The sequence below is a fragment of the Rana temporaria genome, chromosome 4 (assembly GCF_905171775.1).
Source record: "Rana temporaria chromosome 4, aRanTem1.1, whole genome shotgun sequence".
In the NCBI taxonomy this organism is placed as follows: Eukaryota; Metazoa; Chordata; class Amphibia; order Anura; family Ranidae; genus Rana; species Rana temporaria.
The window spans coordinates 369562950-369635038 of record NC_053492.1 but is presented as its reverse complement, the minus strand read 5'-3'; the positions used below and the strand labels follow the sequence as shown (position 1 = coordinate 369635038).

Sequence of the window (72089 nt, the reverse complement as noted above, 5' to 3'; positions counted from 1 at the left end):
TTTTAGCCCAAAAATGGTTCAAAATCCCACTGCCAGCCTTTTTAACCCAAGATTGGCCCAAAATCCCACTGCCGGCCCTTTTATCCCAAAAATGGCCCAAAATCACACCGCCTGCCCTTTTATCCCAAAAATGGCCCAAAATCACACATCCTGGCCCTTTTAGCCCAAAAATGGTTCAAAATTGCACCCCAGCCCTTTTAGCCCAAAAATTGGCCAAAAATGCATTGCTGGCCCTTTTATCACAAAAATGGTCCAAAATTACACCCGGCCCTTTTAGCCCAAAAATGGTCCAAAATTTCCCCCTCGGCCCTTCTATCCAAAAAATGGTCCAAAATTACACACATGCCCTTTTAGTCCAAAAATGGTTCAAAATGCACCCCAGGCCTTTTAGCCCAAAAATTGGCCAAAAACGCATTTCCGGCACTTTTATCACAAAAATGTTCCAAAATTGCACCCTGGCCCTTTTACCCAAAATTGGTCCAAAATTACACCTCGCCCCTTTTGGCACAAAAATGGTCTAAAATCACACTGCCGGCCTTTATATCCCGAAAATTGCACCCTGGCCACTTTTAACCCAAAAACGGCAAAAATTCCACTGTCGGAAATTTTATCCCAAAAATGGCCCAAAATCACACTGCCGGCCCTTTTTTATTCCAAAAGTGGCCCAAAATTGCACCATGGCCCTTTTAGCCTAACAAAATCAAAATCGCACTGCCGGCCCTTTTATCACAAAAATGGTCCAAAATTGCACCCTGGCCATTTTAGCCCAAAAATGGTCCTAAATTGCACCCTGGCCCTTTTAGCCCAAAATTGGTCCAAAATTGCATTACCGGCCCTTTTAGCCCTAACATTTTTTAGATCTATGCGATTCTGAGATCCATAGACTTCAATGGAAACACTTTTAGGTTGATTTTCTGTCCTATTGTCATGAATTCAAGCACATTTTCTGCCCTGTCTTTGCTCTCCTAACACAGAACAGAAAACGCAGCTGTATTCAATTCATGTTCTAATCACATTAGAATTTCACTGCAACTGCCCCTTGAAATTGCACTGCATCAGTGGGAACCTAGGCTTACTGACATTTGCAGATTGAAGTTCATTCCTTTAATCTGCAGATGACATAAAGATGCAAAAGTTTTATATTTCATCTTTCGGGTCTGGAGCAGTGTCGTTTTAAACGTGGTCAGTCCCCATTTACACCAGTGTGACTTGTTATGCGATTTGACATTTCCAAATTGCATGACAGGTTGCACATTATTGCCGTTAATGGAACCATTCATATTGCTGCGACTTGTCACAGCGATTATGAAAGGTTCCTGCACTTTTTGCCCATTTTGATTTCATAGACTTCTGTTAAGTGAAGTCGCAATTAAATTAGCAGTGCAAATAGCATTTGTGACAGAACCCACTGTCACTGTGTTTTGGAGGGGCTGTGGGCTGGCCTCCCTACAGACTTTGGCCCAGAAGGGACTGAGACTTGGGGACAAAAATGGCATTGAGATAATGTAATGCTACATCCCCATCCCCCCTCTTGTTGCTTGGTTTGTGTTGAGTCATGACATGTAGACAAAGGTCTGGAGACATCTCCCAGCAGGGGATGTGTAAGGAGGGGCTGCCAGCTTATCCTTTGGTGTGTTTCAGCTGTTTTTTGAATATACAAGTGTTGCTTCCATGGGTTCTTCCATGTCCCCTACCCCCTCTATGACAAGGCTAAGGGGAGTGTCCCTAACTGTTTAACCACTTAAGACCTGGACCTTTAGGCAGCTAAAGGACCTGGCCAGTTTTTGCGAATCTGCACTGTGACGCTTTAACTGACAATTGCGCGGTCGTGCGACGTGGCTCCCAAACAAAATTGGCGTCCTCTTTTTCCCACAAATAGAGCTTTCTTTTGTTGTTATTTGATCACCTCTGTGGTTTTTATTTTTTGCGCTATAAACAAAAATAGAGCGACAATTTTGAAAAAAATTCAATATTTTTTACTATAATAAATATCCCCCAAAAATATATAAATAAAAAAAATGTTTCCCTCAGTTTAGGCCGATACGTATTCTTCTACCTATTTTTGGTAAAAAAAATCACAATAAGCGTTTATCGATTGGTTTGCGCAAAATTTATAGCGTTTACAAAATAGGGGATAGTTTTATTGCATTTTTATTAATATTTTTTTTTTACTACTAATGGCGACGATCAGCGATTTTTTTCGTGACTGCGACATTATGGCGGACACTTCGGACAATTTTGACACATTTTTGGGACCATTGTCATTTTCACAGCAAAAAATGCATTAAAAATGCATTGTTTACTGTGAAAATGACAATTGCAGTTTGGGACTTAAATGTGACCTCATTTGTGTTTCTAACTGTAGTGGGGTGTGGCTGTAGGTGTGACGTCATTGATTGTGTTTCCCTATAAAAGGGAACACACAATCAATGACGGCTCCACAGTGAAGAACGGGGAAGCTGTGTTTACACACAGCTCGCCCATTCTTCAGCTCCGGGGACCGATCGCGGGACTCCAGCGACGATCGGGTCCGCGGTCATGGAGCTTCGGACCAGGTCGCGGGCCCCATGGCTGGGCACTTAGAGGATGTACCTGTACGTGCTTGTGCCCAGCCGTGCCATTCCGCCGACGTATATGTGCAGGAGGCGGTCCTTAAGTGGTTAAAAGTGTGTTTGGTACTTAATAGTTTATGCTCTGCATGTTTAACCCTCAACACCTGTGTGGCTTGTCTCGTGATTAAAGTGGAGGTTCACCCAAAAACTCAATTTTTAACCTTAGATTGGGCCTAATTACGGGAAGCAGAATCGGGTGTTTTGGTTAAAATGCAGTACTTACCTTTTTTGAGATCGATGTTCTCCCGCCGCTTACGGGTATGGGCTGCGGGACAGGGCGTTACTACTTGATTGACAGCCTTCCGACCGTCGCATACATCGCGTCACCAGTTTCCGAAAGTAGCCGAACGTCGGTACGCAGTCGCCGTACCGACGTTTGGCAACTCGTGACGCGCTGTATGCGACCGTCGAAAGGCTGTCAATCAAATAGGAACGCCCAGTCCCGAAGACGATACCCGGAAGCGGCGGGAGAACATTATCTCAAAAAAGGTAAGTACTGCATTGATTTTAACCAAAACACCTGATTCTGCTTCCCGTAATTAGGCCCAATCTAAGGTTAAAAAAAAAATTCGGGTGAACTCCCGCTTTAAGGGCAGGTTATGGCAAATCTGCAGGGTGTGCATGACAGGAGACAGGTCTGGTGGAGGTGCCCACCTGGGGTATCAGATCCATCACAACACTGATGGGCAGCGTTGAATTTCAAAGCTGTACCAGGGCTCAAACTGCTTTTTGTTCAGCTTAAGGATGCCTTCTCTGATTATAAAGTGATCCCGGCTACATTAACCCAACACTGAGGTCATATTTATTCTCACTGATGCTGGGCCCGTGACATTTTCTGCCCCTGCAGGCCACAATCCGGCCCTCCTTAAATCTAAGGGACAATAAAGTGGCCCTTTGTTTGAAAAGTTTGGAGACCCCTGTTCTGAAGCAATAGCTTTTTGTGTCCATGTGTAGAGTAAATCTCTTTGGGAGTGGTTTTCTAGTCATCATTCAGCTGTTGCACATGCAGGGCTCTTATAAGGAAATTGCCAAAATCTGCACCCTATTCCCTTTAGATGCAAGTTTCCTTTGGGAATATCTCACTAAAAATTAAATTTTTGTTGCAGGGGATGCTACTACTTCAGCCCCTGAATGACAAGACCATTTTTGTGATACCGCAATTGGTCATTTTAACTGACAATTGCATGATTTTAAACAATTTTTAAGCTTAAAAAAAAAGTGACGAGGTGCAATTTTGGACCATTTTTGGGCTAAAAGGGCCAGGAGTGCGATTTTGGACCATGTGTTTTTTTTTTAAATAGAGACCAACAGGCTGGCTGCCCCTAAGCTAAACAAGGATCTGGCTCTCCTCATCCTGAGGCATTCCCTACCCCTCAGAACTGGGCTGTGCGTTTACCTTGGCACCCTTTACTGACATTTTCATTTTGGGATGATCGTCTGCTGAAGTCAGTTTTTGGGACTCTTGTGCTCACTCAGCACTCTGCTGAAAGACTAATTGCCTGCAATGCTTTGGCCAGGTAGTACTTTGCCTCTGGTGGACAACGCAATTCAGCTTAAATTTTTTGCTAAAAAAGGCTCCTCCCTGTGTGCCATTAGAGTACATGCCTTTCCGCCCCCACACTCGAGGGGGAGTGTGATCCATTAGTGAAATCCCCTCCTAGGTTGTCCTTGTCTTTTTTTTGGGGTTCCCAGCCCTGTTACCCATTGCTTGAGTGACACATCTATATTGTCTGGACATGGTGGTTCCTGGTGCAACACATTGTTTGAGGTGAGCAGAGATGGTCTCTTGCCCCTGCCCAGGGGGGACCTCAGTGGCCAGACCCAAGACTCTAAATCTAGTTTTACACTGTGGGGAACCCTGACTTCTGTCAGTTTCCCAGGCTGGACATTAATTAGGCGTTGCAGTGTCTACCGTATTTTCCGGCGTATAAGACGACCCTTTGGATGCAAAAAAATGCATCCAAAGTCAGGGGTCATCTTATACGCCAGGCCCCATCTCCATCAGGCTGCGGGCATCCATGATTTAAAAGCCGCGCCTCCTCAGACTGTTCCGCGATTGGCGGAACACTCATTTTCCCAGCAGGGCCTCTGTTCAGTGTTCCTCGGACGAGCGGACATCCGTGATAGGCGGAACACTGAACAGAGGCCCTGCTGGGAAAAATAGGATTTTTGTACTCACCGTAAAATATATTTCTCTGAGTTCATGGACGGACACAGCAGCAATTGACCTTAGGGTATTATCCTTCCTTTTAGGAGATTGACTAGGCAGAAAACAGCACTTTAAGTGTTAAAACACTTCTCCCAGGGGACGGGTCCCCGGGTACATCCCCCTCTGCCTCATGCAGCCCCAGTTTGTAAACAAACAGTACAAACAAAAGAGGGGAGGGTGCTGTGTCCATCCATGAACTCAGAGAAATGGATTTTACGGTGAGTACAAAAATCCTATTTTCTCTTCCGCTCATAGAAGGACACAGCAGCAATTGACCTTAGGGACGTCCCCAAGCAGTGTCAAAAATCGAGGGGTGGGAAAACACAGCAAACCAAACTTCACCCCAAACAAACCGGAGTTCCTCAACGGCGGAACATCAAACTTAAACAGCTGCCTGTAAAACCTTGCGACCAAAGGAGGCATCCGAAGATGCACTCACATCCACCATGTAAAACTTTAAGAAGGTGTGGACTGACGACCAAGTCGCTGCCTTACACACCTGTAAAACAGACGCTTGATGGTGGAAAGGCCAAGATCCACCAATCTGACCAGGCGACTCACCCGGATCTGGTAATCCAGAGACAAAGGGAGCTTGTCCCAACGCGACAGAATTTCTCTCTGTAAAACTCGTGTGGAACTGAGCATACGGAACCGCCTTGAAGGAGGCCACCATCAGACCCAGAACTCGCATGCAGAAGCGAATCGACGACCACTTCTGGGTCGCCAACCACTGCACCGCAGATTGCAAGGTCTGAAGTTTCTCCGTTGGGAGGAATCCAGGACCAACCTCAGGTATTCCAGACGCTGAGACGGTACCAACACCGACTTCTGAACATTCAGCAGCCAACCGAATTCCCGGGGGGTCTGGCAGGTGATAGACACATCCACCTCTAACTCAGCCTGAAGAAGCTCTCAGGAGAAGGTCGTCCAGGTAACCTACAATCGCAATCCTGTGCTGCCTCAGCAGGGCCAGAATCGGAGCGAGCACCTTGGTGAAAACCTGTGACGCCATGGTCAGGCCGAAAGGGAGGGCCACAAATTGAAAGTGATCCTCTCCGACTGCAAAGCGCAGAAATCTCTGGTGCTTTGCGCATATGCAGGTACGCATCCCCGATATCCAAGGACACCAGAAAATCCCCCTGATGGAGCGCCGCCACTACAGAGCAAACCGACTCCATCCTGAACTTTTGTACCTTGACAAAAAACAGTTGAGGGCCTTAAGGTCCAGGATTGGACGGACCCCTTCCTTCTTGGGGACTACAAACAGATTGGAGTAAAACCCCTGAAACCGTTCCAAGTGAAGGAACCCGGCACAATCACTCACCTGACCAGAAGATCCTGAACAGCCCCTAACAGGGCCTCCCGACATTCCGGAGGAAGCTGGAGGTTGGAAGGAAAAAATCTGTTTGGCGGACAAGAGGGAAACTCTTGTACCCCGAGGAATCTACTTCGCAAACCCATCGGTCGGAAAGAATAGACCTCCACCGAGCCGCAAATTTGCGAAGCCGGCCCCCACCTGAGATACGGGCGGGGCAGATTTTCATGCGGAAGCAGGTTTATCTGCAGGCTTGTTGGGCTTGTGGAACCAGGGGCACTTCTGCCCTTCAGCGGGTGCCTTAGCCCCCTGGAAACATTTTCCTGCAGCACCGGGCAGACAAAAAACACTCGGGCGGTAAAAAAAGGGCCCCTACTTACAGCGAGGTTCCTTACCTTTTCCCGATTGTGGGAGCAGAGTACTCTTACCTCCTGTGTCATCTTTTAAGATGTCATCCAGAGACTCCCCAAAAAGCCGTTCACCCTTATAGGGTAAGTACACCAAGGCCTTTTTTTGAAGACTGGTCCGCAGACCAACACTTCAGCAACACAAGGCTGTCTAGTACCACCGCGTAGGTGGAGGCCCTGGAAAGCAGTGGAAGCGTATCCAGGGCCGACTCAGACAAATTTTAGGCCCTGCACCAACTGGTCGCCAGTTCCACACAGACCTCAGAGGCATTCTGCGCCTCCAGCTCCTGCAACAACTTTGCCCTTTCGGTATGTGTCTGACACTAGAGCCCCGGCCAAGACCGGTCTCACCGCCGACCCCACCACTGTGAACATGGAGCGGGACACTGCCTCAGCTCTCCTATATGCAGGGTCCTTAAAAGCAGGAGCCCCTTCCACAGGCAACATGGTCGCCTTGTTCAGTCTGGACACAGGTGGGTCCACTGACGGAGGAGAGGTCCAATTTTTTAGGAAATCCTCCTCAAACAAATAACGGACCGCAAAGCATTTAGGAACAGAAAAAAAACACAATCTGCCGCCGATCCATATCTGGACAAATTGTACAAGGAATTGGAACACAATGAAACACTTTTGCGGTGCGGGCCGGCTAACAGAACCCAAAAGGGACCGGCAACTCTGATGCCTCCGCCGAATCCTCAAGTTTTTGAGTATCCCGCACTGCAGTGATAAGAGCTCCAACAAGTGCCTTATGCGCTGACCCTGATGCAGAGTCATCCTCACTGTCCGTGTGGGCTAGGCCTGCATCTTCTGACATAACGGAACCAGGGCCGGACGCAGTAGCAGGGCCCGATGCCGCATCAGGGACATCCCCAGAAGAAGGCGGAGGGGGAGCTTTTTACCCCCCTTCTGGCCACTCGCAGCTTTGATCCTGGCAACAAACGCCTCAAGGACTGCCGTCCTAGCATCCATGGAGGCCGCAGGAACAGGGGCACTAAGGGTTAACTCCGCAATGTCTGGGGGATAAGCCTCCGGTTCGGACGCCATGCTGACCCACTCCAATGCCACCCTTGTACTGCAAGGCAAGACCCACAGGCCACCCTCCCGGAAGGGAGAGGAAAGTAGGGCAGAACCCCCGATCGACCTCCCCAGGAATGCACCAGTCAAACCACCATGCCAAGGCAAGGGGATACTACTTACCCGTCCTGCGACCGCCGGCTGGAGGCATCCCAGACAGAACCAACATCCGCGCAGTTACACTGACACGGCCGTAGAGACCGGTCATATGTGTGCCCTGGAGCAATGGGGCATGTCGTGGACGGCCCAGCGTGTAGCTAAAGGCTGGCACACGCTCGAAGGCCGAACATGGGGGGACTACAAGAATCGAGGATCCAGCCTGTCACCCAGTCGATTGTGGATCCCAGGATCCAAAAATGCAGGAGAAAAAAAGTTTGCAAAAGAAAAATCTCCAGAGCACATGGGCCCAGAAGAGCCATGTCATCTCCTGTCATTAGGCAGAACAAACTGGGGCTGCATGAGGCAGAGAGAGGGATGTACCCGGGGGACCCGCCCCCTGGGAAGTACTGTGAGAAGTGTTTTAACACTTAAAGTGCCGTTTTCTGCCTAGTCAATCTCCTAAAAGGAAGGATAATACCCTAAGGTCAATTGCTGCTGTGTCCGTCCATGAACGGAAGAGAAAAACCAGAGTTAGGCTTACCGGTAACTCTGTTTCTAGGAGTCTTCCAGGACAGCCTCTTGAGACCTTGGGCTCCTCCCTCCGGGACAGGAAACACGTACGTTTCTTTAAAGGGCGGTCCTCCAGGTCTCCTCCTCAGTTAGCCCGAGAAATACCAGAAGATCCTGAAAGACATAATCTACTAACACATCGTTAGATAATCACAATACCAGTTCCTAAATAGACACCGGGTGTCCTGGAAGACTCCCAGAAACAGAGTTACCAGTAAGCCTAACTCCGTTTTTTCTCTAGTCGTCTTCCAGGACAGCCTCTTGAGATGACAAGCAAGAACTTACTCGTTTTTAGGGTGGGACCACTGCCTGGAGGACTCTTCGTCCGAAGGCCTGATCTTTGTCTGACAGCAGGTCCAACCGGTAATGTCTTGCAAAGGTTGAGTAAGATGTCCAGGCTGCCGCCTTACAGATCTCTTCCGGGGAAGCTCCGGCTCTCTCTGCCCAGGAAACCGCCACTGCCCGGGTAGAATGTGCTTTAACTGTAGGTGGTTCTTTACCCCCTAACTGATATGCCTCCATAATTAACATCCTAAGCCATCTGGCAATAGAGGACTTTGACGTTCTGTGGCCCTTGCGGGCACCTGAAAAATTAACGAAAAGGGAGTCACAAAGCCTAAACTTCTTTGTGAGCCCTAAATAAAATAAAATACTTCTTTTCACGTCCAATAAGGACAGGAATTCCCCCTCATCATCGTCTGAAGAGAAAAACAAGGTTGGCAGGATAATATCCTGAGTCCTATGAAAGGTCGATGCCACTTTTGGCAAGAAACTGGGGTCCGTCCTAAGGACTATCCTGTCGTCAAACACCGTTAGGAAAGGCTCTCTAATAGAAAGGGCCTGAAGGTCGCTAACTCTCCTGGCTGAGGTTATAGCCACTAAAAAGGCTGTTTTAAGAGTAACATGTTTTATAGAAGACTCCTCCAGTGGTTCAAAAGGCTTGTTAGTAAGAGCCTTCAATACCAGTGACAGATCCCAAGAGGGGCAGGCTCTGATCCTAGTCGGATTAGACCTTGTCAAGCTCTTGAAAAAATTTCTGACAAAACGATCTTGTTGAAGAGGGACATCCAAAAAGATACTTAAGGCAGCCGCCTGTACCTTGAGGGTGCTGACCGATAAGCCTAGGTCCACCCCCGCCTGCAGGAAATCTAGCACCACTGGAATGTCGGAATGGTTCATCCCCTGTAGTACCTTCCAGGAATTAAATTTCTTCCAAATTTTTGAGTAGATCGCCCTAGTTATAGGTTTCCGACACTCCAGGAGGGTCCCAACGACCCTATCTGAAAAGCCACGTGCCTTCAATAGTTGTTCCTCAGAAACCAGGCGGTTAGTCTCAGGCTCTTTGAGGATGAAGGAGTGGACCTATGGACAACAGGTCCTCTTTCTCTGGAAGCGTCCAAGGCAGATACAGGGCCAGCCGTTTCAGGCTGGCGAACCATGGCCGCTTGGGCCAGAACGGAGTGACCAAAATTAGGTCTGTCGTTGCTCTGAGGAACTTTTGAATCACCCTGGATATCAGCCATACTGGGGGAAATGCATATGCCAGGTTGAACTGCCAGGGATGGGCAAAGGCATCTATCGCTTTCGCTCTGTCTTGTGGGTGAATGGAAAAGTACGTTGTAGTCTTCCTGTTCCCCTCTGCTGCAAATAGGTCCACCTCTGGTAGTCCCCAGAGAGACACTATCTGACCGAAGACCTCTTGGTCTAGAGACCACTCGTCCTGGCACACAGTTTGTCTGCTGAGGAAATCTGCCAGGGTATTTAGAGAACCCTTTAGGTGAACTGCTGAAAGGTGCACCAGATTCTTCTCTGCCCAGGACAGAATCTGTGTAGCCGTGGCTTGAAGGGTTGGACTCCTTGTCGCTCCCTGCTTGTTTATATATGCTACCGTGGCAGCATTGTCCGTTCTGACTTGTAGATGCTGACCCACTAGGTAGGACTTGAAAACCTGAATGGCTTTTAGAACGGCTAGCAGTTCTTTTTGAGTCGATGATCGAAGGATCTCTGAGGATGACCACTGCCCTTGGGTCCAAATTTCTCCCAGGTGGGCTCCCCAACCTTCCTTGCTGGCGTCGGTGGTCAGCACCAGGGCTGCTGGAGGATCCCAGAGAAGGCCCTTCTCTAGGTTCTCTCTGGATCGCCACCACCATAGATCTTTCTTGATGCTCTTTGGGATGGGCATTGGGAGGTCTAAACCCTCTTTCCTGCCATTCCAATGTTTGAGCATGAGCGCCTGAAGAGGGCGCAAATGGGATCTGGCCCAGGGCACCGCCGGGAAACAGGCCGACATCAGGCCCAAAACTCGCATCACCTCCCTTATGCTGATCTCCTGGTTTGTCTGGAGCAGAGCAACCGCCTGATCCAACCTGAGAGCCTTTTCCCGGGGAAGGAAAACCTTTTTCTCTACCGAGGAAATCCTGTATCCCAGATATATTACCTCCTGGGACGGTACTAGCTGCGATTTGTCCTTGTTGACCAGTCATCCCAAGGAACGCAGAAAGGACAGGGCTACCTTCAGGTCGCTCTCTAGCTGAGGACCTGACGGGGCTACAAACAGGTCGTCTAGGTATGGAATTATTGTTACTCCCTGGAGACTCAGGGGTGCCAATGCCTCTGCTAGGACTTTGGTAAATATCCTTGGGGAGGATGAAAGTCCAAAGGGAAGGGCCCTGAATTAGAGATGCTTGGTGACTGAACCCATCCTCACCGCTAGTCGCAGGAATTTTTGGCATTCCGGGCGAATCGGGATGTGTAAATATGCATCTTAGGTCCACTGTGGCCATAAAACAGTTTGGGAAAATCAGACTGGTCACCGAAAATATCGATTCCATTCTGAAGCGTTTGTACCTGACCCACCTGTTGAGGGGACGCAGGTTTAAAATCAGCCTGTACTTCCCTGAGGGCTTTTTCACTACAAAGAAGTGTGAATACACCCCTTGACCTTCCTCCTCCCGGGGAACCTCCGTTAGGAGCCTCTGGTCTAAGAGGTCTCCCAGAAGGAGGCCTAGGGCCTCCGCTTTTTCCCGATCTCTTGGGAGTTGGGTGACCAAGAATACCTGAGGGGGGGGGAGCAGAGAACTCCAGCCTGTAACCGTTTATGAGATCTTGCACAAACGGACTGGCAGTTGATTCTATCCATTGCGAGAGGAACTCCCCCAATCTTCCTCCCACAGGGACCTGAGCGTCACTGGGATTTGGGGGGAGCCTGAGGAGGGTTAAACAAGATACCTCCTCTTCCATGTCCCTTCTGGCTAACCCAGTGTTTTTAGGACGGGAATCTCCCTCTTTCTGGTTTTGCTTAAACCTTCGAAAAAAGCGCTTGTTCCCTTCCTTCTTTCTTTCGGGAAAGGCCTTTTTCTTGTCCTGCGTTCTTTCCAATGCTTCTTGGAGACCAGGACCAAACAGATGGTCGCCTGAAAAAGGCAAACCACAAAGTTTTAATTTAGACGCAGCGTCCCCGGTCCAGGTCTTCAACCAGACCGACCTTCTGGCTGCGTTAACCACCGCTGCTGATCTTGCTGCTAGCTTCACCGACTCTGAGGAAGCATCCGCTAGATAGCCCACCGCCTTCAAGAGCAACGGAAAGGATTTTAAAATTTCCGTTGGTTTAGCCAGCACTCCAAGTTTCTGGCTACGCAAGTAGCCGCCAGGGCTGGTTTCATCGCAATAGTAGAAGCGTCCCATGCCCTTTTTAGGAGGATATCACCCCGTTTATCCATAGGATCTTTAAGTGACCCTAGGTCATCGAAGGCCAGATCAGTTCTTTTTGAAACCCTGGCTAAGGGCGCATCCAGCTTTGGAACTTTGTTCCAGGGCTGTGTTGCGTCTTCTTCAAAGGGAAATCTTCGTTTCAAATTTCCCGCAAAAAAGGGCCTCCTTTCTGGCTGTTCCCACTCCAACAAGATTGCTTCCACGAGCGACTTGTAAACAGGAAAAACCTTGGTCTTTACAGCACTGCCCTGGTAAAGCTGGTCGTGCTTAGACAACTGTACCGGTTCCTCTCGGATCTCTAAGGTTTCATAAATGGCTTTAAGCAAGTCTCCTACATCTTCCAGAGACAGCTTGTACCTAGTCCCCCTGGAGGAGTCTTCCTCTAGCTCAGAGCCAGACGCGGAGTCTACCTGGGAAGAGGCCTGGGATCGCGTAGACCCTCCTGCTTCTTCCTCCTCTTGCTCGTCCCCTTCAACAGGAGTTGCCAGGGACGGCGCACTAGAGGTTCTATAAACAGGGGACGGCATCTGCACCCTGTCCATCATTCCCCTGAAGGACCTAAAGGTGGATGCCAACTCATCCTTAACGGATGTTAAGACCTTATGACATTCCGCCACAGAGTCATCTTTAACCAAGCTGGAGATGCACTCTGCACAAAGAGGCTTTTTCCAGTTGGAACCTAATTTTTCCCCACATACAGCGCACTTTCTTTTAGAGGCCTGGACTGGTGTTTTGTCCTGAGCTTTGATCTGAAAGTAAACACAAACACCACAGCAAGTCCGTTAGAAAATTAAATAAAATAACCCCCTGACTATACACCACTGTGTTCGTGTCAGTGAAAAAAAAAAAAAAGAGTGCTGGGGATCCCTCCACCACAAGTCCCCCACCCAGGGAGGGAGAGAAGGTCCTGAGATCTTTCAGACCTGGTCCCCCAAAGGTAAGTAAGAGTCAACCTCGCCCCCTTATATGGGAGACGCCGGAGACGGTGGACCCGGAGTCTGTAGCCAGCCTCGCTTCCTCCATTAGTCCTGGTGTCCTTGCAGCCCGGCTGCCTTGTAACACACCGCTCCATGTGCCTTCGTTCCACTGCCGCGCCTGAATCGAATGGGACCAACTTTCGACGGCGCCCCTTGATGACGCTGTTCCGGTGACGCACTTCCGCCCTTTGGAACGCATCCGCCCCGCCGCTCAGCACCGCTCCGGAAGGAGGAAGTCTGCAGTGCAGAGCGGCATGGCCAAGCCAGCGTCTCTCGCCGCCATCCCTGCTGTACCGCGCTGGCCTCCGGACAGAAGCCTGAACGCACATGGGTACTGGGGAAAGTAGGGGGGGGGATGCCGCCATCAAGGGTTCCCACTCTCTCTGAGCATCAGACGGCAGAGGAATCGGTGACCTTCTCTTCCTAACAGGAGCAGAGAGGTACCAGGCAGAGAGGGAAAAAAACAGTATTTAAAAGTCCCTTAGAAAAACGTGCTCCTTCCCTTCTGGCAGGAAACACAATAACTGAGGAGGAGACCTGGAGGACCGCCCTTTAAAGAAAAGGGTGTACGTGTTTCCTGTCCCGGAGGGAGGAGCCCAAGGTCTCAAGAGGCTGTCCTGGAAGAAGACTAGAGAAAAAGAGATTTTTAATACAGCTTACCTGTAAAATCTTTTTCTTGGAGTACATCACGGGACACAGAGCGGCATTCATTACTATATGGGTTATATGGAGTACCTTCAGGTGTTGACACTGGCAATCTCAAACAGGAAATGCCCCTCCCTATATAACCCCCTCCCATAGGAGGAGTACCTCAGTTTTGTAGCAAGCAGTATGCCTCCCAAAATGGTCCCCAAAGAGGGGTGGGAGCTCTGTGTCCCGTGATGTACTCCAAGAAAAAGATTTTACAGGTAAGCTGTATTAAAAATCTCTTTTTCTTTATCGTTACATCACGGGACACAGAGCGGCATTCATTACTATATGGGATGTCCCAAAGCAATGCTTACAATGAGGGGAGGGAGAACATCTCCAAGACAAAAGGATTTAATTTAGAGATATACTCAAATCATAATAAATCCAACTTAGTTGAGAAAAATAATTTTAAATTTTAAATTTAACTCAAAAAAGAGGAGCCCCCGGCATCCGAGGGTCTCAAACTGCAGCCTGCAGCACTGCCTGCCCAAAGGCTGTATCAGTATTCCTTCTTACGTCCAACTGGTAGAATTTTGTAAACGTGTGGACAGAAGACCAGGTTGCCGCCTTGCAAACTTGAGCCATAGAGATCTGGTGATGTGCTGCCCAGGAGGCGCCCATGGCCCTAGTAGAATGAGCCTTTAATGATACTGGAGGAGGCAACCCCTTCAAGCCGTAGGCCTGAGTGATTAACTGCTTAATCCACCTAGAGATGGTGGACTTTGCAGCTGCCTGCCCTTTCTTGGGCCCATCCGGTAAAATGAACAACACATCCGTTTTCCGGATCTTCTCTGTAGCTTTAAGATAGGCCTTCATGGCCCTGACAATATCCAAGGTATGCAGCAACCCTTCCTTTCTGGAAGTAGGTTTAGGGAAGAAGGATGGTAATACCAAATCCTGGTTTAGATGAAAACTGGATATAACCTTCGGTAGGAAGGAAGGATGAGGGCGGAGAACGACCTTGTCCTTATGAAAAATAAGATATGGTTCCTTACAGGATAAGGCCGCCAGTTCCGATACTCTTCTTGCGGAAACTATGGCGACCAAAAATACTAACTTCCATGTCAGTAAAACCAAAGGAATTTCAGCCAACGGCTCAAACGGTTGTTTCTGCAAACTTGACAGAACAAGATTTAAATCCCACAGACAAAGCGGGGATTTAACTGGAGGTTTAATATGTAAGACCCCTTGAAGGAAGGTCTTAACCAGCGAGTGGGTGGCCAGCGGCCGCTGAAACCACACTGACAGAGCTGAAATCTGTCCTTTGATTATGCTTAATGCCAATCCCTTATCCAGTCCTAGCTGGAGAAAACTTAAAACTCTATCGATGGTAAACTTGCGAGAAAGCCATAGCTTGGACTCACACCAGCCTACATAGGCCTTCCAGACCCTGTAATAAATCACCCTAGAGACCGGTTTCCTGGCTCTGATTAGGGTAGAGATTACCTTCTGAGACAGACCTCTACCCCTGAGAATCAGGGATTCAGCTTCCAGGCCGTCAAATTTAGATGCCGTAAGGCAGGGTGGAGGATCGGACCTTGCGATAGCAGGTCTGGCCGTAGAGGAAGAGTCCAAGGGTCTCCTACTACCATCTTTAGGATTAGTGAGTACCATGCCCTTCTGGGCCATGCTGGAGCTACCAGAATGACTGGTATGTGCTCCACCCTGATCCTGCTCAGCAGGCGGGGTAGTAACTGGAGCGGGGGAAAAACATAAAGAAGTTTGAACTGATGCCAAGGGCAAACCAGCGCATCGGTTCCGCAGGCCATCGGATCCCTTGAGCAGGATATGAACCTGTCTAGCTTCTTGTTGAGTCTCGATGCCATGACATCCACGTCCGGCACTCCCCATCTTTGGCAGAGTGCTTGAAAGATTTGTGGATGCAGAGACCATTCCCCCGGCAATAGAGTCTGGCGGCTTAAGAAGTCCGTCTGAAAGTTGTCCACTCCTGGAATGAATATTGCCGATATGCAGGGCACATGAGCCTCTGCCCATAGGAGAATCAAGCTCACCTCTCTCTGAGCGGCTTGACTCCTGGTTCCCCCTTGGTGATTTATGTATGCCACAGCCGTGGCATTGTCTGATTGAATTCTCACCGGGAACCCCTGTAATTTTGACGTCCAAGCCCTGAGGGCTAGTCGAGCAGCTCTGAGCTCCAAGATGTTGATGGGCAACTGCCTCTCTGGCTTTGCCCAAGTACCTTGGTGAGTGCAACCATCCAAAATTGCTCCCCAGCCCGTCAGGCTGGCGTCTGTGGTCACTATCTTCCAAGCCACTGGGCTGAAAGACTTCCCCTTCAGTAGATTCTGAGGGTCTAACCACCAACACAGACTTTGTCGGACTCTTGATGAGAGCGGCAACGGGATATCCAAGGCCTGTGGCCTTCTGCTCCCTGCTGACAGGATGGCTGCCTGCAGGATGCGAGTGTGGCTCTGGGCGTACGGCACCGCCTCGAATGTGGCCACCATCTTGCCTAGTAACCTCATACATAGGCGAATAGTCGGCTCCTTCTTGCTTAGAACCAGTAGGATTAATTCCTTGATGGCTTTGACCTTCATCAGAGGTAGAAACACCCTCTGTTGTTCTGTGTCTAACCTCATGCCGAGATATTCCAACTGCCTTGTGGGCTGGAATGCTGACTTTTCTCGATTTAGGACCCAGCCGAACCTCTCGAGGTATTGGACCGTGAGGGCCACTGCTCGCTCCAAGCCGGGAGACGAGTGATCTATGACTAGGAGGTCGTCCAGGTATGCTAGGATCGTGACCCCTTGGATCCTTAGCTTGGCTAGGATTGGAGCTAGGACCTTCGTGAACACCCGGGGGGCCGTAGCCAACCCGAAGGGAAGCGCCACGAATTGGAAATGACGCGAAGCCACCATAAAGCGTAGATATCTTTGATGTGGCTGAAAAATTGGAACATGAAGGTAGGCATCCTTTATGTCTATGGACGCCATGAAGTCGTCCTTTTGGAGTGTGGCAGCCGCTGACCGCACGGACTCCATCCGAAATGAGCGGATCTTTAGGTAAGTATTTACCATCTTTAGGTCCAAAATTGGCCTGACATCTCCATTGGACTTTGGGATGATGAATAGGTTGGAGTAGAAACCCATCCCCTGTTCCAGGACTGGTACCTCTACTATTACTTCTTGGGAAAGTAGATGATTTAATGCCGACATTAATGCGGCTTCCTTCTCCGGATCGTTTGGAATCCTCGACTCCTGGAAATGAGGAGGAGGAAACCTTAGGAAGTCTAGTTTGTAGCCCGTAGCCACGGAAGACCGTACCCACTTGTCGGGAATGCTTGCTTCCCAAACCTCTGAAAAGAGTCGCAGCCTTCCCCCCACCTTCGTGGGTGGGGGCGCCCCTTCATAAGGTCGACTTGGGGGCTGGTTTTGCTGGTTTGCGAAACCACTGCTTTCTGCCTCTAGCAGCCTGTCCCTGCGACTTGCTGTTGAAGCTTGCTTTTGCAGGAGGCCGTCGATACTGTTTGGCATTAGAGGGCCCCTGCCCAGGGGAGCACTGTCGTTTAAACGCAGGCCCCTGAAACTTCTTCTTTGTTGGCAAGAGAGTACTTTTGCCGTTTGAAATGGTCTGAATGTATTTATCTAGGTCTTCTCCGAAGAGTCGTCCTCCATGGAAGGGGAACCCTACCAGGAGCTTCTTGCATGGGGGCTCGGCCTCCCAGCTTTTTAACCATAAGAGTCTTCGCATATGGATAAGGGATAACGATAAACGTGACGCTTGCTGGATAGAATCCTTAATTGCGTCTACCGTAAAGCATATGGCCCTAGGGACATCCGAAAATTCTTCTGCCTGCTGGGCAGGAATAAGTTTAAGCATCTGCTTAATTTGATCCGATAATGCTTGAGCAACCCCAATCGCAGCCACAGCTGGCTGCACTACTGCCCCTGCAGTAGTGGAGTTCTTAAGTAGTGCTTCCAAGCGTTTATCAACTGGATCCTTGAATACCTGTATGTTTTCAACAGGGCATGTTAACGATTTGTTAACACATGAGATGGCTGCGTCCACCGCAGGAGTAGCCCATCTCTTGGAAAATTTATCTTCCATAGGATATAATGCAGAGAATCTTTTAGGTGGTAAAAAGATTCTATCTGGCTTGGTCCAGTCTTGGAACATAACTTCCTCTAGCAGAGGATGGATCGGAAACACTGCATTGCTTTGAGGCGCCCTTAGTGAGCCCAAAGCTGAAACCGTCGATACTTGGAGATCTGGTACCGGCAAGTTGAATGCACTATGGACCAAGTCCGTTAAGGCTTGAATCCACCAGCTCTCCCTTTGGGAGACTGCTCCAGACTCCTCTGTATCCTGGTCTTCGATCCCCGAACCTGCTTGGTCCTTGTCCAAGAGGTCGTCCAATTCCCCTGAGGAAAGGACCTCCTCTTCCGAGGGTCCACGCTCGGGCGACGGAGACCTAATCCGCTTACTGCCCCGCATAGCTGTGGCTATCATTTTTCCCATTCTTTTCTCCATCTCTTTTAAAGAGGTGAGTAATACCTCGTCCGTGACCATCTTAGGGTTGGACTGACCCGCGCCAGCTCCAGCCCCAGATCCCGATGGCCCCAAGGCTCCTTCTGGGGAAAGCAGCGGCATAACCTTGTCCGAGACCTCAGACTCTCTGGGGGAATCCCCACCTCTTGTACCCTCTGACCCGGATGCCATGGTACAATACCGAGGTACACCTGCTAGCTTATTGGTACTTGGAACTATAAATAGTTAATTGTCCAAACACCTGTTTGGGGGATAAAAAATGCCTCCTCTCCCCTAGATGATCTTTTTTTTTTTTTTTTTTTTCGTTTTTTCAAATCCAGGAAAGAAAAAGCACTTTGTCCCCCTAAGTAGTATTGCCAAAGAAAAACTATTGAGATGGAAAAGAACAGCCTATTTCTAGGCTTGAAAACAGTCTTCTGAAGACTGTAATATCTTTTGTGGCCACTGTGTCCTCGGCGCCCCGTGCTGCCGCTCTGGTCTTTCCCTCCTCAGTTCCAATCTTAGAATGAGCTGCTGAAACGAAAAAGGAAGGGCCGCCCCTTCCTTAAGCAGCTGACCCGCCCTTCCCCCCTCAGCTCAACGGCGCGAATTGCGCCTATAACACGGGGATGCGCGCGCGCCCGCCGACAGGGGGGGGGGGTTGGGGGGAAGGGAGCCTCTCCACGAGGAGGTCAGCGTCTGCCTGCTTTGCAGGCTCTGAGGAGGAAGAACCGATGGAGCACCGCCTGGAGGCTTGCAGGTAAGCACAGCTCTCTGAACACACACATATCATACACACAGGCCCCACTCAATGCTTTTCCAACACTACAAGGGAGGTCACTTCTTATGGGGAATAATACACATAGAGCCATCCTATCATTAAAGATATGTGACTAGTTTGCCAGATGCAGCGCATAACTTTAGGCATGTCCCCTGTGACCCCCCAGAAAAAACCTGCTAAGAACCAAGTTCCGTAAGTTTTCCCCTCACTTACCTGCTCCATGCCGCAGGACTTTGCCAAGCAAGAGGCCCAATCTTCCCCCATCTCCGTGGGGCTGTCTAGACCTTCAGGCCCTGGGTTCCTATGAAGGATCCACTGTCCTGGGCCCATATAGCACCCTGGCAACAGAAACATTAGGCCCCCAAAGGTTTCTAAGTTCTGGGCCCAGGGTCCAGCTCTCTAAAAAGAAAAGCATTATGGGCTATACCCCAAGAGTTTGGGGTCCGGTTACTGACCACTTTAGCACTGAGGCCTTTGGACAGAACCGGTTAGCTCACCTAATCCCAAGGATGCGGAGGCAAGCTAAACCATGACCAACACCTAAGACACTGGCGTAAAAACTGAGGTACTCCTCCTATGGGAGGGGGTTATATAGGGAGGGGCATTTCCTGTTTGAGATTGCCAGTGTCAACACCTGAAGGTACTCCATATAACCCATATAGTAATGAATGCCGCTCTGTGTCCCGTGATGTAACGATAAAGAAATTAGTGTTCCGCCTATCATGGAACAGTCTGAGGAGGAGGCACGGCTATTGAATCATGGATGCCCGCAGTCTGGTAGCCAAAATCTGAAAAGAAAGTAAGGTAGGGAGATAGTCTTGGCCGGCACAGTGGAGGCATGTAATGGCACAGTGGAGGCATGTAATGTAATGGCACCGTGAGATCTGGCTTCCAGAAAGACTACTAGGAAGGGGGTAGTCTTATACGGCGAGTATATCCCAAAACCAAACATTTTCCTGGAAAAATAGGGGGTCGTCTTATACGCCGGCAAATACAGTAGATCTCCAGGTAGGAGTGAGGGGTTTTTGCTTTAGAACAAGCAACATGGTCCAATGCTACTAAAGTGAAGACATCGGAACCATTGCTGCATTGTCAGTTGTTGGACCTTTAGCTAGTCCTACATTGCAGACAGTTGCTGGTCTACTTGTGGGACAGTCAGGATGTCCAACGGAGGATTGAGAAGACAGTCATCTGAATTTTTGCATTGAATGCAAACCCTACCCCCCGCCCCTATATAGCCATCGTTATTTCTTTTTCACAGAACTGAGGCATACTGGATAGAGTACCAACACGTGGCCTAGCTTACCCAACCTCCTGTAGGCAGCAGTACAACCCAACTATCTGAATGCCTGTGCCCCCCAAAAGTACTTTAAGAGATGCAAGGAAATTTGACACAAGTTTAGAAGACAACTCCAAGGCTCCAATCACACCTAAGCATACTGCAGCGACACCTGCTCTACTTGTCTTGCGACACATTTTTGGAGCAGCACAATTTGAATGGTCCTACCTTCAGTGCAAAAAAAATAAAGATTGCTTTTTGCCAGGAAAGGTTTGGCAGTGCGATTTAGCGCTCGACAATCAAGGCAAAAAGCGCACCACGTTTGGGATGCCATCAAGTAGTAATGACAGCGCAACTGCGACCCGTGTTTGATGATTCCAGTACGCTCAGGTGTGAATGGACCCCAAAGGTGGGATTTCCTTTAATTTCTGCGTCGGTGGGTATAGAGAAGTATTTCAAGTGGAGACCCAAAACAAGACAAACAGAAGCTCTAACCTTGCTAAACCACTTAAGGCCCGTAGACCCACCCACAATGTACTGCCGATGGGCGATCGGTGCAGGCAAAGAAACATACCTACTCCTGGGTTTAGGGTCCGTGCGCGACCCTCACTGTGATTGTACAGAGTGGGAGTCCATCAGCAGGTCCCAACCACTGATTCATGGCCGGGACCTACTGAGCGGTTGATAATCAACACAGGGCTCTGTACAGAGAGAACATAGGAAGAGATCTTTATTAAAAAGCAGCACACATTACACAGTTAAGCACACATGTAACCCCCTGATCACCCTAGATTTTAAACCCTTATCAAACATTGCCATTAGTACAGTGAATATTACTGTATTATAATCACTGGTAATGTCAGTAGCAGTCAGCTTCTCTAGTCTCTAAAATGCTATGTTCATGACTAATGTAATAACTAGGGTTGTCCCGATACCAGTATCGGTACCGATACCGAGTATTTGCGGGAGTACTTGTACTCCCGCAAATAGCCGATACCTAAATAGAATACTTGTCCCAACCCAATCAGACCCCCCCGCCCCCCCCCGCCGCAACGAATGCCACCGCCGACCCCGTCGCATACCGCAACACCGCCGCATGGGTTAGACAGCATGCGGGGAATATCACAGCTTTCATTTGAATAGCTGTAGTATTTCCCCGCCGCGCATAGACACTCTCCCTTGCTCGGGATCTGTCCAATCCCAAGCAAGGGGGAGTGTCTATACGCGGCGCAGCAGGGAATACAGCTATTCAAATGAAAGCTGTGATAATCCCCGCACGCTGTTTAACCCATGCGGCGGCGGCATCTAGGTGTGGGGGGACATGGCTGCATATGTGGGGGGACATGGCTGCATATGTGGGGGGACATTTAAAAAAAAGTATCGGTATTCGGTATCGGCGAGTACTTAAAAAAAAGTATCAGTACTTGTACTCGGTCCTAAAAAAGTGGTATCGGGACAACCCTAGTAATAACCATCCAACTATTCTCTTCTAAACTCTTGCATAGAACAGGAACCATCAATATACCAGAAAAATAAAGGCACAAGGGAAGTAAACTGCAAGTTTGCTTTTATTTAGTTGTATAGATGACTGGTTTCAGAGACCAACAAGTGCAAGATGAACAATGAAAGTGTAACTAGTTTATAAATTACAGTAATACAAAAACAAAGATAAGTGTTCAAGACCAATCAACCTTCAATTGAACCAGATTGCACAGCTTCATGGTACTTTCCCTTTTCTTCTTTACTCTCTGGGTGTAACTTTATCAGGTCATCAATGCGCAGGATTGTGATTGCAGCCTCTGTTGCAAACTTTAGACTCTTCGTCTTGACTACAGTGGGTTCAAATACACCAGCTTGTTTGTTATCTCGGGGCTTTCCATTAAGCAAGTCAAGACCAATCCTAAAAAGGAAAAAAATATATACATGAACATTAGTGGCATGAATAAAGAAAATACAAGATGCTTGCAGATTATGGATTTATAAACAGTACTTTAAAGCTGTAGTAGGTTCGAAAGTCATGCCTTGTATGCTGATGAACAGCATGTATACTTATTACAAAAACATGTAGTCTAGAAAATATACCTGTAAAATGTTTAAGCAACAGCTATGCACTCAGTTGCTGGCCACTGCATTGCTTATAGTTCCTGTTCTGTGAGAGGAGCTGGAACTACCTCATCTTAAAACTAGGCATGATTCTGTGATGGGTAAAGCTTATGCAAATAAGCCATAACTGAATATGATCCAGAAACACGGTCGTCTTCTCTGGGCCAAAGCAGAGAACCGTTATATTGTCAGATGAATCGAAATTTTACTTTTTGACAACCATGGATGCCCTGTACTCTGGGGTAAAGAGGACCACCATCTGGATTGTCATCAGCGCTCAGTTCAAAAGACTTAATAGGGTGCATATAGAATGGACAGCATGCACATCTGGAAAGGCACCAATGTTGAAAGCTATAGCCAGGTTTTAGAGCCGCATATGCTCCAATCTAGAGACCTGGCATATTTTAGCAGAACGATGCTAAACTGCATACTACATCTATAAAAATAGCATGGCATCAGAATAGAAAAGTCTGGGTGCTTAACTGGTCTAACTTCAGTCCAGACCTTCCACCAATTGAATATTTGGTGCATCCTGAAAAAAAAAAAAAAAATATAGGACAGACGAGCCAGGACTGTTGAGTACTTATCTCATTAGGCAAGAACTGGACCCAATTCCTACCTCAAAAAAAATAAACTAGCAACTGATCTCCACAGTAACCAGACATCTACAGTGTTAAAAGAAGGGATGCTACACCGTGGTAAACATGGCCCTGTCCCAAGTTTGAGATGTATTGCTGCCAAATTGAAAAAAATTTTTTAGAATTGGTACATTTTCCCTGTTAAAACATGCGATATGTTATCTTTTTTCTATTGAGTAATAAAATGATTTTTTAAGTCGTACTTGCCTGTAAAATCCTTTTGAGTACATCACAGGACACAGAATGAGGCTATTCATTACTTACTGGGTTATACTTGATCTCCAGCAGTTGAATGGACACTGTTAGACCAAAGGTCTTTAGACAGAAAGTGATCCACTATATAACCCCTCCCCCGTACAGGAAGTACTCCTGTTTTGCAGCAAGCACTGAATCCCCAAAAGAGGGGGATTCAGTGTATGATGAAAAATCCCATTTTATCTTTCTACATCACGGGACAGAAAGAGGCCATTACTTACTGGGATGTCTCAGAGCAATAGCCTTGAGGGGAGGCAGACACCCTGCCAAACAATAGCCATCAGAACTTATATGGCACCCTCAGTACACTGCAGCCAAAGAAATTCTCAGCTGCTCGGACATCCACTTTATAAAAAAATTGTGTGAATGTATGCACTGAAGTTCAGGTAGCAGCCTTACAAATCTGAGCCACAGATACCAGATGGCAAAAAGCCCAGGAGGTTCCTACACCCCTGGTAGAATGAGCTCTCAACCTGAAGGGAGGAGCTTTACGTTTCAGAACGTAGGCCTAAATTACCAATTGATGAACACAACGAGCAATGGAAGTCTAGGAAGCTGCATGCCCCAGAGAAAACTGAATTGGTTCTTTTACAAGATAAAACAAGGCACACTTCTTTATGGAGCAAACATATTTTAATACCATGTCATCTGGGCACTGGCACTGAGGTCACCATGCATAAATACAAGTTTTAACAGAGCTCTATAAGCACAGAGCTCAGCTTATATCCTTACCACTTAAGGTTCTTGCGCTCTGGATTGACCTGGGCCTCATTATGGAAAGCTCGAAGCTTTGCAACCAGGTCAGTTGAATCTTGAGCAGCATTTACTGCTAGTGTTTTTGGAATAACCAGAAGTGCTCTTGCAAACTCTGCAATTGCCAATTGTTCCCTGGAGCCCTAGAAGACAGAAAAAAAAAAAAAAAGTATATATAAAACCATGTACCACAACTGGCATAAAGGAAGCATTTTTTTTTAAACTAGTTTAACCAACAGTTTTACTGCTACAGGGCTGCCACTGTGCGCAGTATCACATAAAGTTATATATACGGTATATACGGTTACCAAACATCTGACAGGAGGGAGGGCAGGAATCTATGATCCATGTCGTCCCCTAGTAAAAGCACCTCCCAGTATTTAACCACTTCAGCCCAGGAACGATTTGCCCCCTAATGACCAGGCCATCTTTTGTGATACGACACTGTAGCACTTTAAATGACAATTGCTCGATCGTGCTACGCTGTACTCAAAATGTAGGTCTCCCCCCCACTCTCACAAATAGAGCTTTCTTTTGGCGGCATTTGATCACCTCTGCGGTTTATGGTTTGTGCTAGAATACATATAAAAATTCATCAGTTTAGGCCAATATGTATTCTACATATTTTTGGTAAAAAAAAAAAAAAAACACGCGTATATTAATTTGTGTAAAAGGATATAGTGTCTGCAAAATAGGGGTATTTATTGCATTTTTACCATTTTTTTAAAACTACCAATGGCGGCGATCTGTGGTTTTTAGCGGGACTGACATTTCAGGGGACAGAGCCGACTCGACACTTTTCGGAACCATTGATACAGCGATCAGAGCTTAAAGCGGAGCTCCACCCTAAAGTGGAACTTGCGCTGATCGGAACCAGCCCCCCCCTCCGGTGTCACATTTGACACCTTTCAGGGGGGAGAATACAAATACCTGTCTTTAGACCCACTTCCGGCCACACGTCTCGGGCAAAAGACGGGTTTTTCCCGACTTCCCGTCTGTCCCCCGTTGTGTGCTGGGAACACTCGGCTCCCAGCACACAGCGTGTGAGCCAATCGGTGGGCTCAGCGTGACTTGCGCATGCGCCGTAGGGAACCGGGTAGTGAAGCCGGAGCGCTTCACTTCCTGGTTCCCTCACTGAGGATGGCGGGGGGAGCAGCAGAGAGACGAGCGATCGCTCATCCTCTGCTGCGGACGGCGCTGGACTCCAGGACAGGTAAGTGTCCTAATATTAAAAGTCAGCAGCTGCAGTATTTGTAGCTGCTGGCTTTTAATATTTTTTTTTAATGGCACATCCGCTTTAAAATAGCCACTGATTACTATAGAATATAGTAATATAAACTTAATGGGGTAGTCAAAGGGTCAAGTGTGTCCTAGGGAGGAGTTTCTAACTGTAGGGGCAGTTAACCCCTTCCAAGCCAATGTCATTAGAACGGTGACAGGGCAGATTTTTTTATCACTGCATTAGTGTCACAAGTTAGCGGCCGATGCAATATTGCAGTCCCGCTATAAGTCGCTGACCACCATTACACTATATTGTATAATTTACACACATTGTTTGTAGACTTTATAATGTTCACATGAATAAATACATGTTTATTGGGATTTTATTTTACCAAAAACCATGTAGGAAACTACATAGGCCTAAATTTAAGAAATTTGATCTTTTAAAAACAATTATTGGATGTGTTCGAGGTCAAGTGGTTAAATTTGGCAATGAAGTTTAGTGTGACAGAAGTGAAAAAAATAAATAAAAATTAACTTATTGTTTAGACCCTGTCACATTACAGCAAAGTGAAAGTACCCCTTGACCAGTTCACTTTTAAAGTATATATTCCCATCCATGCATCCTCCTTTGAAGCCATTGCTTTGTTTCCCCAACAAAGCAGGGCTTTTAGGCATGTGGCCTCCATGTGAAGGTGTTCCTGGAGAAGGGGAGGGAATGCCAGAAGAATATACTCTGCACTCATTGCTCAGATGTGTACTGGAGATGAGGATTGCCAGCAAGTGATTATCACTTAGCAAAGATTAGGTCTAGAATAAGGTTTATGAAAAGAAAACACTTTTTACGAAGACGCAATGGCAGAATTCTTACCATGCTAGTAGCATAGTTCTCAAGATAAATAGAAAGCGCAGCCTCTACAGCTCCTCCTCCTGGTACCACAGACTTGGATTCTAGGACTCTCTTCACCACACAAAGTGCATCATGGACAGATCGCTCCATTTCATCACACATGAAGTCGTTGGCCCCACGCAGAATAAGTGAAGCACATGTTCTAGCCTTTGTACTGTAACAAAAAAAAAAAAAAAAAAATAGGTTATTTCAGCAACATCTTTTCAAAATATCAGACATGAGATGTTGATCCTATATGGGTTACCACAGTTCTGTTGAGCATGTGTGTTGTACTTAAAAAAGGCAAGACCGTTTAAAGTGTAGGTCAAGGCAAAATAAAAAAAAAAAAATTAATAAAGCTCTAGAATACATGCACTGTCCATTTTTTTTTAGACCTTTAAAAATTGGAATAAAAAAAAAATTGTTATAACAATGCAGGTCATACTTACCTATTGGTTTTGCACAGAGTAGCCCCGATCCTCTTCTGGGGTCCCCCTCTTCGGCGAGTGCCACCCTATCTGCATCTATTAACAGACCACGCAGCTCGGCCCTCCTCCCTCGTCACATCATTTGATTGACAGCAGTGGGAGCCAATGCCTTCCGCTGCCAATCTGCCGTGTGAGGTGGAACAGAGCCAGGATCGGGCTTCGGTAAATACACTGCTCAAAAAAAATTAAAGGAACACTTTTGAATCAGAACTTCTGGGATATTGATCTGGTCAGTTAGGTAGCAGAGGGGGAGTGGTGTATACAGAGGGGGTTAATTTCAATTAATAGCAAAGCAACTGAAAATGATTAACAGGTGCACTAGATGGGCAACAATGAGACGACCTCCAAAACAGGAATGTTTTTTCAGGTGGTGTCCGACTTTTCCGACTGTTTCACTAGTTTTTCATTTGGGTCAGTGTCACTACTGGTATCACAAGGCGATACTTGAACCCTATAAAAAGGTTGCACAGGCAGTCCAACTCCTTCAGGATGGCACATCAATAAGTGTCATTGCCAGAAGGTTTGCAGTGTCTCCCAGCACAATCTCAAGAGCATGGAGGAGATTCCAGGAGACGGGCAGTTACTCTAAGAGCTGGACAGAGCCGTAGAAGGTCCTTAACCCATCAGAAGGATTGGTATCTGCTCCTTTGTGCAAGGAGGAACAGGATGAGCACAGCCAGAGCCCTACAAAATGACCTCCAGAAGGCCAGTGGTGTGAATGTCTGACCAAACAATCAGAAACAGACTTCACAGGGGTGGCCTGAGAGCCTGACGTCCTCTAGTGTGCTCACTGCCAGACACTGGAGCTCAATTGGCATTTTCCATTGAACACCAGAATGGACAGGTCCGCCACTGGCGCCCCATGCTTCTCACAGATGAGAGCAGGTTCACCCTGAGCATATGTGACAGACGTGAAAGGATCTGGAGAAGCCACAGAGAACTTTATGCTGCCTGCAACATAGTTCAGCATGTCCATGAGAGCCTTGCCTCTCCAGGGACTTGCACACCTGATTTACTTTTGGCAGCAAATGGGAGCCATTGGCTCCCGCTGCTATCAATCACAGCCAGTAAGCCAATTAGGAGACAGAGGTGGTGGCGTCTCAGTGCATGAATGGAGTGCGTCTGCTTGAGTGCCCCCACAGCAAGCACAAGGTAAGAGGGAGGAGCCATTAGCGCCGGTATGAAATCCATGAAGAGGAGGATCTGGGCTGCTCTGCGCAAAACCACTTCACAGAGCAGGTAACTTTTTAAACAAGTCTAATCTCATAAAATAAAAAATAAAAAAACACCCACACACATTTGGGCTATAGAACCATTTCATATATTCAGCCCAGAGAAATAAACGTTCATATATAGTATGCTCCTACCATACCATTTTATGCAACACAGCCCAGAATTCATAAGCACGTGTAAGCCCTGCCTACTTAATTCCAGATGCAATGCAAAAAAAAAAGTTTTGCCTTTAGTTCTACTTTAAGGTTTACATACAATTTAAGCAAATAGAAGTAATCACTCCGGGCCTAGTGTTGCATGCCAATTTGAACTAGCTTTATTTTACTATCCCGGAAACCATTCTGCAATTACTACTTCCATCACAGCCTGCATCTTGTCATTTAGAGATATCAGGGAACAATATACCATGCACAGTGAGGCAGATGGCATGATACATTTTGTTGACAGATAACATGCAGATCCCGAAGATCCCAAAGAGGTTATGTGAAAAAAAATAGGATTTTTGTACTCACCGTAAAATCCATTTCTCTGAGTTCATAGACGGACACAGCCTTCATTGACCTTAGGGTTATGCTTCTTCCTATCAGGAGATTTAGGCAGAATTCTACAGCACTTAAGGTGTTAAAACCTTTCCTTCATGCCGCTCCTCCCAGGGGGCGTGGCTCCCCCAGGCATAACCCACACCCTGCTCTAGCAGCCTCAGTTCGTAACAAGCAGTACAAACAAAGGAGGGGTGGGTGCTGTGTCCGTCTATGAACTCAGAGAAATGGATTTTATGGCGAGTACAAAAATCCTATTTTCTCTTTCGTTCATAGACGGACACAGCCTTCATTGACCTTAGGGACGTCCTCAAGCAGTGTCAAAAAATTCGAGGGGTGGGAAAAACCACAGCAAAAACAGGTTACACCCCAAACAAAACCGGAGTTACTCAACGGAGGAACTCCAACCTTAAACTGTCGCCTGTAACACCCTGCGGCCGAAGGAGGCATCAGAAGATGCACTCACATCCACCATATAAAACTTTGAAAAAAAGTGTGGACCGACAACCAGGTCGCAGCCTTACACACCTGTAACACAGAGGCTTGATGTCAGAAAGCCCAGGAGGCCCCAATCACCCTGGTCGAATGCGCCGTGACCCGAAAAGGAAGCGCCCGCCCCTTCAGGGCATAGGCCTGAAGCACAACCTGTCGGATCCACCTGGAAATGGTGGCCGACGAGACTGCCAGGCCCTTACTGGGACCGGACACTGACACGAACAGCGAGTCAGACTTCCGGAACGGAGCCGTCGCCGACAAGTAAACTCGAAGGGCCCGAACCACATCCAGAGAGTGTAAAGTGGCCTCCTTCTGGTTTTTCGGCTGAGGACATAAGGATGGAAGAACAATGTCCTCGTTGTGTGAAAGGCCGAAACGACCTTCGGAAGAAAAGAGGGTTGCGGGCGCAGCACCGCCTTATCCTGATGGATGATCAAGTAGGGGGCCTTGCAAGACAAGGCCGCCAGTTCAGACACCCGTCTGATAGAGGTAATAGCTACCAGAAAGACCACCTTCTGTGACAAAGTCAGCAAAGGGATCTCCCGAATGTCCTCAAAGGGGGCACGCTGAAGCGCCAAGAGGACCCAATTCAAGTCCCATGAAGGCAGTGGAGGGCGCACCGGAGGGGCCACATGACGGAACCCCTGCACAAACGTGCGAATCAAGGAGTGCACCGCCAAGGGACGCTGAAAATAAACAGCCAGAGCAGAAATCTGACTCTTGATCGTGCTCAAGGCAAGAGCCTGATCCACTCCCCGCTGTAGGAACAGCAGGATCCGGGACACCACGTATGTACGGGGGTGCCACTTCATCTCCTCACACAGATATAGGCTTTCCATGTACGATGGTAAATTTTCCGAGAAGTGGACTTCCGTGCACGCAGCATGGTAGAGATCACCGGGCCCGACAAGCCCCGGTCCTTCAGTACCTGGCTCTCAACAGCCACACCGTTAAAGCCAGAGACCGTAAAGCAGGATGGAAGATCGGACCCCGAGACAGGAGATCTTCCCTCAGGGGTAGACGCCAGGGGGCGTCTGCCACCAGACGTACCAGGTCCACGTACCAAGAGCGACGTGGCCAGTCTGGGGCGATCAGGATTGTTGGAATCCCTTCGGCTTCCACCCTGTGCAGCAGGCGAGGGAGGAGCTTCAGAGGAGAGAAGGCGTAAATCAGGTGATAGTGACCCCAGGGAGCCACCAACGCGTCGGCCCACGGTCTTTTGACCTGGCCACGAATTGTGGCACCTTCCGATTGAGACGGGACGCCAGAAGGTCCACGTCTGGAGTGCCCCATTTTTGGCACAGGACCTGAAACACCTCTGGGTGGAGAGACCACTCCCCTTGATCCAGAGTCGTGCGACTTAGGAAGTCTGCTTGCCCATTCTGAACCCCCGGAATGTATACGGCCGACAGAGCCGGAACGGACCTTTCGGCCCACCGAAGTATGTGAGCGACCTCTGTCGCTGCAGCCGAGCTCCTTGTGCCGCCCTGATGATTGACGTACGCCACGGCCGTGGCGTTGTCGGACTGGATCCTGACAGGACGGCCCTGCAGCTCCAGGGACCACCTGGCAAGGCACAGCTTGATTGCTCGGAGCTCCAGAATATTGATCGGCAGGCGGGACTCTTCCGAGTGCAGCGCCCCTGGGCTGACTGGGTGCCCCAAACGCCCCCCCAGCCAAAGAGGCTGGCATCCGTCGTGACCACTGTCCAGCGGCACGGAAGAAAAGACTGAAGCACCGGAGATGTCAGCCACCACGCCAGGGAAGACCGAATCTGGCGATCCAGAGAAGATGGGACCTTGTTCCAACGTGACAGAATCTTTCTGTAGCACCCTGGTGTGGAATTGGGCATACGGAACCGCCTCGAAGGAGGCTACCATCAGACCCAGAACCCTCATGCATAATCGAAGAGATGACCACTTCTGGGACAACAACTGTCTCACTGCAGATTGCAGGGTCTCCAGTTTTTCCGATGGGAGGAACACTCTTGCCTCCCCCGAATCCAAAACCAGACCCAGGTGTTCTAGTCTCTGGGACGGAACCAACACTGACTTCGAGATTCAGAAGCCAGCCGGAGAGTCCGACACGTGATAGACACGTCCTCCTCTAACTGTGAGCCTGAAGAAGCTCTCAGGAGAAGGTCATCCAAATATCCCACGATAGCGATCCCTCGCTGCCTCAGCAAGGCCAGGATCGGGGCGAGCACCTTGGTGAAAACCCGCGGCGCCGAAGCCAGACCGAACGGGAGGGCCACAAATTGAAAGTGGTCCTCTCCGATCGCAAAGCGCAGATACCTTCGGTGTCTTGTGCAAATGGGAACATGCAGGTATGCGTCCATGATGTCCAAGGACGCCATGAAGTCCCCCTGGTGGAGGGCCGCAATGATCGAACGGACCGACTCCATCCTGAATCTTTGCACTTTGACAAAGGAGTTGAGGGCCTTTAGGTCCAGGATAGGGCGAACCCCTCCCTTCTTGGGGACCACAAACAGATTGGAGTAGAACCCCTGAAACCGTTCCTGCGAGGGAACCGGCACCACCACCCCCCTGTCCAGAAGATTCTGGACAGCCCCGGACAGGGCTAGCCGACGATCCGGAGGAAGCTGGAGGGAAAAAAATCTGTTTGGGGGACGAGAGAAACTATCTTGTACCCCGAGGCAACCACCTCGCAAACCCAACGGTCGGACAGAAGAGACTGCCACTGATCCGCAAAGTCGTCCCCCCACCCGAGACCCGGGCGGGGCCAGACCTTCATTCGGAAGCAGGCTTGTTGGCTTTGTTGAACCAGGTGCGCTTTTGCCCTGCAGCAGGGGCTTTTGCACCTTGCGGACCTTTTCCCGCAGTGCTGGGCACACGAAAAAAAACGCTTATGGGTCGTAAAGGTAGGGCCCTGCTTGCGGCAAGGTTTCTTACCCTTCCCAGGCTGTGGGAGCAACGTGCTCTTACCCCCCGTGGCATCTATGATGTCATCCAGGGACGCCCCAAAAAGGGCAAATCCACCAAAGCCTTTTTAGAGGACTGGTCAGCCGACCAGCATTTCAGCCACACAAGGCGGCGCAGAACCACTGCATAGACGGAAGCCCTGGAAAGCAAAGGTATCGTATCCATGGCCCTTGTTCAGCCAGGTCCCTAGAGGACTCGGAAGCGCCCTGGACTTCCAGCTCCTGCAGTAGGAGCTTCGCCCTTTCAGTCAGGGTCTGCGCCACCAGGGCTCCAGCCAGAGCCGGCCTCACCGCCGAACCCACTACCGTGAATAGGGAGCGGGTCACGGCCTCCACTCTCCTATCAGCGGGGTCCTTGAATGCAGGAGCCCCTTCCACAGGCAACGTAGTAGCCTTGCTCAGTCTGGACACATGAGGGTCCACTGACGGAGGAGAGACCCACTTTTTCAAGAAGTCCTCCTCAAGGGGGTAACGGGTAGCAAAGCTTTTAGGAACAGCAAAAACTTTTTGCGGTGTATCCCATTCCTTATATAACATACTGTCCAAATAAGGAACACAGGGGGAATACTTTAGCGGTACGTGGCGGCTTGCGGAATCCAAAAGGGACCGACACTGCAGGTGTCTCCGCCACATCCTCCAATTTTAGAGTCTCACGCACCGCAGTAATAAGAGCTCCAACAAATTCCTTGTCAGCCGACTTCTCCTGCTTCTGGGGATGTCAGACACATCCCCAGAAGCAGGCTCAAGGAGGGGGCGCTTTTTACCCCCATCCGAGCACTGGCTGCCTCAAACCTGGTGAGAAAGGACTCCAGGACAGCCGACATCGCCTCAACAGATGTGGCAGGGGAAGGGGCGTTAAGGGTTAACTCCGGAATTGTAAGGAATGAGGGGCCCGATTCAGGCTCCATAGTGCAGCTGCCGTGTCGCCCCCACTGCCAAAGCAGGAAAAAAATCCCACAGGTCACCTCCTGGCCGTTAGAAACAGTATGGGGCCCCTGGGACTCACCACCCTCCCGGTACAGCGCGGTTCTGTGAAGGACAAGATGTGGCGATAGAAACCTGCAGCGATGCGTCTGTCCCCTCAGACGGATTCGGTCTTTTTCCACCGCAGAAACCGTCACAAGAGGCCAAGCAAAAAGGCAAAATGGCCGCCGAAAGCTGAAAAAAACAGCGCTGACCACAAGAAAATGGCTGCCGATCAATATAAGGCGCGGCTCCGACAAAATGGCCGCCATGGCGCAGATTTAAAAAAAGACAGTGTACCCAAACTGTCACACAAAAAAACACCACACAGTAAACATTCCAGAAGTGAACACCACAGTCCCCTGCAGTGACACACAGCCCCAGCTACAGCCGTCACCCAAAAAGGGAAGGAGGGAGAGGAATAAAGGAGAGAGGAAAGCAGGGAAACATTCCAGCCAGATCACTTACCTGAGTAAGGGGCCACTACTTACCTGTCCTGCGACTACCCGGCTGGAGGTATCCCAGACGGAACCAACGTCCGCGAACGGCATGGCTGTCGGCCAGACACACTGTGACAAGGCCATAAAAGACCGGTCATGTGTGCCCTAGAACCGAAGTTCCCCGGCCGCCCCTGGCGCAACGGGGGCCTGTCGTGGACGTCCCAAAGCTGATCTAAGGGCCGGCACACGCTCGAAGGCCGAACCTGGGGGACTACAAGGGTCGAGGACCCAGCCTGTCACCCAGTCGGCTGTTGATAGAAGAATCGCAGGATTTAAAAATGCAGGAACAAAAATAAGAAAAATCTCAAGAATAAAAACTCCAGAGTCCAGGACTCCAGAGAGAGCCTGACTCTCCTGTCGTTAGGCAGAAAACAAACTGAGGCTGCTAGAGCAGGGTGTGGGTTATGCCTGGGGGAGCCACCCCCCCTGGGAGGAGCGGCATGAAGGAAAGGTTTTAACACCTTAAGTGCTGTAGAATTCTGCCTAAATCTCCTGGTAGGAAGAAGCATAACCCTAAGGTCAATGAAGGCTGTGTCCGTCTATGAACGAAAGAGAAAAATTGGTACCCTGCAAAAAAATAACAGGTCTCTTTTTTTATCATAGGTTTGTTTTAAATGAGACAGATCAGCCAAAAATAACCCGTTATAAATGGAGTTGCAGTTCAGTGAGTAAAATATAAGTTTTGCTTGGAAAAACCCTAGTTGGCAAGCAAAGAGCCAAGAAGTTTCTTGTAGTTGGTTACTGACAGTCAACAGCTCTCTGCTTAAGGCGCTGCAAGAACCGAGCGATTGGCAGTGCTCGATCACTTGGTTCTCAGTGTTACAGGCACCAGATGCATCAAACCAATGCTGCATCCACACACACACCTGATAAGGTTTCTTGGCCATCACTTGGAAACTCAAAGTTTCAGCTCCCTCCCACCTTAAAATGCTTCTTCACCCACTTTGTTGCCTTGGTGGGATGTTTTGGGTAATTGTCATGCTGGACCCATCTTCAGTGTTCTAGCTGAGGGAAGAAGGTTCTCACCCAAGAGTTTACAATACATGGCCCAGTCCATTGGCCCCTCAATGCGGCAAAGTCAGCCTGAACCTTTAGAGAAACAACCCAAAAGCATAATGTTTCCACCTTCATGCTTGACTGTAGAGATCGTGTACTTGGGGTCATAGTGAGCATTTTTCTTCCTCCAAAACGCAAACGGGTCGAGTTAATGCCAAAGATCTGAATTTTGGTCTCATCTGACAGCATTTTCTTCCAATCTTTCTCTGGATCAAATAGATTTTTTTAATTTTATTTTTTTTTAAGATAGGTTTATTAAAATTGTTACATAAAGCGCCAAGGTTACAACTGCAACTAAACCAGACTATGCTTTTGGAGTCTTACAACCAAGGTGTACATAAATGACAACACAGCTTTAAAATCTTATATACCAGTGAGAACATGATTCATGTGGAAAGGAATATAAAATGTCAACAATACACACAGACTAGTCTCCAAAGCCTGAGGACGCCAGAGTAAGGGGGACTGGATATCCATCCAATCCATAGCTCATCAAAAAGGAGGAGAGGTCGCTTTCACAGCTCAAAGTAAGCTTATATAGGGGAAAACTATTGTTGATCAACTGTAGCCAGGTGGCTATAGTGAGCCGAGAAGTATTTTTCCAGCTCAAGAGACCAGTCTTTCTAGCAGCAAAAAAAAAAAAAGTGTAGCAATGGTTTAGTATATGAAAAATGGATAATTCGCCAAAAATAACCTGTGGACAATTTTTAGGATGCAAAATATTAGGGACACCCAGAACATTGGATAAAAATTAAGCCATTGCAAACTAGAAAGAAGAAACGAATGGACAGGACCAAAAAGCAATGAAGGAAAGCACTCAACTCCACAGCCTCTAAAGCACGCAATCCCATCTTACACATTCAACGAGTGGAGAAATTACGTGGTTATTTGTATGAAAATTCCTAGTAGCTATGAGAGCTTTTATAAATATTCACAAATCCAGTCTAATCATCAGTGAACTGAATATCTAAAGAAGCCCAATGGTTTTGTGCAGCTGCAAATCTCAGGTTAGGATCAGCCATTAGTACAGAGTAATATTGGGAAATGTATTTTGTATTGTCTGAGTTTTTAAGCAGCTTCTCTAATGGGGCCCATCTGTAGAGGAAGAGAGCGACCCAAACCGTGTTCTCAAAGCATGATGAAGCTGAAAAATCAAGATAGAGGGCTTAAGGCCCTGTTCCGTATATAAAAGACAAAAGGCATTTAACAATCCAGTATTGTAGGTGAGGGATCATGAGCAATTCATTCAATACAGGAGTATTCCAAAGCAGATTGTTAGGAGAGGCGGTCCAGGTAGCTTTAGCAAAATAGGTCACCACTGTAGTGAAGATGGCGTAGTTTGTAACATGAATGGGTTGTGTTTCCGCGCCAATTTTTTTTTTTTTTTTTAAAGTATATAGCAATTATTCACAATGTGAATGAATACCTACTTAAAGTGACAAGCTGCTCCTCCAAGTCATAATATTAAAATTAATATAGTGCAATAGGAGGAGTGTGTGATAGAGGGCGCTAGTGAAATACCTAACCGTTGGGGCACCCGCACTGGTCGGGACCCAAGGTGGGGGTGATACAATAAATTAAATAAAATTAAACCACTCTGGTGAACAAGGAGACTCACATACCATATACTACCTATATGGCATAGTGAGTACATACAAAACAAGTGAAATAAATATGAAAAACAAATTGGTTGGTTCAGACACTCATGAGAAGTGAAATCACATTGGTGTGAAAAGATAGTAAGGTGTCTCAAAGATAGCACCACACAAAATAACAGTCCATAAGAAATTGCCTTCGCAGGGTAATTCAATTGGTATTCATGCGATAAAAAGTGAGTGATAATGCAGCCACCACCATCTGTTGAAGCTTCACCCGATGTGCTCAGGTCAAGGAATGCGCTTACCGGATTGAATGGACCTATTTAATTAAAAATGAGGTCTGCAGAACTGAGCAGGTTAAAGTGCCTGCACACTATACACCAACTGTTCAGGCGATCAGGATGTCTGGGCCAATGGTGTCTCAGGAATCCATCAACAAAAAAAAAAAAAGGAAACCAATAGTGCATTACCGCTTTAATAAAACATACAAGGCTGATTGGCCCCTTACTTTGGTGGGTGCCTACCCGGCACTAGGACTGTGTGCGTTGTATGCAGGGCACTGTAGAGATGGGACACCCTGCTCGGTGTAGGGCGTCCCAATCGAAAGTGCAGAGTAAAGGCGCCGGATCAGCTGGGGAGCGGGGATGTCAGACTGCCTCCGACATATGTTTCGTGGATCTCCACGTCATCAGGGGGGCGTGTCTGACCGCCGGGGATTCTGGGATATGTAGGCTGAGAGGAGCCAATCGGAATTGTCGGTGGGCGTATACCAACAACGGATGTAGTACTAGCACCGCGCGGCATCGCCACCTCCAATAACTCAGATTATTGTACACATCGACATTGTAATTTTGGCATACATTTGCCATAATCAAAGATAATTAAAAGCACTACATATAAAAACTGGGCAAATACTGTTATTTATACTGTTTACTGTAGTTTGTAACATAGCTGTTCCGATTGGTTGGCACTTGCCTATCATTTATAGGTCAACTGCCAAACTTCAGACGAGTTTGTACACGTGCCTTCTTGAGGGGGACCTTGCAGGCGTTGCAGGATTTCAATCCATGACTGTGGTCCCAACTGCCTTGAGATAATTCACAAACTCCTCCCGTGTTGTTCCGGTCGAATCCCTCACTTTGCTTATGATCAGCCTTATCCCATGAGGCAAAAGCTTGCATGGAGCGCCAGACTGAGGGCAATTGATGGTCATTTTGTATTTCTTCCATTTGCAAATAAACTCTAAAACGCCAACAGTCGTCTCTTTTAAACTAAAAGTCTTGCTGAATGGTCTTGTAACCCATTGTGCTGGTCAACTATCTTGTGCCCAACATCCCTTGACAGCGCTTTGGTCTTGCCCATGATGGTGAGGAAGATGGAAGAAAGATTCTGCGGACAGATGTCTTTTAGCCACATAACGAGCTGTTAGGAGCACCTTCTTAAAACTGACAGGATTAATGTGTACCACACAAGCACATACTGCAGCCAGTGTGGAGCCAGAATTGTTAGTTGGTAGGGCTCAAATACTTTTATTCACTGAATCTCAATTTATAACATTTGTATTGTTTTTATTTTTGGTTGATATTCTGTCTATCATTTAAAATTAACTTGTGATAATTATATACCCTTTATTTTTAAGGGGGCAAACTTACAAAATCTGAAGGGAATCGAATAATTATTTCTGCACACCAAGTCAGACGAGTACAAAATACAGATTGCTGCGATAATGAATTGGTACAACCAATCATCCAAAATTTGCTGAATGTCCACTTACTTTTTAACCAAGATTAGCTCGTCATCACATATTCTCTCTTGTACAACTTCTTCAGCCTGCCCCAGCATGGAAGGCTCAAAGCTTTCTTCACCTTCCAGGTTAGCAAGTGTTGAGCAAACCATTGCTGTGAAAAGATAATAATTGGAAGTTTAATCAAATAGATAAAATGCATTTAGGTAGAAAGAGGAAGGGAACTGGCATTTAAGTGCAGTATAGTAATAAATTATTTAAAAATAAAAAATAAAGATTTAAAAAGCAGTATGGCATTAAATTAATCCTGGTGAGATGCTACCATGAAAACAAGATTTCCTGCCCTCTGAAGTGTACACCTTGTTAAATCTTAAAACAAAAAAAACATGTGGGAGGGGCCAAGGTCTGTCATGCAGCATCAGCCAGACCATAATGTCGGTCCAACTCATCCTTCCTCTTTATGGCCGACATGGGCTTGCGCCTGTCTGCATGCTCCAGCTCTTCTCACCCCCGCTCTTGTCCAGGATGTTCCGAGTTTCTTCGCACACACACAGGGCGATTCTCGCACCCTTTCCTCCTCCCTCCCATCCAGGCTGTTCTCAGTCAGAGTTAAAAAAAAAAAAAAAAAAAAAAAAAAAAAAAACACACATGCAGCTGCTTTCTCCCTCCTCCCATCCAGGCTGAGCTCTCAAGAAACAAAGGGTGACCCCTGTTAAACTTACATCTATGGTGTCCTGCTGCAATGAATGGAATGGCAACTTCAGCCAGGTCAAACCCCCAATGCGTTTTACTCCACCCCACGGAGCTTAGTCATTGGGGGGGCATATTAGAAACAAGACCTGGTCAGCATCCAGGCTAAGGATGCCACTCCATTAATGCAGAAGGACACCATATATGTGTGACTTCCAGGGTGACCCCTTTCTAGGAGCCAGGACAGGCTCCATCCCCTATGCGCACACCAGCAGCTACGGATGCACCGTCTACATACCTCCTCCCAATCACGCACTTCTAAAGTCACAGTGAGCTTCCACTGACAAAGAAGCATAACAACATCTGCCCTGCAAAACCCTGAGGAGTCTCTGGCAAGTGGAGCCGAGAAACAGCTGAACATATAATCACTCTTTTACACAAAGTCTCCTTGAGTTCTAAATTCCACATCTCGGCACAAGATTACGTGCCTGTTTCTTGAGGGATGTGGAAATATAGTGCTGGACCTGTAGGTTTGGTAGCCTAACAAGTCCTCTAGGCCTGTGCTTTTAACTCGCACTGGGATAAATACCATTGTAGGCCCAGTTCACTACTGGTTTGTTTACTCAGTTGCCAGTCAAGCCCTGATGAAGAGGGCACATAGACCCCCAAAACACATTAGCCATTTTCCTGATCTGTACGCCCAACCTTTAATGGATTAAAGTTGTATCTGGACCTCTTCACAGTGGAGTGGCAACTAAATTTAAAAACAGACATGACAAAAACGCATGCGCAGCCTGTGGTTCTGAGGAAAGCATAGCCACAGCTGAGAATTGAAGGAGGAGAAAATGAGGGGGCCGATCACTTCAGATGTAACCACCCACTCTAAACTTTCAAACCTGAAGAGTACCCGTACATTGCTGTATCCTCATTACAAATTCTGGTTAAAGCCAAAAACGAACCGAGGGGCGGGGAATAGCCTCTGTGGCTAGGGTAGTTAATGCCATTTGTACTGTACTACTCATGTAGGCCTGTAGAATTAGCACCACGTGAAAAATAGGATTTTTGTACTCAACGTAAAATCCATTTCTTTGAGTTCATAGACGGACACAGCCTTCTTTGACATTAGGGTTATGCTTCTCCTGGTAGGAAGAAGCATAACCCTAATGTCAAAGAAGGCTGTGTCCGTCTGTGAACGGAAGAGAAAGTCATCTTCCCAGTCCCTCCCTCAGACCTCTCATCCGCTCATACTGGTTGAGGAAGACTTCTTGGTGTACTCGGGTGTCCAGGCTCAAACACGTCTATCTACAGGTTGTGGCATTTCCACAGGACAGGGAAAAGCGTAGTGGATTTCTTGTATACACAAGCGATTCCTTATCCTACACTCCAAGCGTTTTTAATCGTTTGTTAATAAACTACTACAATACTGTACTTAGGTGGCGCTTCCCTTTCTCAGTTGATCCCCGCTAAAGCAGGTGGATGTCAGGTCCGTGTCCGCTACACAACCTGCTGCCCTCTATAGGGTGGCCAGATGGCTACAGTTTACACAATCTGTCTAAGCAGACCGGATGCTAGCAGGTGTTAGATATTTCACAGCAGAAGCCGATCTGCACCCGCCGGTTGGCAATACACAGAGAACCGAGAAATGTTTATGTAAACAAGGCATATCTGAGTCCTGGGGGGATGGGCGGGGGGAATTCTGTGTCTCTGCAAAGCAAAGACTTGAATCCATTTCTTCCGTTAGTAAAAGCGGCATACTGTACACTGGCTAGGCACAGTTAACCATTTGATCACCCTAGATGTTTAACCCCTTCCCAGCCATTCTTTTGTACAGTGACCATGCATATTTTTAGCACAGATTACTATATTGGTGTCACTGGTTCCAGCAAAATGTCCGATGGTCCACCCCAATATTGCAGTACAAGGCTGGATTCACACCTATGCAAATACTCGCATGACAGGAGATTGTGACCCACTCTCTAGGGAGCCAGCTCACATATCTCCTTGCCGCTTAACGCTGTGCATCTTTAGCGCCATTTCAGGACCAAATGCAGGTAAAAATATAGCCCACGTTAATCCCTGAAATGGAGAACAAATACGAATCGGACCCCTGCTGCGAGCCGCATCCGGAGGTGTGAACCCAACCTCAGTCACTGATCTTTGCCCATACTAGTATACAAGAAGATTTATAGAAATTACATAAATCTAATCCACAGATTGTAGATGCTCACATAAACCAATCAATATATGCTTATTGGGAATTATTCTCAAATTGGATGAGTTTTATAGCAGGATGTAAAAATATTTTCTGTCAAAATTCAGTCTTTTTTTGACATTGCAAAAAACAAAATAAAAACCCCCACACGAAGTGATGTTCAAATACCACCAAAAACGACCACAGCATGCAGAACACAGTGAGGTTAATTTTCTAGCTGTGTGCGCTCTTCCCTGCATCTCAGTGGCCAGGAAAGAATGCGTTGTAATGCAATGCAGATTGCATTGTATTCAGTGCAAGACCATCCAGAGTCATAAAATAAAAATAAAACACACACACACCACACACACACACACACACCTGGATGTGAACCTGTCACCCAAAAATCATAGGGGACCAAAGTCCCCTATGGGATGACAAAAAAAAAAAAAAAAAAAAAAAAATCATTTAAAATAGACAATGGAAGTTACACCCAAGCACATAAAGATCAACAGCGAAAATAAAATTGCTCTCCCCACCTCCCCATTTACACGAACATAAACGCACGCGTCGGGGAGGCGACTACACATAAAAACGCAGATTGTGCCACATGTTAAATATAGTCAGGCACGCAAGAGTAAGGGCAATAATTCTACCACCAGACCCTCCGTAACACTAAACAGATGACCTATAAGGGGGCTATAAGATAGATGGAGATAGAGATATCTATCCATCTATGTCCTAAAATTACCTGTATAGTGTATATTATTTACTGACAATTTGCACTTCCTAGAGCGAAAACTGACACCATTTTATTCTCTAGGGCGTCTGCTTTCAGAAAGTGTCAAGCAGTACTCAAGCCTACCTCCAGTAGCTTTTGCAATACGTTTCAAATCCTTTTTAAGAACTCTTCGCACAGCCATTGCACCGGCATCAACAAAGTACTTGAGGCACATATCATCAATGCCACCAGTAGTAAGAATAACATTTGCCCCAGTTGCCAAGATCTTCTGAATCCTCTCCTTGGTAATGTCAGATTCCCTGTAAGGAAACGACAAAAATTAAGAAAATTGATACAAAGCACAAGACAGCTAAAAGGGCAGAATTTTATAAAAGTTTTACAAGCCGATTTGAGTGCATTGCTTAGGTGGTAACTTTGTGTAAGAAGGATAATAAAAAATAAAGTGGTATTAAACCAAAAATATATTGCAGGTTACCAGACATGGAGGCTGCATACATTTTTTTTTTCACTTTGCGATCTGGCCAGATGAAGGAGCAACAGAGGCACCTTTTGGACCGCAGCATTGCCACCAGATTAAGATACATTAAACAAATTTAAGTCAAACTCCAGCTAACACTTTATAATCAGTTACAGCAAACAGGTTTTGTTACTTTTGGGAAAAGGTTTTAAATAAAGGCTGACCATTGTAAGCACCCCCCACCAGTGTTAGTTTGTCTCAACCTTGTATCTGTTACAGCTGTAAGAAAGAGCCCTTTCCTGTTGAAAAGGAACAAGACTTACTGGACAGATCAGGTGTAAAAGGAAATAAAGCCATAACAAAAATAAAAAAAGAAACCTCCTAAAACTGCCCCCCCCCCCCTCCCCTTTTCTATTGACTATTCTAACTATCCTGTGGAGGGAAGATGTTTATGCCCATCCATTCAGTGCACTTTGGTCTGGTCACATGATCTCAGCAGCCAACAAAATGTATGGAATGCTTGTACAGCGATGTCACCCATAGACTTACTATGGGGCATCTATTGTCTGCTGTCCCTCTCCTGAAGCCGGTGCTGGGGAAATTACAGGACTGGACGACAGCACTCTTTAGAGCAAATTTAAAGTGCAAATTTGTTTCTTACATAAAAACATGCAGGATTTAAATGCAGAAGAGGTATACTATGTCTCCCCTGCATCAACATTCCATTACCTACCTGTATGCCCTGTAGACTGCACGTGCATCCCAGTGTACAAATTTTGGCAATGCTAAGGCCCCTTTCACACTGGGGCGGGGTCAGCAGTAAAGTGCTGGCGTTTTACCATCAATTTTCGCTGTGCCATTCGGCGGTATAGCCGCAGTGCCCCATTGATTTCAATGGGTAGGAGCGGTATACACACCGCTCCAAAGATGCTGCTAGCAGGACTTTCACCATCCTGCTGGCGCACCGCTCCAGTGTGAGAGCCCTTTGGGCTTTCACACTGGAGACAGCAGCGGCTGTTTCATGTCGCTTTGCAGGCACTGATTTTAGCACCTGCAAAGTGACCCAGTGTGAAAGGGGTCTTAGAGTAATGAACTCGCCACGCATGCGCAAGGGTGAAAGCCGGACAATGAAAATTACTGAAGAGGTCAGTAGCAGGCAGCTCTGGATGACTGCAGGGCTGGATACAAGGCAAGTATAGCGCCACTTTAAGATTAGTTATAGCCCAGACTTCCATTTTAACAAACAAATGTATTCCACTTTTGAGAGGGAATTAGGATATGACCCCCTTTGTTTGAATACATAAATGGTCTATGCAGCCAATTCAGTTGTTCCCTTTAAGAGTAAAAAAGACAAGGGAGCACCCTTTGTGAAAGCTAGAAAAGAGGTTGAACCGCCACATGGAAAGAGTTCTTCGTTAGGCCTCATGCACACTGGACGTTAATATAACGTTATAAAACCGGCAGTAGCTTTGCAGTGAGTTTTTCAAAGTTTTTGCAATAGTGTTTAGCATTTTCCACGTTAGTGTTTAAGATATCTTTTTATTTTTCAAATGGATCAAAAACGTTAACGCTGGTGAGCGATGTTTGTGAGCATTTATCAACGTTAGAACATTTTTACAGCTGAAAAACATCTGTCAGAAGAACCCACTAGTTTTGTTACTGCTCAAAAATGCCACTGCCCAAAAGTGCCGATAACAGTTTGACTGTAGAAAAAACATCAACTGTCAAAAACAGCTGCTGTAAAAAAAAAAAAAAAAAGGGCTAGTGTGCATGACACCTTACAGTTATAACAATGTATAATGGTTCAACAGCCCAGTCAATCTGGATGTTTTAAAAAAGTGTAACGGGAGGACCCGTGGAACCGAGAAGCTCTTAGAAAAAGTATAAGCCAGAAAATAATGGACATTCAGAATATGTCTTGGATTGCTATAAAATGGCTCTGTAATGTTTATCCACAATATCTCCCAGGATACGCCATATTATAAGATGGACTCATTCATGATGTTGGGACATATACTGTCAGATGCCAATGTCACCAACTCCAGCCCACCTGTCTGTTGTGATGTAAATTAATCTAGGATGGCTTCTGAGGGTCTTTGATTTTGCTTGTGCCAATTGACCCTGTATTGTGTGAAGGACTGCTGTGATAATGTGTATTGTAGTTTAGGGGACAGCAAGGCTAGCCTAAAGGTCATGTGTAAGACATCAGCTGTAGTTAATTAGCTCATGTAAATTAGGTCTGGTCAAAGGTGTATAACACTTGTTTTTCAATAAAGTGGTAGACCTGCTTGAACCTCATACAGAGCCGTGTCTCGTATCTAGGGAAGAATTATTCTTATGGGTCCCGTTCGCCTGACTGGAGTGTCGGTAGCTGCCTTGCGCTTGGAAAGGGAATATCCTAAAACGGCGTTAACCCCTTTCGTATTTGGGGTGCCGTTACAAAGCGAATTTATATTTGCTCAGCGTCTTGTTTTTTTTATTGTGGTATGCGACAGAAGATATCAAAACAAAAATAACAGATACACCATCAATTTACTGGGTACATCCTACCAGAGATAATATCACTCCAGGTAGTTACCCAAGGGTAAAGCCATAAATATTCAGGCAGCCCAGGTTATGTAATCACCTGCGTCGCAATGGGGAGGGCCTCCCACTAGGGGCAAGACATACCAAAATTGTGTTTATTAAAATTAGAGGAAAATATAAAAATAAAAAGGACAGTGGAATGGAAGAAAAGGTTCCACCCAGGGAGTGAGGAGTGTTTGTTTACAGTGCATCATGCAATATGAGCGTCGGGCATAAAGCTATAGCTATGTATAGTGGAGGTATCCATCTGGGAAGTGGAAAAGGTCCCAGTAAAAAGCTACAAATCTTTCATGCAATTTACTAAACAAGTTATATTGTACTGTAAAGTCAAGATTAACTACCAGTCTGATTAAAGGCAGACTGCACGCATATCATGTACAGCTTCTGTAAATGTGGAAAGCATACAAGTTACTCTTCACCACAAAAAACAGAAGCCCATTAATACTTTACCCCACGCGTATAACTGCTCACACCATTAGAACTGTGTGGCAGCAAATAAAATGGGGACACATGTTTTAAAACTAAACAAGGATGATCAGTCTGCCCATTATCAATACCATTGAGCATGTTCTTTGCAAAGATTCTTATAGTACTTTGCTGTACACCGACAAAATAAACTTGCACTGCATCCCAATGTTCTCTCAAACATAAAGGGTGGCTCAAAAAAAATTCAGGTGCCGTTATGGGACATTTACACCCGACGTCACCACAAAATCAGTTTTGAACAGGGTGCACACACTCTGCAGTTAAAGGATAGAAATTTCCAAAATGGTAGTTTACACAAGAATAATGCTAAACAAAAAAGCTTAAGGCCCCTTCACACGTGGGACTTAATTTGGCGGACTATGCTTGCTCAGCAGGGGGATCGCTCTGCTGATCGCCGCTGAGTAGGCAGATGACAGGTCCATCTCTGCTCACTGTGCAGAGCGGAGACAGACTGTCCCGCTCTCCATTGGGGAAATTGTCAGTGTTTATCTCATCCAATCCACCAGACAGATGGAAAATAGGACCACCATCTGTCTGGATTTTGCAGGTAGAATCAGATAGCGTCGGACATGTCACTGCTGACACTTCCGCCACTCCATAAGAGTGCAAGGTCCGATCAGGTCTGCCTGAAAAACCAAAAGGTGGACCCGATTGGACATATTTCATTTATTTAAGTTTCCGCTGCCCCCTGCTCACAGTGATTTGCCTAGGTTAGCAACATCAGTGCCGCCAGCACCTCCTGGAATTTGTCATTCAAATCCCAGGAAGCATCGGGAGCCCCGCAAACCACCACCCATTCAATAAGAGAAGATAGAGTGGGCCTACCAGTACGTCATATCCCAGAATAGCCTGTGCAGCCTACCGATGTCATAGATGAACATGCCGGCATGGGACGCAGAAGCAGATGCTGAGAAGGGGATCTCAGCAGGACAACGCTGGACCCTGTGTGTGGGCGAGTATCTGAGCCCATCTCAGAAAAAGAGGGGAGCAAAATAAATAGGGAGGGTGAAACTCCTAACATTTGCAACCATCTCTTTATTAGGTCCACCACCCTTTCCAGAAAACTACTTTTGAGCTTGTTTCATAGGTGAAGTGTTGAACAAATGTGCATACCTTTGTCTGATCTGATCCAGCTTGGATGGGTCCGAAATGATCACTTGTACACCAAGTTTCATTTTTGTTTTCTGCAGGCTGAAATCCAGACAGGCAATTTTTGCATTTGTGATTCTTTTGTGCATCCCTGAAAACAAAATAAATGAAAAGATGAAAGCAGACATGACAAGGCATAACTGAAAAATTGTGCTAACCATGGTTGCAATAAACCATCTGCTAAAATTTGGTTGGAAAAATAAATTTTTTGGATTTAAAAATCGGATTTTTAGCAAATTGCTTTAATAAAATGCTTTTGGAGTAAAAAATAAAGCTAAAGAGTTTTCCATTTAAGATACATTAATAATTTAGTTTAACGTAGCATGAGGCCTGCATATTCTGCAAGATTTATATTTTTGGAAAACTCATTAAGTTAAGCCAAACTCTGCAAGCCGAGATGACATGCACTGCCATTTATACAATTTCACAGTAACCATAAGATAAAACAAAGTTGAGGAATATTCTTTTATCCCTTTTTTTTGCAAATCTATGTACACTACAAACTGTATGATTGAATCCGATAGCGCCATTTTCTAACCCGACAGCTTATTCTAATTAAGAAACCATCACTTTTTTTGCAAATATTAAAAGGTGTTGCAAGAATACATACCTTCGACTGTGCAGTTTATTTTGCACAGTGTGGCCCCGATCCTCCTCTTCTGGGAGAAGCGATCTGCCGAGTTTAGCATTTGTTTCCACAGACACAGAATGCCAGACTCTGCCCCACATCATTGGACTTGATTAACAGCAACGGGAGCCAATAGCTGTGCTGCCATCAATCTATCCAATCAAGAGCCGAGAACCCCAGACAGAGATGCAGGACATCTCTGCCGAGAGAACGAACAGGCTCATGTGAGTAAATTGAGGGGGGCTTGGGGGTCAGTCCGTGTCAGACGTTTTTTCACTTTTTCTCACTGCCACATCACCAGCCGTCCCATTAAAGTGAATGGGACTGTTGGCGAGTCAACAGTGGGTCAGATTAGGAGGCGCTGCGGGACAGAAGCTCTTTAAAAACTAGGATTTAAAACAAATCCACCCTGGCTATAGGGCATGCTGGGGTTTGTAAATCTAGCTGGAAATGTACCGTTTATAGACTTCAGAAAGCGTTTAAACCTGTGTGCAGCAGCCCCCCCTAATAATTACCTAAGCCTTCCTCCAGCAATGTGCACGAGAGCCTGAGCTGTCTGGGGACTATACTCATTGGGAGAGGGAGATCACAGCTTGGGAGCAAGCCTGCTCAGGTGCCCCAACTGCAAGCAGTTTGCTCTGGGGGCACTTGGCCGTGGGCAGGAGCGCGAACAGGGAACCCAAGAAGAGGATTGGGTCTGCTCTGTGCAAAACCATTGCATAAAGCAGGCAAGTGTGACAAAAAAATAGCCTTTAGTATTACTTTAAGCCTAGCCAACCATCTATATTAACTTAGTCTTAGTTATGTCAGGTTGGGCAAGCCAAAGGGTTACCCACAAAATTACCTTGTGAGCCCACCACACAGTTAAGTGCATAACCATTGACAAGGATGCTCTCCTTCTGGCTCCGGCCATGAGCTTTCAGGACATTAATAGAATTGATGGGGTATCGAGCCTGACCCTTCTGATCCACGTACTTCACTGCAAGTGCAGCATCGACTACCATGGTACCAAAAAAGTCACTGTCACTGAACAAAGAGTCAAGGTGAACACATCAAATGGCAGATTTCTCACCCACATGGGAACCATCGAAAACAAAAGAAGTTCATCAATAGTTATTTCAAAGCGCTTCCTAAAATAAATATTCATATTCTCTCTCAATGATCAGCATTTACTTTAGGTATCCCCAACTAGTTCCGATATCCCCTGAGATTTTATCAGTGCCTGTTCATACCGCTGCATATTTTATTAACCAATTGAGGTCAGGAAGGTTTTACTACCCATCAGGACCAGAGCTTTTTTGCTACTAGACACTGCACTATAACTGGCAAATGCACTGTCACTGTACACAAATTAAATTTGTAAAATTTTTCTTCCCACACAGATGGTGCTTTCTTTCATGGCATTTCATCACCACTGTTTTTTTATTATTGATTGTATAAACCAAAAAATAGCGAAAATGGAAAATTGGCTGAAATTACGGTAGATGCCAAACTCATGCAGTGTCAAAATCACAGCACGGGTCGGCAAGGGACGCATGCATGCCCGCCCCCGAAAGAATGGCTGCAATTTAGGAGGTACATAGCCCAAACTGAAGCTGCTGCTGCCCACTCGAATTACATCTGTGGGTGGACAGCAAGTGGATAACAGTACAGATGAATTTTACATACTGTATATACTCGAGTATAAGCAGAGTTTTTCAGCACTTGTGTTGAAAATGCCCCCCTCGGCTTATACTTGAGTCCTCCCGGCGCTGTCCTCATCTGCAGCCTCATCTCCTGTCGCTGTGATATGTCTAGTCACCACAGACATTCAGTGCCCCGCTGCCTCCTCCTGCGTGATAGGCTGAACACCGACTCACTGCTGGGAAACAGAGTCAGTGTTCCATCACGAAGGACAACGAGGAGGCGGGGCTTCGGTTCACTGTATGGACGCCGACTACAACAAATAAATCACAGCGCCGGCCGGGAGATAAGGCTGCAGAATAGGCACAGCGCTGGGATCAGGTACACGAGGCAGGGAGATGGCACAGTGATATTTTCCTGGATATTTTCAGCTTCATTCATAGACGTGCCAGTTATTGGCAAGGCAGGTGTTAAAATTGATTCAGCATGGAGTCCCGAGCACCAATCAGCAACTGTAGTAAAAATGCAAGGATACAGTTAAATAATCATATAACCTATTTTAATGTATACCTATGGATTCCAAACGAGTAAAAGCTGAAGGCCATTTATTATCTAAAATGGAATTTTAATATGTGGCATTATACTATGTGCAGGTGGACACAGTGAGGCTGAGGCATGCAGATGGGCGCAGTGAAGCTGCAAATGGACACAGTGAGGCTGCAGATGGGCATTGTTGACCCTCTTTTCCCCCCCACTTACAGTAGTTGGCGCATTCTCACCCTAGGCTTATACTCGAGTCAATACATTTTCCCAGTTTTTCGTGGTAAAAGTAGGTGCCTCGGCTTATATTCTGGTCGGCTTATACACACACATTATATTATATTAATATATATATATATATATATATATAAATAAAATGTTTTATGTTTAGCGAGATCCCACGTATTCATTCTATGGTAGTCTTCTCTTAATTTGACAGAGGAGCATCAAAATAGGATGCAAGATTGAACAGATAACAGTTTCCTCTTTAAAAAAGGAGATTTTACTTTATAAATGAACCATGTGCGACAAGAATGTGAAAAAGGATACACTCCAATAATCTTAGAAGACATTGATGTCTTGGCAGCATTAAGAAGACAATCTTTGCCAAGCTCGTCAGTGTTGATTGTGAGATTTTCATTGATGTATCGGACAGCTTCTCTTTTGGGAAAAGAAAAATATAGCAAACTTAATATACAAAATTAAAAGAGAAAATGGCCGACAGGATTTTCGTACATAAGGTTAATGCCCCTTTCACCTCAAGATTACACAGGCATTGCTTTAAGATGGCATCAAAGTCGTGGCAAAATCACAAGTTTGAAAGGGGCCCAACACTTACATTCTATATGCAAAGACTACCATTAAGAGTCTATAAAACGATAATAGGGTTTTCAGACTCCAAAAAGGTAATTGGAATGCTGCCTAATCTCTATAGGAGCAACCTCAAAAAAAAAATAAAAAAAAAAAAATATAGTACATTACATGCAATATATATAATACACAAGCTTAATGTATTCTAGTAAAGTTAGTCTGTAAACTAAAGGTCCGTTTTGTTAGGTTGTTACAGCATTTACAGCATAATCTAGAAATAGACCGTGGCCATCTTAAGTGTGGGCATCATGAAGCCAGACTGTATGACTTCCTGGATTTCAGCTTTGCATATCTCGCACAAGCAATGTAATAGGTTTCAGTCAGGTTTGCAAGGACTACTGGGAAACATGATGCCTATCCCAGAAACCCTTGCAAATAGCCTAGGCAAATAAGGAGGAGGAAGTAATGAAGGACTACAAAATAAAGGTATTTACAAGCAACAAATTAAATATTGTCCATTCTGAACACTATGAGATTAGAGCATGCAGCACAGACAAACATAAAAAAAATGGGTGGAACTACACTTTAACTGTTGCTCTGCATGGTCACTCCCACTCTGGGTTATGCCGTTTGGTTACATATGCATCAGCATTTCATATGGTTCTCATGGCAGTTTTCTAGCAATAAAAAAAATTAAGTTATGTATATTTCCCCCAAAAAAATAAATTAAAAATAAAATAAAGTTGATCGTTTAAACTTGCTTCATACTGTTTTTACCACTAAGGGCCAGTTCACACCAGAAGCAGTTCCGCTTGCTTTTCTGCACTAAAAATGCACGCACAGACTTTTCCATGTATTCCAATGGCTCTAGTTCACACCATGCAGTCAGTTTCCGGTGCAGAAACTGACTGCATGGTGTGAACTAGAGCCATTGGAATACATGGAAAACACTGTGCGTGCATTTTGTGCAGGAATTTTTTTTTTTTTTTATATATATATATATATATATATATATATATATATATATATATATATATATATATATATATATATATATACACACACACACATACACATATACATACATACACACATACATACACACACACACACACACATACCCCAATCATCTACCTTCATAGATAGCTGCACAGCCCTGCTGTCCATTAGAGAAAAGACCGCTCAACAGCTATAGACTCCAGATGCTATGAACACCAATGAGGTGTATATATACACACACATACACACATATATATATATATATATATATATATATATATATATATAAGATTTCTCCAGGTGCTGGGGCTATAGCCATTTTCATTGGCCGGTCAGGTGATAACATCATCACTCCCCTGAGCATGTGTAATCATGGCACACAGTCGCTGTACCACAATGTAAACTGAGCTGGAAAGACTGACAAGCAAGTTGGAGATTGGACATTGCATGTCTCGTGCAATAAAAAAAAAAAAAAGCGTATAGAGAGTTTACAAAGTGTAAGCTCACCCCTACACAAAAATGAAAAGCTCAACACCCACAACATCCCAAGGTCCCTGCTACACTTCTGTGGGCATGCCTACAGTCGCCACAAGGGTGCAGGGTATTAAAAGAGGACCGCCGCCACCGACCCAGAAAGGAAAAAAAAAAAAAAAGGAAAAATTAAAAAAAAATTAAAAAAAAAAAAAAAAGTCAGCCGCTACAAATACTACAGCTTTTATAGACACCTACCTGTCCAGGCAGCACACGATGTCGGCACCCCAGGCGATCTTCTGATCCACAATCGGGAGCAGCCGCAGTCATTCCTGGTAAGGGAAACCAGCAGTGAAGCCTTTCGGTTTCACAGCTGGTTCCCTACTGCAAATGCGCAAAAAACGCACTGCGCTTTCTAATGGGTGCAGCGGCTGAGGAAGGAGCTGAACTTCGAGACATGGACGCAGCCCCGTCTCCTGGAAGTGGGGACATGTACCTGTTAAAAAGGTGCCAAACATGGCATTGAGGTGGTTGGGGGGGCTAGTAGACAGGCAAGCGGAAGGTCCCCTTTTGAGAAGAAGCCTTAATTATGGAGGGACAGTTATACCAGGTTATAACAACCCCCCCCCCCCCCCCCCCACAAAAACCATTAAGTAAAAACAGTAAATCTGTTTTATAACATGAAATAGTTTATAGAAAGTTAGCATGATAACCCACTTGCAAGCCAGACGATATCCCCCAATGATGGATGTGGGGTGAATTTTCTGTTTCACCAGTTCATCAGCATTCTTCAGCAATTCTGCAGCAATAATTACCTGTGCAAATAAAACTGCTTTAGGTAATGAAATATAAAAGGGGCATTACAATGCTAACAAGACAAAACAACATTTTCAGTTTATCATAACTGGGGCTGGGTTAACACTGATAATAAACAGTCATACGACTTTCATCCTACTTTGCTCTGCGACATCAGTCCTACATCCATCCGACCTGAATGAACAGGATACTATGATCCGACTTTGTGATAGTCCGACTTGTTCTTTGACCAATCAAAACAATCCCAGAATGAGATAAATTCCTTTTACTGCTGCTATAATCACATATCGGATGTCAAAAGTCGAATGTAAGGATAAGGCTCCTACTTTGAGCCGACTTCAATGATATTGAATGGGCTGAAGTAGGATCAATGTCGGACCAAAGTAGTACAGGGAGCATTTTCAAAGTCGGACCAGTTAAAGCGGGGGTTCACCCTATAAATTTTTTTTATTTTTTTCCTCTAGCATAAAATTTGGCATAGTAGCGCGAGCTACAGTATGCCTGTATTTATTTTTTTAGCCCGGTACTCACTGTGCAATCGTATATTGAAGATTCCAACTCCCCGCGGGGAATGGGCGTTCCTATCCAGAGGGAAGGCGATTGACGGCCGGCTCTGGCACGTCACGCTTCTCCGGAAATAGCCGAAATAGGACTTGGCTCTTCACGGCGCCTGCGCATAGTCTGTGGGCAGGCGCCGTGAAGAGCCGAGACCTACTCCGGCTGTCTTCGGGGAGCGTGACGTGCCAGAGCCGGCCGTCAATCACCTTCCTTCTGGATAGGAAGGTCCATTCCCCGCGGGGAGTCGGAATCTTCAATATACGATTGCACAGTGAGTACTGGGCTAAAAAAATAAATAGGCATACTGTAGCTCGTGCTACTATGCCTAATTTTATGCTAAAATCTTGTTATGGAGGGTGAACCACTGCTTTAAGACTGCTCTCATAGGGAATCATTGATTTTTCACACGTCACAAGCTCTCAATGTCAGAGCGTTTGTCGGACCAGTGTGAACCCAACCTTAAGATGCTATTTACTTCCAGCCCTAAACAAACAAAAGTTGGCGCTATCCCTTCAAAAACTGATTTTCCCCACTTCAGGGTTCCATCGCTTCTTACACCAACCATAACATTTGAAAAGATTCGCCAGAGAAAAAAGTTAATCTTCACAGCAAAGAATAGGGAAAAAATATATATAAATTGTACAATTCAGAATCATCATCTCGGTTCAATCAGCAGGATCTGGGAATTGTGATATTTCTGGCGGTAGAGAATTACTAATCCTTTAAAGGGTCACTAAAGGAATTTTAATTTTTTTTGCTGAAATGACTGTTTACAGGGTATAGAGACATAAAAGTTAACTGATTCCTTTTAAAAATGATTACAAATAGATACAAAAATCAATCATATAATGTGCCTGCAGGTTAGTTTCACTTTTAAACTGTTTTCATGTTCCTGTGAACTAGAGAGACACACAGAACAAAAACAAAGAAATCCAGGGCAGTGTTTTGTTTTTAAAATGAATCTGATTGGTTCTGTTAAGTTTTAGACACACAGTAATGACAGCTTAGACCTACAGTGATAAGCTCCCAGTACGATGGTTATAAGGAAAAAGACAACCAGGAAGTACGGAGATCAGAGCAGAATTACAGCCACTTCAAAGCAAAAACGAACAATAAGGACATGAAACCAGTACTGCAGTAAGGTAAAGGAAGCTATTTAGCTAAAAAAAAAATCCTTTAGTGATCCTTTAAGTACAAAAGCAATATGTATTTCAACTGTGTAGCTAGATGCAAGCCTGAAATTCAGTCTTATCCATGCATTTTTAAAACCATAAGTAAATGTGGCAAAGGGCTCCCAAGCATCATCTATCATAAGTGGGAGTCTACCTGGATTGGTACCACAGCTGCACCTAAATGTATCAGTTTAGGCAATGTAATATTTAAGTAAACTTACTACTGATGTTGTCCCATCTCCTACTTCATTGTCTTGTAGATCTGCCAGTTCACAAAGGACTTTGGCTGCTGGGTGTTCCACTTCCAGCAACTTCAGAATAGTTGCCCCATCATTAGTTATAGTTACATCCTATAGGAATAATAACCCAAATTAAAAATATATTTGTTTCTGCACAATGCAATATATAGCCATGCCCACTAGGGTTGTCCCGATACCACTTTTTTTAGGACTGAATACATGTACCGATACTTTTTTTCAAGTACTCGATACCGAATACCGATACTTTTTTTTAAATGTGTCCCCAAATGCAGCCACGGCCCCCCACAAATGCAGCCATGGCCCCCCCCCCCATATGCAGCCATGGCCCCCTACCTGCATCCCAGCTGCCGCCTACTGGTTAATACGTGCGGGAAACATCACAGCTTTCATTTGAATAGCTGTAATGATTCGCGCTGCGTATAGACACTCCCCCTTGCTCGGGATTGGACAGTTCACCCGAGCAAGGGGGAGTGTCTATACGCGGCGCGAATCATTACAGCTATTCAAATGAAAGCTGTGATGTTCCCCGCGCGTATTAACCAGGCAGCGGGGATGCGGCGTAACGGTGGCGGCAGGGAGTTTGGTATCGGATCTGGCATCGGGGTATTTGCGGGAGTACATTTTGGATCACTGAGCCTGGATCCATCGGAGGCATACAGTCGTCTGAGCAGCCCGAGTGATTACTTCTGGGATAAGCAAGACCCGAGTTCTGGGGAGAGAGCACTATATGCCTGTATATAGCACCTTCAAGGTTAAGGGTACTACGGTACCTGTGTGGATATATAACCATTTTCTGAGTGAAGAAGTCATCAGTTCGGAACACCATTTCATCATCTTCTTACAGACTGTTATATCATCACTTTATTTTGATTTTTATCATCAAGTTTTGCACATCACTGTGCTTTCAGATGCATCTAGGTGCATAGATGTTCACACCTTTGCATTATTTATAGTTGGGACTCACCCTGCATACACCCGAGTAAAGTCACTTATTTTGTTTGTGCACATTACGTTTAATATATATATATATATATATATATACACACACACACACATACACACACACACCATTGTTGCGATTCACATCACACATTTGAAGCGCTTATTTACTTTTTCCTGTTTATTTTTTGTGTTATGTGAACACTTTTAGATATAGCTGCTTCAGATACACTGAGATTTACTTTATTATCATATTTGTTTACTCACAGTAGCGCATCGGATTTTTCATATATTATTCATAGGTCAGCAGATTTGCTGCGGCTTTTAAAAATTAACATTAAACAGTCTGTTAGATTTCCAAATACTGTATTTAAGCACATGAGCTCCGTTTTGTGTTGATCCGAAAAGGTTTCGATCCGTGACTCCTGATCCGAGGATCGATCCGTGAGTTTTTTGATCCGTTGCACCCCTAGTCCATAGGGGGATGAAGAGGTGTGAACAAATAAATAACTCAGAAACCATTTACTCCATGTTCTGGTACATTAGGGCATTGAAAGGAATAGGCTACCATTGCTCCAAAATGCATGCAATGCAGGTGCGGAGGTATACTGCATTGCAGGGCCATTAATTTCAGTAGAATGACATTGAATTAAAGCAAGGTGTGAATGGTGTGTTGCAGCAGGGAAACAGAAAGGTGTAAATGGGCCCTGATGTTTTCCCCACCAGCAGTTTACCATGCCTGGCTCAGAGACTTACACTAGAAATCTTCAGCACAGATGTATTTATTTATTTTACATGGGACCGATATAATCATTCTTGTTAATGAACACAACCTAAAAGCAGCAAAAGAAACCATCTTACGAAACATGTTCTGTTATTTAATTTATGGGAAGATGAAGATATCTACCCCTTCAGACAATAACAGATATTGATCTATCCCATTAGCATAGCCACTTATTCTAGGGAATGAAAAAGTGGTACTAAAATGGGACAATGGTAATAAAAAAAAAAAAGATAAAAAAAATTATACATACCCCATAATGACAACGTGAAAGTTTATTTGAAATCCTTTGCGAATTTATAAAAAAAAAAAAAAAAAAAAACACATGTACAAAATGTATTTACAGCTTTTGCTCAATATTTTGGCACCAAAGTATTTTTGAGTATGATGCTCCCGTAGTCACTCGTTTGTCATCTTGGCTCTGTGATTAGGGTTGTTCTGTTGGAAGATGAACCTTCGCCCCAGAGCGCTCTGGGGCAAGTTTTCATCAAGGATGTCCCTGTACATTGCTGCATTCATCTTTTACGTCACTCCGACTAGTTCCTGCCTCTGAGAAACATCCCCAAACTCCAGGCGGGTTGTTGTGCGTCTTTTACTAAGAAGTGGCTTCCATCTGGCCACTACCATACAGACCCAATTGGTGCAGTGCTGCAGAGTTAAATATTTTTGATCTCCGTCTTTTCAGACACGTCCCCAGCATGGTTTACTTCCGCCGTCCCGTACGCGATGTCATAACGCCACGCCCAGGCCTCCGAGGGTCAGAGATGACATGCGACCATTTGGGCCCCTGGAAATCTCTATGATCAATGTCCGACAGCTGCACATTTCTTCTCCAGCTTGCCAATCGCATGGGCAAGCCGGTAGAAACAACGCGGGCCGTGGGAGGGGTGGTGATGTCCCCTCCCGCCACCTGCAAAAACGATCAAGCAGCTAAACTGCTGCTAGGATTGTTCTTTTACCATTGCATTTTACCACCAATTTATAAACTAAACCAACAAAGAAATATTAAACCTTTTAAATGCTTACCCCAATATCATCCACCAACATTTTATCCAGACCAACCGGACCAAGGGAGCTTTTCACAATATTAGCAATGGATGCGGCTGCCATAACTGAAAAAAAAAAAAAAAAAACATTTACGGTATTAGCAATGGAAGCTGCCTCCATAACTGAACTTATTCTACTAAAATGTGATCTGCTAAAGTGAAGAAAAAACAGACACCTGGAACAAGCAAGCATGAAGTCACAGGTTGTAAATTCCAAAACAAAAAGTGTATATCTCTGTACTGCACATAATTTTTTGATGTTCAGTTTGTTTCACATAGGAGAAGCTAGACATCAACTCCTTTAGGTTGCAACTGGTTTATTTTCCCCATTAGCATAGCCACCAGTTTCATATAGGGAAAGAGTGGTACTAATATGGGGCAATATATATATATATATATATATATATATATATATATATAATAAAAAAATGCATTTGACAAGCGTTAATCAAATACCGCAAAAATGTGTAGAGAAAAACCGGGACGGCCGCACTCCAAAAATAAAAATGTGTTCCTTTTAATAAAAACTGGTCACAACATGAATGTCACAGCAAAAAAATCAGGAAAAGAGCCAACGCGTTACACTGTCATACAGTGCTTATTCATAGTTAATCAAATACCAGTGAGGTCAAAAGGTGGAATAACGGCATTGGTAAAACATTTTTTTTTTAAAAACACTTGGAAGACATCTGTGGTGCACTTGAGGTGAGCCCCCATTAACACAATAGGTGCACTGGTTCTCGTTACTGTTAGCAAGAGTAAAATCAGCCTTAGAAACAGGCATTTGAGACATGTTTTGGCGGCTCTCTGAAAACCTAGCAAAGCAGCCTCTAAGGCGCCATTCACACTTGAGCTGTCGCTTGTAGCAAAACGCCTATCGCTCAAAAAAGTACATGAGCTTCTTTTCAGGCTGCATTTAGCCTCCCCCCCCATAGACGTTGTCAATAGGAACGCCTGGAAACACTTGATTTGAGCGTTTTTTTAGCCAATCTTCTCCCCCTAGTGATTTTCCATTGGCTAAGCGCCTGACAATTGCAATTCTGCTAAAAAAATAAATAAAAAAAAAACAAACATCTGAAAGCAGGACGCTCTAGTACCCTAAAGCAGGGCTCAAAATTTCAAGCCCTGAGCTTCTAGCCAGGCCTCAAGTGTTACTCGCCACCAGTTGCCTCACCTAACCCATACACTGCCCCGCCCCTAATTCCACCCCTAAAAACGCCCTTGTAGATTATCTCTTGGAATGACACTGTTAAATGTTTTATGCCGAATCAAGTTACACAATTAAATATAACCAACAACAACTTTAACAAAATGGGACAGGGCACTGGGGCAAACCAGAGGGACATGGCACTGGGGCAAACCAGAGGGACATGGCCTTTAATACTTCTGCAAATATTGCTCTTCCTCTTATGTACAAGACTCCCTCCTCCTCTTCTGCCTTCTCTCTAGAACCAGGTCTTTTCCCCCCATTCTCTTGCTGTCTCCTCTGCAACCCCCATCCATCCTCCTCTCTCTCTTCCTCTCCTATTCTATCCACTCTCATAATCAGGAGCCCCTGTGTGCGGCTCCACACTTGCATGTCCCCACTTCCCCCTTTCATTGTCGGGCAGTGAGGAGAGGGGCTACAGCACAGCGGGAGGGAGTACAATCCAGCACTGAGATTCACACACCTGCATAGCCATTGACAACACAACGCACACTGACACCGCACAGCATACTGCCGCTGTGCTGCACTGCCTACCTGGGACACCCAGAGTGGTGATAATCGCAGTCCTCCAGCTCACTTGTTCCTTCCTGCTCCCCAGCTACATTGGTCAGGTTGGGAAGCCAGGCTCAGAGAGGTCATACTATCAGGTCCCATGGCTTAACGAGAATTGTAAGGAGAGCACCTCTGTACTGCTCTGCATGTGTGCGGCTCATCCGACTACTTTTCCTGGGCACGCACCTTTCCTCTTTGGCCGCCAATCGCAGCGGGGCTCTAAGTGTAGGCACAGATTGGACTGTTGGTCATGCAGAACTGCTATCACTCGCCCCCAGCTTAAATCCACTCGCCAAATGCTAGCAGGCGAGTGGAAATTTTGAGGGCTGCCCTAAAGGATCATTTGGGCAGTGGATAGAGGTGTTCACAATAGAAAAATATAGCATTTGCATAGCTGTGAAGCAAAAAAAGTAAGCTACACGTTGAGTCTGGGAGGAGTTGAAGCTTTTAATCTCTCCATTCAAGTCTATGGCATCACACTATAAATGTGCCTGTAGCATTTAGGCTTTATGTATTGATGCGAACGTACCCACGATTTCAAAACGCACTGTTAAAATAACAAATCACACATCAACATGTTTAGGAGCCATTCATTTCAACGGCACCTTAAAAAAAGTGATGCGATTGTTGCTCGATCGTGCATCGTCAAAAAAAGTTCAGAAACATCTTAAGCGATTTGGTTAGTGCGAAAGCAGTGCAATTTGTCGTGCAACTGAATCGCACTGCTTTTTAGGTCCCATTGAAATATATGGCATCTGAATACACGGATATGCGATTTGACATTTTAACAGCATGTTTTGAAATTGCGGCGATGAAGGGCATCTGCTGTCTGTGACCCTCTGTCACTTCCTATTCCTGCGACAGCCGCACAGGGGAGTGGGCATCTGCTGTCTGTGACCCTCTGTCACTTCCTATTCCTGCGACAACCGCATACAAGGGGAGTGGGCATCTGCTGTCTGTGACCCTCTGTCACTTCCTATTCCTGCAACAGCCGCACAGGGGAGTGGGCATCTGCTGTATATGACCCATTGTCACTTCCCATTCCTGCAACAACCAGAAAGTGGGGGGAGCCTACCTGTGGGGCTATACACAGCGATCTACCCCTAGCGGGTGGTGGGGGGGGGCAGGGGACAATCTAAACCCTCTCCTACCTCATCCAAATAAGAAAAAATAAAAAGGGGGCCATTGCTAATGTAAATATTCCACCACCTATGTATGTATGTATGTATGTATGTATATATATATATATATATATATATATATATATATATATATTTTGATCACCATCTTAGAATAAAGTTAATTTCAGCAGATCCTGGATCGTTTTTTACCCACTGTCAGGTATTAATCACAGACAATAAGAGGTGGGGAAACTACAAAGAGACCCCACGGTTCTGGTAAAGGCCACCTATACCCATCCCCCTCCCGGTCACAGAGAAGGCCAGAGGGGTGTCCCCACATGGCACTACGCACCCAGCATGCTCTCCCCTACCCCCCATTGTGAGGCGCGCTGACTCAGCCTAGGCCGCCCCTGTCATAGGCAGCACGTGTATTCACCATTCTGGCTCCTGACGACATCCCCGGAGCTGCGCTCTCCGAACACGGCTAACGGGCCTTCCATCTTCTTCCTGCTCGTATCCCGGCTACAGATCGCTACAACGTGCTTCCCCAACCGCCGCCCGTCCACAATGCACGCTGGGTAATCCCGCCCCCTTCACGACGGCTTAGCAACTAGGCCCCGCCTAATTCAGACACCCCTCAAGTACCACAAAAGGAATAGAAGAGCTGAGAAGATGGACGCGCTGTGCGTCAGGAGCGAATGGGTTAGGAGCGTGTTTACGTCATGGGATGGGGGCGTGACCGCCCATACAGCGCCGTACAACGTATAGAATGTTCTAGCGTGTATTGGAGGACGCGTGCATGTGTGCTCTGCGTACGAGGATAGGTTCTGATAGAAGCTTCACGGGAGCGCGCTCTCATTTTTTGTCTGCGACTGAGATAAATCCAAAATAATAATACTAACAAAAATCTCTGTGGTATTAATAATAGAAAATAACCGTCACTGTTATAATAATAGAAAATAAGTCTCTGTGGAAATAATAATAGAAAAAAAACATCACTGCGATAATAATAATAAAAAAATAACTGTCACTGTGGTAAAAATAATAGAAAAATAACTGTCTTTGTGATAATAATAATAGAATATAAATGTTTCTATGGGGCAAAGAACTACAAAGACCAGCGTGCTCGGGAGCAGGGGGGAATAACTGCCAGGAGAGAGAGATAACCACAAGGCAAAAGAGGAGACGGACGTGACCGGAGAGACTGCTGTATCCACTGAAGAACCATCCAGATGTAGCGCTACCCGACGAAGGAGCCGCTGGTTGATTTTGGGATCGGCCTGCTAGGTCACCTTGGCAATGTCTAGGGGTGTAATTTCTGAAAACAGTAGGAGTGAATGGAGGTCCAGACATTCAATAAAGGTTTTCTTATGCTTTATTGCTCAGGCCAAACACGGCCAACTTCAACACGATTTAGAAAGGTCAAGGTTGATGAAGGAAGAAGAGAACCATGCGGTATCAGGCCTGGATATAGAACTGAGCAATTCAAGTGCATAATCCACTTGTGGCAGGTGACGTGGCAAGTGGACAATCCACAACTTGTGGCAGGTGTCGTGGTCAGGTGACATGGCAAGTGGAAAATCCAGAACTTGTGGCAGGTGATGTGGCCAGGTGACGTGGCAGGTGATGTGGCCAGGTGACATGGCAAGTGGACAATCCACAACTTGCGGCAGGTGACATGGCAGGTGACGTGGCCAGGTGACGTGGCCAGTGGACAATCCACAACTTGTGGCAGGTGGCGCACTCGGCCAGCTCAGTGGCCTTTTTGCAGGACATTAGAGCAGCCCAGGGGGCAAATGCATTCTTGCAACCCAGCCCAGTCCGCCCCAAGGGCCTTGGTACACCTCTGGGTAGAAGTGACATGCGGGCCGCCGAGGGTCGTTCGCGGGCCGCGATCGGCCCGCGGGCCGCCAAGGGCCATTCGCGGGCCGCTACCGGTATGCCCTATGGCCAGTCCGGGCCTGGTGCCACCTGTCAGTGCCAATCAGTACCACCTGTCAATGCCCATCAGTGCAGCTTGTCAGTGCCCATCAGTGCCGCCTATCAGTGCTGCATATCAGTGCTCATTAATTTTACATATCAGTGCCCATCAGTGCCGCCTCATCAGTGCTGCCACATTAGTGCCCATCAGAGGCGGCTCTCTAATTAGACAAATTAGGCGGTCGCCTAAGGCCTCGCACTCACAGGGGCCTAATTTGTCTGTGATCAATACTAATGTTGTCGTCATCAGATCTCTCTATTACCCTTCTCTCTTTTTCTCACCTCCCCCTCTCTCCCCCCTCTTGCATTGGCTGAATATGTCTGATGGGTGAGGAGGGTGCCCTGGAAGTGGTGCTGATCACCTGTGTGCTAGATCCGTGCATTTTCTGCAGCCATATTTTTTGCTTGAATTATTTTTCCCATTATGGGCGTGAGTGGGGCCTCATGTCTAAGTTTTGCCTAAGGCTTTACAAAGCCTAGAGCCGCCTCTGGCTGCACGTACGGATAGAAGGCACACAGTGTGCACAACCTCAGCTCAGGTCACTTATTTTGCACTGAATAAGCATAGTGCAGCTCGCAATCCAGCCCCCCCTCCTTCCAGCACTGGTGTCGGCTTTCGGAGAAGGCTAGGAGGTCATGAGCTCTTCTTAGTGTGAGGAGGATTTTACATCTGCACGCCTGGAACCTGCATACAGAGGCGTATCTAGTGAAAATAGCGCTTATGGCAAGCACTTAAACTGCGCCCCTGTCGAAACATTTGAAATCCATCTTTCAGATAACCTTAACAAAAAAAACAGCTATCAAAACTAGTGATATTTATCATCCCTTGTGATACCTTGGGTAGTGACATATCCTCTTTATGGAGAAATCTGGTGTTTAGTAGATCCCCGATCCCTCCAAGGCCAGGTAAATGCAGAACCAATACTGGAAGTGATGAAATCTTCATCACTTAAGGCCTCAGTTTTCACAGAGGAGAGGGAGAAACTGATGTTCCTCCTTCTTCTTTGTGCGCTGCCAATCCGACCAGATAGAATGGGAGAGCCTGGGAGAACAGGGGAGGGCTGTGGCTGAACGCAGCAGGGATAGCGCTGCCATTGTCCATTAGCAAAGATGCTGAAAAGGACATCCTGTCTATGCTCAGGAGGAGGAAAACACCAAACCCCCCCCCCCCCCCCCCGCTTGCAAATTGTCCTGCGATTTGGGACTGGAAAGTTGCAGGGTAAGTCAGACCCAATGATTTCCAATGAGAACTGTTCATATCTGTGCAACTTTGAAGTAGTCCCTGCATTACTTTTGTCCCACTTTGATGTGACTTGAGGTCCATAGACCTCCAGAATACATAGGCATTGCTTCAAGTCGCTGCAAAATCGCAGCAAAAAATTGTGTCAGAATCTTGCGACTTTCAGACTAACGCAGTCTGAAAGTTGCACAATTCTACCGCAATTTTGATGCGACTTAAAGCAATGCCTGTGTATTCTGGAGGTCTATGGACCTCAAGTTGCATCAAAGTGGGACCAAAGTAATGCAGGCACTACTTTAAAGTCGCTGTGACTTGAAGTCGCACAGATATGAACAGTTCTCATTGGAAATCATGGGGTACAACTTGTCATGCAACGTTGAAGTCCCAAGTCGCAGGACAAGTAATGCAGTATGTCCGCAGTCTCTGGTAATCTTGTGCAGTATGTCCGCAGTCTCTGGTAATCTTGTGCAGTATGGTAATCTCTGATAATCTTGTGCAGCCTCTGGTAATCTTGTGCAGTATGTCCGCAGTCTCTGGTAATCTTGTGCAGTATGTCCGCAGTCTCTGGTAATCTCCTGCCCATTTCGAGTCCTTCATTACTAACAGTGTAATTTTTTACTTTGTTTGCACCGATCTGTAAGGCTGCGCTATATACCATGATTTGTGATGCTGGGGCTGTATACTCTGTGCTGTGATGCTGAGCTGTATACTCCTGACACTATGAGTGGAAGCAAGTGGAATACAGGGGACGGAGTGGGTGGATTCTATAAGGGGAGTGGAAGGGGAGTGGCTTATGAGAAGTGGGAGGGGCCAAATGTGGAAGGGCGGGGTCTTGCGCCCCCCCATCCTAAAACTTCACCAGCCGCCACTGATGCTTTCTATATTCGAAAGTATATTATAAGTGTATATTATACCTATATACTGCAGTGCACAGCAAGTAGCACACCTATACCAGTGCTTGAAAGGACTTTTGTGGACCTGTTAGGTAGCGATTTGTGTTGCTAAACTCTGTCCCTGCTCCAAACAGCACCCTGTCCCTACACTGACAAAAAGTATATGAATGTATTAGACACCTATATACTAGAGCAAGTAGCACACCTATACCAGTGCTTGAAAGGACTTTTGTGGACCTGTTAGGTAGCGATTTGTGTCGCTAAACTCTGTCCCTGATGGAAACGCCAACCTCTCCCTAAACTGACAAAAAGTATATGATTGTATTAGACACCTATATACTGCAGTGCACAGCAAGTAGCACACCTATACCAGTGCTTGAAAGGACTTTTGTGGACCTGTTAGGTAGCGATTTGTGCCGCTAAACTCTGTCCCTGATGGAACTGCCAACCTCTCCCTAAACTGACAAAAAGTATATGAATGTATTAGACACATATATACTAGAGCAGTGGTTCTCAACCTGGGGGTCGGGACCCCCTTGGGGGTCGAATGACAATTTGCCAGGGGTCACCGAATCCTGGGCTATTCCTGAAGCATGCACTGCTTTCCCAGCCTTTTCGCAGCCGATAGAGAGATATAGAAGGGAAAGAAAGGAGAAAAAAGAGAAAGTGGTACATCCTAAAATGTACCATAGGTGTTTTAATACTGTATGAGTGGAAGGGACTCAGGGAGCGATAAATTTCTGTGGGTAAGGGGCACAAATTACCTGTCTTGCCTTGGGTGCTGACAACTCGCGCTACGAAAATTTTACTGTTAGGGGTCCCCACAACTTGGAAAATTTTATCAAGGGGTCACGGCACTAGCAAGGTTGAGAACCACTGTACTAGAGCAAGTAGCACACCTATACCAGTGCTTGAAAGGACTTTTGTGGACCTGTTAGGTAGCGATTTGTGTCGCTAAACTCTGTCCCTGATGGAAACGCCAACCTCTCCCTAAACTGACAAAAAGTATATGAATGTATTAGACACCTATATACTAGAGCAAGTAGCACACCTATACCAGTCCTTAAAAGGACTTTTGTGGACCTTTTAGAGAGCTGTTTGAAAGAATACAGCCTGTCCCTGCTCCAAACACAGCACCCTTTCCTTATACTGACAAATAGCAGAATGTAAGATGGCCACCAGATCAGGTCTATTTATAAGGTAGGGGGTATGTCCATGTGCTGAAATGTCTCAATTGGCTGTCCTGCACCACCTGATGAATGTGTCATAGGTCAAAGTTCTTACCCATGTAACATTGCGGACCGCCGCAAACATCGCCAGGTGTCCGACGGTTTGGCGGACCGCGAACGACCAAAGTTCACCACGAAACGACCACCTGGCGAACCGGTAGGCCATCTCTAGTACAGACCCCCCTTTCCACTAAGAATAGGCCCCCCTCCCTCAGTACGGACCCCCTCCACTAACTATAGACCCCCTCCCTCAGTCTGGACCCCCCTCTCCACTAAGTATAGACCCCCCCACCTTCAGTACGCACCCCCTCTCCACTAAGTATAGACCCCCCTCCCTCAGTACAGACCCCCGCTCCAATAAGTATATACCCCCTCAGTAAAGACCCCCCACCAAGTATAGACTCCCCTCCCTCAGTACAGACTTCCCCCTCTTCAGTAAAAACCCACCACTAAATACAGACCCCTTCTCCATCAGTATAGACTCCCCTGACTAAGTATAGACCCCCTCCCTCATTATAAAACCCCCTCAGTACAGACCCATACCTCCCACCTTTTGAACTTCAGAATGAGGGACAATGGAGGAGTAAAAAGACATGCGGCGCACTACGTCACAGTAAATTGTGGGCGTGGTCAAGCGTCTAGCAGTGGGAGGGGCTTAAGTGATGTGGTTAAACAAAGCCCATACTTCCTTATACCTATAAAATATGCTTTGATTGCTTTGTCTGAGCCTAACTCAAAGAACTTCATTAACCCCCCTGGCGGTATTCCCGAGTCTGACTCTGGGTTAAATTTTTGTCCTGCGATCGGTAACCCCGAGCCAGATTTGGGCTCGCCTCACAGCATCCACAGGCAGGGTTTACTTACATTGTCCCTGGATCCAGCGATGCATCCCCGCTGTGTGAGCGAGTGGGTTCTTGCTCGATTCCCACAGTGTCCCCGTGTGCCGCCGATCTCCGTTCCCTGCGACGTTACGACGCACGGAGGCGGAGAACGGCGCCAAATTCAAAAAAGTAAACAAACACATTACATACAGTATACTGTAATCTTATAGATTACAGTACTGTAGGTAAAAAATACACACCCCCTTTTTCCCTAGTGGTCTGCCCAGTGCCCTACATACCTACGTACTTTTATATAATAAAAACTGTTCTTTCTGCCTGTATAAACTGGAGATTGTCCATAGCAACCAAAAGTGTCCCTTTATGTAAAAAATGGTTTTAGATCAGCTAGAAAACAGCGATAATAAATTATAATCACTTGCAGAATTGTGCGATATCGATTTGTGGGGAAATTCGTCATAAAAAAATAAAGTAATGACAGCGACAATTCTGCAACTGAGCAAATTTCAGTGATTTTGAGTTGATTACATTATTGAATAATTTTTATTATAATTATATTATTATTTGTTATAATTATTTATAATTATTTATTACATATAATTTATAATTTTGTTTTTAAAAAAAATTCATACCCGGGATGCCTACTAGACTCTTGTTTGGACAGATTTAAGTGAGTTATTCCTAAGAATTACAGGCCTACAGTATAAAACACAAAATTTCCTTGCAAAATAATTGTACCGCTTTTGGTACAAAATTCCAGACATAATCATACCGCCAGGGAGGTTAAAAAGTCAGAGACTCGAGGCGCATGCGCGGCAGCTCCTAAGATGGCCGCCGGCTTCTGTGACTCTGCTCCACCAAGGCCTAATACCGCTCACCGGAGCTAACTGAACGCCCCCTCAGCTTCCTAACCGGACCCATCGTGTGGGGGAACCTCCCCGGTCCCCGCGGATGTCACTTACGCCGGCCAGACGGGATCTGTCAGCGCAGATGGCGGCGATTCCCGGCCCCCTCAGCTATGTCAACATGGCGGCGCAACGAGGCCTACATACAGAGGCGCAGCCTGGGGACTCCATTGCAGACCAGGACCAGCTCCCACCGCCGTCGCCAGGTACTGATTTTCCCCCCTTGGCAGCTGCAGTTTCTCCCTCCTCCACCGAGTCCCTGCTGGAAAGGATGGGAGCTGGATTCCCCACTACCCCCATGACAGATCCCCACACAGGCATGCTGCTGGCTGTGTGTGCAGTGCAAGAGGAGGCCCCTGTCCCCACTGACTTTCCCTCAATGATGGCTGCTTTCTCCCAAATGCTTTCCAAAAGCCTGGCATTAAATGCAGCACAAATCACATCATCCATCCATGCAGACTTGCTGCAGCTGGGGATGAGGATGGACACTATTGAACAAAAGGCTGATCAGGCAGTGGTGCGTATTAATCAGAACTCCACCAGGTTACAGGAGGTCCAGGACCAATTGGAGACGGCATTTGCTAAAATCGACGACCTCGAGAACCGTTCGAGACGCTATAATTTTAGGGTTCGGGGGCTCCCGGAATCGGATAAAGAGGTACAGGTGGCGGTGAAATCCCTAATTAAAAGCCTCATTCCGGATATCGCGGAGCACCGTCTTGAATTTGACAGAGCACACAGGGCCTTGCAAGCCCCCCGATTGGATGGCCTACCCAGGGATATCATTGTGAAACCGCATTTCTATGCCGTCAAAGAGGAGGTGATGAGGAGAGCTAGGCGATCGGATAATCTCACTTTAAACGGCCACAATATCCAAATCTTTGCTGATCTGTCACCTTACACAGTGCAGAAGAGGCGCGCACTCAAACCGCTGCTGCAGGTCCTTATGGGAAAATAAATTACTTATAGATGGTCCTTCCCGCTCCGGGTGAATTTTTCCTACAGAAACAAAAATTTTGGTTTCTCATCCTTCCCAGAGGGGGAACGTCTGCTAATTCAACTAGGACTGATTGTTCTGGAACCGCCATCTTCGCAGTCCGGCAGGGGGACCCCTGGATCCACGAAGAGACCACCGCCAGCAAGCCCGCTGCAGCAGACCTGGCTGACACAAGCGTTTCAAAGAGAACTCTTTCACATGAGGAGCATCATCTGACGTATTACCAGTCCTGACTGGTCCGGACCATTGAAGAACTATCCGTCCCGTACTGGGATGGGGGGTCCCTGTTTCCCCCTCGGTCCCAACTATTGCCCTTGTGGGAACTGTTTTTCTATAACACGATCTGGTTGCCATTCTGAGGCCGATCGGAACTCTGATACGCATTTTTTTCTAGGGACTGGGGCTATTGTCTGGGACTCTGGGGGGGGGGGGAACTAATTTCGGGAGCTCTGGTGCTCCTGGGGGGTCTGTATTCTTCAACATGGTTTCTGGGGTTTGTTTACTTAAATGCAATTCAGCCTTGCATAGGAGGCTAGGGGAAAGTAAAGGTCACAGTTATGCCGAGAGAGGGAGGGGGGAATAGTTTTGGCTCTTTTATGGATAACGTATTAGTTTAAATGGGGTGGGATATGTCTATCCCACTGGCTCCTTAGGCTTGATCTAATTGTTGTTTTTTAAGCCATTTGTTATCTGCCCTGTTTTCTTTTTCTCCCCCCTCAGGTTAGGCTTTTTTGGGTCTCAGTTTCATTTTGTGGGCCTTGGCCTGCACGGAAGGGGCGTTCAGTTTTTGGGAATCATAGGCTCCCGGTTAGCCCTAAGTGATAGTTTAGTGGTGACGAGGCTGTGGTGGACCTCCTTTGGATCAGGATCACCTCTGGTGAAGCCAGATCCGTTTCCGGTCTCCCGGTTTTAGGGTCATACCGGTGCCCTAAAGCTTTTGGGGTGGGGGCAGTTTCGCCCACTTCACCCCGGGGTGGGGAGGGGTCTGGGGACCCCCGGAATAAGGTTATGAAATGTTTTCTCAGTATAAGATCGAATGTACTCTGCGGCAGCTATGTACTAATGTCGTTTTCTCTTCTCCCTTCTTTCTCTTTTTCACCTCTTTTACTTCTGGTTTCTCCACATTTCTTTAGGAGTGCTCCTAGGTTCCACGACGGATTCCAGTCCCTCAACACAGATCCTGGGTTCACAACGCTACGGGAGCCCGACCTACGTGGGGAATGCTCTCAACGGGACACAGGTAGGCTACATTGGTCTAGTAGGGCTCCCACACCTTTGATCCATGGCTGACACACATCCCCCCCCACCAACCCTCAAGATCATCTCCCATAACACTCAGGGCCTAAACTCCCCCGTTAAACGCAGGAAGCTTCTCCAGTTATACCACTCTATGCATGCAGACGTCCTTCTGCTGCAGGAGACACATTTCCCGTCCTCTTACGGACCCACGTTCCTCCATCACCGTTATGCCCAATTTTATCTGGCTTCGGCTGATAACAAAACGAAGGGGGTGGCCATATGCTTCGCTAGACACATTAACCTCTCCCTGGTGGAATCGATAGGTGACCCACAGGGTCGCTATATCCTGGTCTCCGGCCATATCGACGGGGAACTATACACTTTCTCCTACTACACCCCGAATAAGGGTCAAAGACCCTTTTTTGTCGCATTGTTACGCAAACTACAACCACACTTGAGGGGCACTGTCTTCCTGGGGGGAGACTCGAACACAGCGTTTGACTTCTCACTGGATAAGTCGGCGAACGGCACATCTAAACCTAAACGCCCTTCCAAACAGAGCTCTACTATAGCCAAGCTCCTTCACTCGGTAGGGTTAATAGATGTTTGGCGAGAAGCGAACCCACGCACAAAAGATTACACCCACTTTTCTGCCCCCCACAACTCCTATGCCAGGATTGACCACATTTTCTCCCACGCCACGACACTTCCATTACTGTGTAACTCCAGGATTGTAGACACCCCCCTATCAGACCACTCTATGGTTACTCTGCTTACTAGGAGGCCAACAGGCTCTAGAAATCCGCCTCGCTGGCGCCTGAATGAGTCGCTTTTAAGCGACCCGGTACAGTGTTCCTTTTTAGAGGAGGACATTAAGGAATACTTCCTTATCAATGCTACGACCGATGTTTCCCCTTCCACGGTCTGGGCGGCGCACAAGACGGTCATCAGGGGAAAACTGATACAGGTAGCGGCTAAACTTAAAAGGGAACATAGGGCTGACAATATTAGGCTTACAGAGAACTTTCACATGCTGAAAAAAGCACACAAACGCCAACCCACGGCTGATTCGCTTGCCCGACTGGACGAAGCTAGAGCTCTTCTTAACTTATCCCTGACGACTGCGGCCGAGAAGCACCTTCGGTGGTCCGGGGCTAAGTTTTACTCCCAAACTGACAGGATAGGCTCCCGTCTGGCCGCCAAACTGAGTCCCAAACAGCGGGCGCTTGCTTTCCCCAAAATCCGGGTTTCCACAGGGGAACTGACACAGAACCCAACTAAAATAATGGACTCATTCTTACGATTTTATTTGGAGCTATACAAACCTGCCCAAGCACCCCCTTCCCCGTCAGGGAAGGAGTTTCTGGACGATCTCCCATTGCCGTCCCTGACTGGGGAACATAGGGACATCATGGAATCCCCTTTCACTCAAGAGGAAGTATTCTCCACAATTAAGGCCCTCAAGCTAGGCTCATCTCCGGGACCGGATGGCTTCTCTACCGGTTATTATAGGAAATTTGGCACGTGCCTAGCCCCTCACCTGACGCGACTGTTCAACTCTCTCAGGGATGGAGCCCGACTGGGGACAGACTTAAACTCTGCCTATATCTCGGTCATTCCGAAACCGGATAAGGACCCTAGCGAGGTGTGTAATTACCGCCCCATTTCGCTGATTAATAACGATATTAAAATCATGACAAAAATACTAGCGAACAGACTGTCCAGCTTCATTTCCTCATATGTTCACAAAGACCAGGTGGGCTTCATCCCTGGGAGACAGGGAACAGACCAGATCAGACGCTCTATAGACATCATCTCCCTTCTTAAATCACAGTGGGACGGTGGACCGCAGCAGGAGGGTTTCTTGTTATCTATAGACCTACATAAGGCCTTTGACTCTATAGACTGGGCGTACTTGACGGGTGTCCTGGAAAGGTGGGGTTTTGGCCCTAACTTCCTGAGCCTCATTGGGTCGCTTTATTCCAGCCCCTCCGCTCAGGTGCGCCTTATGGGTAGATATTCTGAATCCTTCCCCATTGGCAGAGGGACCAGACAGGGATGTCCGCTCTCCCCGCTCCTCTTTGCAGTGGCCATCGAGACGCTGGCTGTGGCACTGAGATCGAATCCTGACATCAAGGGGTTATTCTGTGGGCCACGGGAACACAAATGCGCTCTGTACGCGGATGACCTCTTGCTCTTCGTAACATCTCCCCTTATATCCACGCCAAATATACTCCAGTCTCTACGGGTTTTCAGTGAGGTTTCTGGCTTGCGAGTCAATCTGGGCAAATCCCTGGATATTAATATCTCCGTTCCCCCGGACCTACTCAAACAGCTTTCAGATACCTTCGACTTCCATTGGGCTCCCTCACAAATTACGTATCTAGGCATCAAACTTACACCCCATATCGATGGCCTCTTTAAGGCGAACTACCTTCCTATGATCAGTAAGTGTAGAGGGGATATCGAGAGATGGGCCAGATGTGGGCTGTCCTGGCTGGGCCGGGTGAACGCGGTAAAAATGACCCTCTTACCACGTCTGCTATACTTATTCCACGCTCTCCCGATCTCGGTACTGAAACATTTCCTTAATAAATTCCAAGCAGAGATTATCCGGTTTGTGTGGGGGAAAAAGGGGTATAGGTGTCCCTCAGGCGTTCTCTATCGTTTAAAAACACAGGGTGGTATGGGGCTTCCTAACTTGTGGGGATATTATCAAGCGGCCCAACTGACACAACTTTTGACGGTCTTCTTTCAGGGATCGAAACCTGACTGGCTTGCAATGGAGAGGCAGGCCATCTCATCACATACCATTGATTATATTTTGGGGTGTGACTCCAAACGCAGACCAGCCATTTTATCGCCCACGTTATCTCACTCTGTAGCCCTCTGCTCCAAACTATTTTCGCGTCACGGTCTGATTTCCCCCCTGAAACCCCTTTCGCACATATTCCATAACCCAGACTTCCCACCAGGGATGGATATCAAGGCTTTTCGGTGGTGGACGGATAAGGGCCTGTACAGGATATGTCACTTTCTCGCTCTGGAGGGCCCACTCTCCCTGTCTCACTGCAGAAAACATCTGAACATGCCCACCAATGAACTCTTTAGCTTCTCCCAAATTTCCCACTATCTCCACACTATTTGGACGGACAAGTCGGTCCCCCCCAGGATAACGCCCTACGAACACTGGTGCGCAAACTCTAGGGATCAGAGGGGTGGGATCTCGTTGATTTATGTGGCCCTGATGTCTAAGACTGATAAGCCTTCTTACGCCTGGGCCTGGGAGGAGGAACTGAACACCTCGTGGAGCAC

At 46.5% G+C, this 72089-nt stretch overlaps 1 protein-coding gene and 2 non-coding genes across 3 annotated transcripts; all 3 read right to left on the bottom strand.

The window, feature by feature from the left end:
* Positions 1–21762: 21762 nt before the first annotated feature.
* Positions 21763–60041, bottom strand: TCP1 (t-complex 1). The gene is made up of 12 exons (XM_040350934.1): positions 59889–60041; positions 56553–56638; positions 53768–53896; positions 51718–51815; positions 49270–49380; positions 47402–47583; positions 45894–46020; positions 41375–41550; positions 37659–37782; positions 26054–26246; positions 23941–24104; positions 21763–22112 (listed from the first exon to the last, which is right to left on the bottom strand). The coding sequence occupies exons 1-12, from the start codon at positions 59950–59952 to the stop codon at positions 21899–21901; spliced, it is 1668 nt and encodes a 555-aa protein (XP_040206868.1). The 5' UTR covers positions 59953–60041; the 3' UTR covers positions 21763–21898.
* On the bottom strand, positions 55606–55738 carry LOC120938429. Its single transcript, XR_005749046.1, has one exon. It is a non-coding gene; the product is annotated as a small nucleolar RNA SNORA29 (small nucleolar RNA).
* LOC120938430 lies at positions 56824–56953 on the bottom strand. Its single transcript, XR_005749047.1, has one exon. It is a non-coding gene; the product is annotated as a small nucleolar RNA SNORA29 (small nucleolar RNA).
* Positions 60042–72089: the final 12048 nt, after the last annotated feature.

What these genes read in the sequence shown, in the direction of transcription:
- TCP1 (XM_040350934.1), bottom strand. Translation starts at nt 59,952, where the DNA reads ATGGAAGGCCCGTTAGCCGTGTTCGGAGAGCGCAGCTCCGGGGATGTC. An exon ending in CTGGATCAGATCAGACAAAG is followed by an intron (nt 41,551 to 45,893) that starts GTATGCACATTT and finishes GTTTCCTTACAG; the next exon opens with GGAATCTGACATTACCAAGG. An exon ending in GAGCGCAAGAACCTTAAGTG is followed by an intron (nt 22,113 to 23,940) that starts GTAAGGATATAA and finishes TTTCCTTTTTAG; the next exon opens with GATTGGTCTTGACTTGCTTA.